Raw genomic sequence first — 56,948 nt, 5'->3', positions numbered from 1 at the left:
CGCAACATGGCATCCGCTAATTATTCAAGGAAATTTTACATTCAAAAAGTCAAATGGCGCTCCTTCCCTTCCGAACCCTGCCATGCACCCAAACAGTGGTTTTTCCCCACATATGGGTTATCTGCGTGCTCAGGGGAAATTGCAAAACAAATTTTGGGGTCCATTTTTTCCTGTTACCACTGTGAAAATAAAAAAAAAATGGGTCTAAAGTAACATTTTTGTGAAAAAAGTTAAATGTTAATTTTTTTCTTCCACATTCCAAAAATTCCTGTGAAGCACCTGAAGGGTTAATAAAGTTCTTGAATGTGGTTTTGAACACCTTGAGGGGTGCAGTTTTTAGAATGGTGTCAGTTTTGGGTATTTTCTGCCATAAAGACCCCTCAGAGTGACTTCAAATGTGTCCCTAAAATATGGTTTTGTAAATAATGTTGTAAAAATGAGAAATCGCTGGTCAACTCTTAACCCTTATAGCTCCCTAATAAAAAAAATTTGGTTCCAAAATTGTGCTGATGTAAATTAGACATGTGGGAAATGTTATTTATTAACTATTTTGTGTGACATATCTCTCTGATTTAAGGGCATAAAAATTAAAATTTTGAAAATTGCAAAATTTTCAAAATTGTCACCGTTTTTTTCACAAATAAACGCAAGTGATATTGAAGAAATTTTACCACAATCTTGAAGTACCATATGTCACAAAAAAAACAATCTCAGAATCAGGGGAATCCGTTGAAGCGTTCCAGAGTAATTACCTCATAAAATGACAGTGGTCAGAATTGTAAAAATTGGCCTGGTCATTAACGTTCAAACCACCTTGGGAGGTAAAGGGGTTAAATAATACCTGTCCACCGGCCATTGGCTGGGGACATCTTAGGACGGCGCGGCCCCTTTAAGAGACAGAGAGAACGCGTGCACCCTAAGCACAGTGCCTGGGGGTGTGCATGCAGTGCGTGCACCCCGGGCAGACCTAGCGTGAGAGGCAGCCGGCGGTACGGGAGACACCGTCCAGGGGCCGCGGTGGTAAGGGGATCCGCGTCTCTGCCGGACAGGAGGCAGAGACACCGACACTACAACCATTTTGTTTGTACTTGCATATTATTGTTTGTACAGATGAATGAATACCTTCAGGTATCTTGAAATTGTACCCAAGGATGAGCCAGACTTTTGTAAGTCCACAATTCTCTTCCTGATTTCTTGGATGATTTCTTTAGACTTTCCCATGATGCTACACAAAGAAGCAGTGTGTTTCAGGTGTGCATTAAAATACATACATAGGTGTGTCTCTCTTTAACTCAGATGTTGCCAAAACAGAAGCTTCCAAACACATGACATCATCATATGGGCAGTCCAAAACTGTTTAAAGGCATAGTAATCTTAGCGTATGTAAAGTTTTGACTTTGCAGTAAGTAATAAAAATGCCTATTTAAATCTTAATGACAACCAAAAACATCCAAATGACCCTGATCAAAAGTTCACATACCCCAGTTCTTAATACCGTGTATTGCACCCTCTAACATTGATGACAGCTTGAAGTCTTTTGTGATAGTTGTGGATGAGATTCTTTAATTTCTCAGATGGTAAAGCTGCCCGTTCTTCTTGGCAAAAAGCCTCCAGTTCCTGTATATTCCTGGGCTGTTTAGCATGAACTGCGCGCTTGAGATCTCCCCAGAGATGGCCACTCCAGAACCTTCACTTTGTTTTGCTGTAGCCAATGACAGACGACTTGGCCTTGTGTTTTGGATTGTTGTCATGTTGGAACGTCCAAGTACGTCTCATGTGCAGCTTCCGGGCTGATGAGTGCAAATTTGCCTCCAGTATTTGCTGATAAAGTGCTGCATTCATCTTTCCTTCAACTTTTACCAAGTTTCCTGTGCCTTTGTAGCTCACACATCCCCAAAACATCAGCGATCCACCGTCGTGCTCTACTGTAGGAATGATGTTCCTTTCATCATAGACCTTGTTGACCTCTCTCCAAATGTAATGCTTATGGTTGTGGCCAAAAAGTTCAATTTTGGTCTCATCACTCCAAATTACCTTGTTCCAGAAGTTTTGAGGCTTGTCTCTGTGCTGTTTGGCGTATTGTAGGAGAGATACTTTGTACTATTTGCGCAGTAATGGCTTTCTTCTGGTGACTCGATCATGCAGCCCATTTTTCTTCAAGGGCCTCCTTATTGTGCATCTTGAAACAGCCACACCACTAGTTTTCAGAGAGTCCTGAATTTCAGCTGATGTTATTTGTGGTTTTTCTTTGCATCCCGAACAATTTTCCTGGCAGTTGTGGCCGAAATTTTTGTTGGTCTAACTGACCGTGGTTTGGCTTTTACAGAGCACCTGATTTTCCATTTTGTTAATCATAGTTTGAACGCTGCTCACTGACATTATCAATTTCTTGGATATTTTTTGATATCCCTTTCCTGTGTTATACAGTTCAATTACCTTTTCCCGTAGTTCTGTTGACAATTCTTTTGCTTTCCCCATGACTCATAATCCAGAAACGTCAGTGGCTGGATGAAAGGTGCAAGAGTCTGTCTGGATCCCAGAAACTCACTCAGCTTTTATGCACACACACTGATTACAAGCAAACAGGTCACAGGTGAGGATGTTACCTTTAGTAGCCATTCAAACCCATTTGTGTCAAATTTTGTGCATGTTATCAGGCCAAAATCACCAGGGTATGTGAACTTTTGATCAGGGTCAATTGGATATTTTTGGTTGTCATTAAGATTTAAAAAGAGAAAACACAGTAGTTTGACAATAAATGGCTTCACCCAACCAATAACCATGAGCGGAGAAAAAGTTTTTTTGTTATCATTCATATTGTCTGAAACAAGGCTAAGAAAGGAAAAATTCTGCCTGGGTATGTAAACTTTTGAGCACAACTGTATGTGTCTTTTTATATAGTGTATATAAACTTCTGGTTTCAACTGTACATGTGTGTGTATGTGTGTATACATGTATACACTGTGTGCAGAATTATTAGGCAAGTTGTATTTTAGAGGATTATTTTTATTATTGATCAACAACTATGTTCTCAATCAACCCAAAAGACTCATAAATATCCATGCTTAATATTTTTGGAAGTTGGAGTGGGCTTTTTTTCGATTTGGCTATCTTAGGAGGATATCTGTTTGTGCAGGTAACTATTACTGTGCAGAATTATTAGGCAACTTAATAAAAACCAAATCTAATCCCTTCTCACTTGTTTATTTTCACCAGGCAAACCAATATCAGTGCACAAAATTCAGAAATAAACATTTCTGACATGCAAAAACAAAAACAAAAAAAAATAGTGATCAGTATAACCACCTTTCTTTATGATGACACTCAACAGCCTTCCATCCATAGATTCTGTCAGTTGCTTGATCTATTTTCGATTAACATTGCGTGCAGCAGCCACCACAGCCTCCCAGACACTGTTCCGAGAGGTGTACTATTTTCCCTCCCTGTAGATCTCACATTTTATGATGGACCACAGGTTCTCTATGGGGTTCAGATCAGGTGAACAAGGGGGCCATGTCATTATTTTTTCTTTTAGACCTTTACTGGCCAGCCACACTGTGGAGTAGTTGGATGCATGTGATGGAGCATTGTCCTGCATGAAAATCATGTTTTTCTTGAACGATACGGACTTCTTCCTGTACCACTGCTTGAAGAAGTTGTCTTCCAGAAACTGGCATTAGGTCTGGGGGTTTAGCTTCACTCCATCCTCAACCTGAAAAGGTCCCACAAGTTCATCTTTGATGATACCAGCCCATACCAGTACCCCACCTCCACCTTGCGGGCGTCTGAGTCGGAGTGGAGCTCTCTGCTCTTTACTGATCCAGCCTCTGGCCCATCCATCTGGCCCATCAAGAGTCACTCTCATTTCATCAGTCCATAAAACCTTTGAAAAATCAGTCTTAAGATATTTCTTGGCCCATTCTTGGTCGTTTTTCAGCCTTCCTTACCTTGGCCATGTCCCTGAGTATCGCACACCTTGTGCTTTTTGATACTCCAGTAACGTTGCAGCTGACTAGCCCAGGGGGAGATGGGGATGACTCGGTAACTGGGCCTTTAGCCTGGCCTTTAGGGATGTTTGTATGAATGAAAGCATGGTAAACACCCACCGCTCCGACGATCGTTTCGACACCTTTTTCAAGGAGCGCTGCCAAAGGTGAAAAAGGTGTTGAAACGATCGTCGGAGCCGTGGGTGTTTACCATGCTTTCATTCATACAAACATTGGCTTAAGGTAATGTTGGCTCTTATTTATTATGCATGTGTATATCTTTTGATGTGGATTGATCTGTTCACCTGTTAAATAGGATATTTCTCTATGCATATTAGGGCCCAATTCAGTATCATTTACCTCCCAAATATATTGCCAAGTAGTAGCATGTATATACACCTCTTGTAATGATTCATGGTTTAACACCCTACATCTGTGGTATGGGTTATCCACTGTTTTCATATCTTTCATTTTAAAGAATATCAATAAATATAATATATTTTAAACCTTAGTTACTCTTTGTGGTGGTTTGGATTTATATATCCCACACTAGTTGTTACTATATTGATTGAGTTTGGTGGTGGAGGTTAATTTCCTCCGTTCAGATACTATCCGGAACCTGTTTAGATTGTTAATATGTACCATCCTCCAAAACTTTGAGGACTCCACCAAGATGGTGAGCGGCGATGACGCCATAATTAGCGTCACCATCCCGCTTCTCTGTCTTCTGAAACGCTCTCTGCTCACAATCAAAGAGGATGCATTGCAGGCTGAGCACGATGAGATGGAGCAAGGAACCATACAGGGTGATTACACACAGCCAAGCCTCATCTCATCCCAGTGTGGATTGGGTGACAATGAGGAAGAGGAGGAGGAGGAGGAAAGGCAGGACCTAGTTTCATGCACTATAGATGGTACCGTACCTGGCCACATTCACCTGTCCACGTGTTTGTGGTTAGGCGGTCCTTCCCAGTAAGTGCACTGGGGAGGGCACGGGTAATGTTGTGGGACCCATGCTTGTGGAAGGCGGAGGCGATACCGGGAAATATAGTGGCGGCTGGGGATCGAGTATGGATACCCGGCCGCCGCCGGCATGAGGTTGTGAAAAGCTTCCGCCACCACGAGCTTAAAAGGCCATATTTCAAGTGCAAAGAGCTGCCCAGAAATCTGGCAGTTTAGTGTTGCGGCCTGTGGGTGGGTGGCTGGCTGCATACTTGCACTTGCATTCCAAGTAACCGAAAACTAAGCAGATGGTGGCCTCTATCATCATCATGGCCTCACCTCGGCACTATGAACTCTCCTGAAGAAGCCAGGGCCTGTCGGAGGAGTCTCCGGTTCTCTGGTGGGCCCGTCCAACCCTGCCGAAAAGCAGCCCTGGCTAAGAAAAGTGTGGGGGAAGGTTCCCGGACACTCTATGACTGCTTTTTTAATATGGATCGGCCATGCTTATGCATGTTATTTCTCAAAACGCATTACAGATCAGGCCATTGTCCAACTCTGTATTCAACAAATTAAATGCGCAAAGAAAGATATGTGTGTGTCAAAGCACCACCGACAAGTGCGAGTTGATGTTGGACGGGCTGCCATTGCTTCTGCAACAAGCTCAATTACAGGACTTCCTGGGAGAAATGACACGCAGGGTAGATACGGTTTCTCTCTATGCCAGTCCTTTTACCGAGCTAAATACAACTCTTAGCAAAAAAAGCTGTGGACTGGCTCCGTACCGTCCCTGGCCACATTCACATGTCCACGTGTTTGTGGTTAGGCGGTCCTTCCTAGTAAGTGCACTGGGGTGGGCACGGGTAATGTTGTGGGACCCGTGCATGTGGAAGGCGGAGACGATACTGTGAAATATAGTGGCGGCTGGGGACCGAGTATGGACACCCGGCCGCCGCCGGCATGAGGTTGTGAAAAGCGTCTGCCTCCACGAGCCTAAAAGGCCACATTTCTAGTGCAAGCAGCTGTCAAAAATTTGGCAGTATAGTATTGCAGCCTGTGGGTGCGTGGGTGGCTGCCTGCATACTTGCGCTTGCATTCCAAGGAATGGGGTAGGGACAACTGAACGCTGCAGTGGGAGAAGGACGTGGACGGTGATTGTTGCAAGTCTGCAACGACAGGTGCATGGCGAGAGGCATCTTCGCATACGCCAAGGATCACTTATGGTGGGCACACTTTTAGGCAGTGACCTGGGAGTCAGAGATGCTTCCAGAGGTCTTCCACATGCTGTTCCCATGTCTTTTCAGCACTGTATGCATGTGTCTGATAATGTGTCACACACCACATGGCCTTGTGGGGGAGCTCCAATGTTTGGGCACACAGGGACTCTCCAAATGCAACATGATATCCGCTAACAAATTGTCGGCTCAAATTGTTAGCGGATATCATGTTGCATTTGGAGAGTCCCTGTGTGCCCAAACATTGGAGCTCCCCCACAAGTGACCCCATTTTGGAAACTAGACCCCCCAAGGCACCTATCTAGATGCATAGTGAGCACTTGGAACCCCAGGTGCTTCACAAATTGATTCATAAAAATGAAAAAGTGTTTTTTTTTTCACTTTTTCATTATTACGAATCAATTTGTGAAGCACCTGGGGGTTCCAAGTGCTCACTATGCATCTAGAAAGGTGCCTTGGGGGGTCTAGTTTCCAAAATGGGGTCACTTGTGGGGGAGCTCCAAAGTTTGGGCACACAGGGGCTCTCCAAACAGAACATGGTGTCCGCTAATTATTCAAGCAAATTTTACAATGAAAAAGTCAAATGGCGCTCCTTCCCTTCCGAGCCCTGCCGTGCGCCCAAACAGTGTTTCTTCCCCAAATATTGGGTATCTGCGTGCCCAGGGGAAATTGCACAACAAATTTTGGGGTCCATTTTTTCTTGTTACCCCTGTGAAAATAAAAAAAATTGGGTCTAAAGTAACATTTTTGTGAAAAAAGTTAAATGTTCATTTTTTTCTTCCACATTCAAAAAATTCCTGTGAAGCACCTGAAGGGTTAATAAAGTTCTTGAATGTGGTTTTGAGCACCTTGAGGGGTGCAGTTTTTAGAATGGTGTCACTTTTGGGTATTTTCTGTCATAAAGACCTCTCAAAGTGACTTCAAATGTGATGTGGTCCCTAAAAAAATGGTTTTATAAATTTTGTTGGAAAAATGAGAAATCGCTGGCCAACTTTTAACCCTTATAGCTCCCTAACAAAAAAAAATTTTGGTTCCAAAATTGTGCTGATGTAAAGTAGACATGTGGGAAATGTTATTTATTAACTCTTTTGTGTGACATATCGCTCTGATTTCAGGGCTTAAAAATTCAAATTGTGAAAATCGCAAAATTTTCAAAATTTTTGCCAAATTTCCGTTTTTTTCACAAATAAACGCAAGTGATATCGAAGAAATTTTTCCACAATCATGAAGTACAATATGTCACGAAAAAACAATCTCAGAATCAGGGGGATCCGTTGAAGCGTTCCAGAGTAATTACCTCATAAAGTGACAGTGGTCAGAATTGTAAAAATTGGCCCGGTCATTAACGTGCAAACCACCCGCGGGGCTTAAGGGGTTAACATGTTAAAAGCCACGGGTGGATCATGATTGCTGTGAGAGGCACATGACAACTGATCAAATCAGCTGTCATGTGCAGAGAAAGATGGGGGCTCAGTGCCGGAGTCCACATCAAAGGCGGAGACATGACAGATGACTTATCTATATGTCATCTGGCGCGAAGGGGTTAATATAGTCGATTGCAAATGTTTAATGGTCTGAAATCAGCTCTTGTAATTGCACCCAAAATTTTTCTGTGATGGTGTAATATGTTAGCATTTCAGGCCCCACTTTTAACTTTTGCAAGGGTCCCACGGTGGTAGGACAGGTGGGTATAATGTTTTATTTTTTAACCCAGGGACATATAGAAATCATGGGGCCCCATAGCAAAAGTCCTAATTGCATTGCTGAACTGAAGCCCATTCGTGTTCTCGCCCACTATGATACCCCGTTTATGGCCACAAAGGGTATGAAGCCTTCAAAATGCCCTCACACACACTATGATGCCTTGATGAATTCCGTCATACAATTCCCCCTCCCCCCAGTACACCCCACATAACTGTATGATGTCACACAGCACCCTCACACAGTATGATGGCACCTCAGCCCGCTGCACAGTATAATGTCCCCACAGACTACCCACCACAGAATGATGGTCAACACAGTCCTTCACATTATGATGGTCACCACAGCCTCCCACAGGAAGATGGGTGCTACATCTCAACATACACAGTAAGATGGCCGGTACAGCCCCACACACATAGTAAGATGGCCCCTCAGCCTCCCACCACCCACACAGTATGATGGCCCTGACAACATGCCCAAACAGTATGATGACTTTCAGTCCCCCACACAGTATGATGTCCCCTACAGATCTCCCCCCACAGTAATATGATCATTACAGCCCATATCAAAGTAAGATGGCCACCACAGCGCCACCTCACACACATTATGATAGCACCAGCAGACTACTCACAAACTATTATGACCAACACAGCACCCACCTACAGTGTGCTGTCCCCCACAGCAGCACCATTTTTGCAAAGCTTGTTTCGCATCCCCGAAGAAGCAAGAGATGTTAAATGTGCCTTGGGGAGGTGGTACGGTGTGCTTCTGTAACTTATGGGTAATAGCCCCTTTCTTACTTGTTTATTTCCAGTTCTTATATAATGTAGTATATGTAACTGATGTGTATTGTGTCGCCATACTGATTGTGCCCATATTCATTGGGCAATTGTACACGGTAGGAATCTAGATAATGAAACCCTGCACTTTATGTGGTTATTCTGATTGGAATTTTATTGCATACTACAGGGTTCCCCAACTCCAGTCCTCAAGGCCCACCAACAGGTCATGTTTTCAGGATTTCCTTAGTATTACACAGGTGATAATTCCATCACCTGCACAGGCAATAGTTACATCACCTGTGCAATACTAAGGAAATCCTGAAAACATGACCTGTTGGTGGGCCTTGAGGACTGGAGTTGGGGAACCCTGGCATACTACATGTGTATTTATAAGTTACAATAGCCTCTTTTGACTATTGCATATACAGTGGGTACGAAAAGTATTCGGACCCCTTTCAATTTTTCACTCTTTATTTTATTGCAGTCATTTGGTAAATTCTAAAAAGTACATTTTTTTCTCATTAAAGTACACTCTGCACCCCACCCCATCTTGACTGAAAAAAACAGAAATGTAGAAATTTTTGCAAATTTATTAAAAAAGAAAAACTGAAATATCATATGGTCATAAGTATTCAGACCCTTTGCTCAGACACTCATATTTAAGTCACATGCTGTCCATTTCCTTGTAATCCTCGAGATGGTTCTACTCCTTCATTGGAGTCCAGCTGTGTTTAATTAAACTGATAGGACTTGATTTGAAAAGGCACACACCTGTCTATATAAGACCACACAGCTCACAGTGCATGTCAGACCAAATGAGAATCATGAGCTCAAAGGAACTACCCAAGGAGCTCAGAGACAGAATTGTGGCAAGGTACAGATCTGGCCAAGGTTATAAAAGAATTTCTGCATTACTCATGGATCCTAAGAGCACAGTGGCCTCCATAATCCTTAAATGGAAGACGTTTGGGACCACGAAAAGTCTTCCTAGATCTGGCCGTCCAGCCAAACTGAGCAATCGTGGGAGAAGAGACTTGGTGAGAGAGGTAAAGAAGAACAGCAAGATCACTGAGGCTGAGCTCCAGAGATGCAGTAGGGAGATGGGGGAAAGTTATCACTGCAGCCCTCCACCAGTCGGGCGTTTATGGCAGAGTGGCCCAATGGAAGCCTCTCCTCAGTGCAAGACATATGAAAGCCCGCATACAGTTTGCTCAAAAACACATGAAGGACTCCCAGACTATGAGAAATAAGATTCTCTGGTCTGATGAGACGCAGATAGAACTTTTTGGTGATAATTCTAAGCGGTATGTGTGGCGAAAACTAGGCACTGCTCATCACCTGCCTAATACAATCCCAACAGTGAAACATGGTGGTGGCAGCATCATGCTATGGGGGTGTTTTTCAGCTGCAGGGACAGGATGACTGGTTACAATTGAAGGAAACATGAATGCGGCCAAGTACAGAGATATCCTGGATGAAAACCACTTCCAGAGTGCTCTAGACCTCAGAGCCCTGAACTAAACCCAATTGAGCATCTCTGGAGAGACCTGAAAATGGCTGTCCACCAAAGCTCACCATCCAACCTGATGGAACTGGAGAGGATCTGCAAGGAAGAATAGCAGAGGATCCCCAAATTCAGGTGTGAAAAACGTGTTGCATCATTCCCAAGAAGACTCATGGCTGTACTAGCTCAAAAGAGTGCTTCTACTCAATACTGACCAAAGGGTCTGAATACGTATGACCATGTGGTATTTCAGTTTTTCTTTTTTAATAAATTTGCAAAAATTTCTACATTTCTGCTTTGTTTTTCAGTCAAGATGGGGTGCAGAGTGTACTTTAGTGAGAAAAAAAATGAACTTTTTAGAATTTACCAAATGGCTGCAATGAAACAAAGAGTGAAAAATTTAAAGGGGTCTGAATACTTTCCATACCCACTGTATGCCCTAGAACACTTAGTATTGAATATATTGGCATTGTCTTACTTTAGGACCCAGCGGCTACCTCCCTCCTGGTCTGATTGACACCCTGGCCTGGGTGTTTAAATACTTTCAGTTTGCTGCAGGGAGGTGCATTGATATTCACATGTTCCCTTGTGAAGGCTTGGAGCTATTGCAGTCTGCTTACTTCCTCTCTGGTGCTTGGAGGACGTTTGGTGTAATCTCTCTGAAGTCGGCTCAAGCTAATTCTTCCCCCTGTTTGTTTCCCTTGTTGTTTTTATAGTGGGGACTGACCAGTGCTCACCTCCACCCCTTCCCTATCCATGGCCTAGCTCCAGGGATTTACAGGGCTTAGGTTTCCTGTTCGGCGATTGGTGAGGAACCAATATAGGGACGGTAGGGGAGACGGTGATATTAGATCAGCCTAGAAGGTCTCCACTCCCCCTTTCCCTAGTGTCTGGGCTCCCTTCCCCTCATCCCTTCGTGTTGTACTTTGTCTTTCCTACACTGTGCGTGACCAATACCACAAATTTTCACCAGTGATCAAATCTTGAACCGTATACAATTTTTGAATATTGTTTTTAATCATTTGAAATAAAAAGTTGTAATTTTATAAATCTCTTTTGGACTACTATTTAGAACATTTCAAGTGGAGTTATCATGCCGATACATGCTCTTTTTAAATATGACGATCTGGTACTATTTAGGAATTATAGCTACTATCATTGTTGTTCATAATTGCAGGATGTTTTTTTTCGTTAATTACATTTTTTGTGATATCCTGCGCGTAATAACGTCCTAAACTAACTGGATGGCATCCTAATCTTCTCCAAAGACCTAGGCTCACCGCCTTCATGTCTGCTTCATTCTGAATAGACTGTGACAAAACCATACTTATGTCAAGCTGAAATAATGTCTCTGACCGTCGTGAACTGCCTTTTCTTGGCTATATCATCTCGTCTGAAGCTTCTGGAGTTTCTGCTATTTTGGATTGGCAACAACCCGTTGGTTTCAAAGGCCTCCAAAAATTTCTAGACTTTGCAAATTAGGACCACCAGTTCATTAAAAATTACTCTAAAGTGGTTGCTTCTCTTAAGGCTCCAACTGACTGAGGATCCACCCTCCTGCACTACCTCAGCTTCTAACTATCTTAGGGCATTCCTCACACTTTGTGCAGCATTGCTGTTGGAAGTCCTCTATCAGTTTAGGGGTGCTCAGTGATGCAACTAGTGCCATCTGTTTCCCTTAGTTCCTCAAATACAACTCACAGAGTGGACCAATCACTGTACAGCTATTAAATGAGCCATGTTGTGGAGTCAGGCGGTGCGGAGAATAAATAAACTTAGTATTGATTTACAGCCAATGCTAAGCCTAATGAAAGCAAGACTGTCCTCTCTGGGAAGAGCGGTGCATTCAACGGTTAGTTGACCAAAGCAGTATCCTGGTCAGCACAATGGGCTGCAGCTATTATAAAGGTACTGTGAATCACAGGCTGTGGCAGTGGGCATAGCCAGTAACCTTTTCCTTTAATGCTTTCCTTTTGGTGGATTTTTTTTTCTAAATACATGGTGCCTACAGAGAAATATAGTGGTGGTAGTGTCCTTATATGGGGCTGCATGAGTGCTGCTGGTGTCGGGGAGCTTAATTTCATTGATGGTATCATGAATTCACAGATGTACTGCTCTATATTGAAAGAGAAGATGCTACCATCACTCAGTGCCCTTGGTAGATGTGCACTTTTCCAACATGAATGAGCCAAAACACAAATGCTGCGCATTTCTAAATAACAGGGTGAAAGTGATTCAGTGGCCAAGTATGTCTCCTGATCTGAAGGCAACCAAAACACATATGGGGAATTCTGAAGAGACAAGTTGAGAATCACTCTCATGCAGCATCCAGACTCTAAAAGCCGGAATTAGACTTACCGGTAATTAGGTTTCCAGGAGTCCATCCTGACGGCACGATGGAGGACGTTCTTCCTATTCTTACAGGGACAGGAAATATGAGAGGTTAAAAAGCCCCTCCCCTCCACATCCCTCAGTGATTTTCCAAGTACCACACCAGGATGGATGGCAATTATTTTTTATTGAACCTTTATACACTTGTTAACCTCACAAGCATAAGAAATCAACACGGGAGGGAACTACCTGTGCCCTCAGGATGGACTCCTGTAAACATAATTACCAGTAAGTCTAATTCCGGCTTTCCAGGAGGTCCCCCTGACAGCACGATGGAGAGTACCAAAGCATGGCCTATCCTAGGGCGGGACCACAGCCTGCAGAACCTTTCTACCAAAGGCTAGCTGATGCCCTGACAGTACGTCCTGCTTATAATGTCTGCAGAAGGTGCTAATCCCAGACCAAGTGGCTGCCCCACAGATCTGTTCAACTGACGCTCCTGCTCTTTCTGCCCAGGAAGTGGAGACTGCCCTAGTAGAATGAGCTTTCAATCCCCTAGGGGGAGACCGATTTTCTGAGGTATAGGCTATCCTTATAGCTATAGTCTGCATGGATGCCTTTTCCCCCCTATTCCTGCCTCCATACTGGACAAATAGGTTTGAATCCTGTCTCCAATCATTAGTGGCCTGGAGATAGACAGACTATTATAAACTAATAGCCAGCGAATGAAAGTCCTGCTCCCTCTGCTTTTTTGGGTCCTGACAGAAAGAAGGTAAAATTATTTCCTGATTCAGAGTCTGGGTGGAGACTACTTTTGGCAAAAAAAACTGGGGCAAGTTTCAGGCTCAAATGATAATCCAGGATTCATAAATAAAGGTCCCGAATGGAAAGGACCTGTATTTCTCCCACTCTTTTAGCCAAATTATGTCCACCAGAAATGCTGTCTTACGGGACAGATCTGCAATATTGATGTTATCTATAGAATCATAAGGGTGTCTGCACAGGGCATTAAGAACTAGGTTTAAATCCCAGGGAGCAAGATATCTCTTAATTGTGGGTCTCAATCTCTGAATGGCCTTTACGAATCTAATTACCCATGGGTGGGAAGCTGAGGGAAAGTCAAAAAAGATGCTCAGAGCCGAGACCTGGACCTTCAGGGTATTGGGCCTCAAACCCTTCCTGGAAGAAAGTCCAAAATTCTAGGAATATTAGGGTGAGTTATATCTACCCCCACAATGCCACTCTCAGAAGAGAACCTCCTCCAGATCTTATTATAAATGGCAGAGGTGACAGGTTTCCTACTTGCCTGCATTGTAGAGATCACCTGATCAGAGAGACCCTGAGCTCTCAGGATCACCCTCTCAGGATGCAGGCAGACAACCGAAGCCTCTCCAGGTCCTGATGAAACACTGGGCCCTGGTACAGAAGGTCTTTCCTCAAAGGCAGAAGAACGGGTTCCTCCAGCGCTATCTTCCTTAGCAAGGGAAACCAACTTATTTTTGGCCAATATAATACTATCAATAGGACTTCAGCTTGGTCCTCCTGGATCTTCTTGAGGGTTCGTGAAATTAAGGCTATTGGAGGAAAAGCGTAGGATAGATTTGCCCCCCAGTTCTGATTCAAGGTCAGCGATTCCTGCTGGTCTGTCTGCCGGATCCAGGGAGAAGAACCTTCTGACCTTTGCGTTCTTTTTCACTGCAAAGAGGTCCACTTGAGGAGTCCCCCAGCGGGAACACAGTTGTTGGAACACTTCTTTGTTCAGTTCCCATTCTGTGGGCGAGACCTTGTGCCTGCTCAGGTAATCTGCGACTTTGTTCGGAGTTCCTTTTAGATGGACCACTGATAAAGACAGAATTGACTTTTCTGCCCAAGCGAATATTTTGGAGGCCAGGTCTTGGGAGTGCCAGGTGCCTTGATGGCATACGAAGGAGACTGTTGTCACGTTGTCTGACAATATTTTCACGTGATTTTTCGCACGTGAAGGGGCGCTTTTCAGTGCTTCCCATACTGCGCACAACTCCCTGAAGCTGGAGGACTGTGCCTAGATCTCTGGTGACCAAACCTGCTTCAGAAGAACTCTGTCTAAATGAGCTCCCCATCCTGACCTGCTTGCATCGGTGGTGATCGTAATGTTATGATCTGCTACAAGAACTAAGGAAAGATAGGAAAACTGTCCCTACAATAGGACTAAGCTGATTCCCTACGATGCAGCGGGCAACCTGTTCCTTGTGAACAGACCCGCCTTCGTCCTCAGCTAGTCTGAACGCAGACCTATAGATATAAGGGAGGGGTCCCTAAAAGTACTAAGGACTGGGACAAAATTGGACACCTCCTAGCAGAAGTTGTAGCGGAGCAAAAAGACAAACAGACAAAAATACTTAGAGGTCCAAGGACCAAGCAAACTATAGAGATAGGTACAAAGCACCTGGCTAGATTAAGAGTCAAAGTAACACTGAAGTGAAGCAAAGCCAGAAGGGCGGAGCTGGAATAAATAGGCAGCAGGTCACGTGACCACAAAATAGAAAAAAAAAACTAACAGGAGGGTTCTAACATGTAAACATGGAGATGTTATCCATGGGACTCTGAGCTGTAAATTTTTTGGATTCAAGCACCTCAGCAAAGATTTTCTTACTCTTGGGGATAAGCAAATCTCCCTGTCCAATGTCGTCTGTCTTCTGTCCCAAACAGCCAGAACTGCTCTCTGCAGATCCCTTGAGTGGAACAGACTCCACTGTACGCAGGGGATACAGGATGTTAATGTACCCTATATCTTCATGGCCATTCTGATGGAGCTCCGCTTCCTTAGAATTTCCAGGACTCTGTCTCTCACAACTTTTTGTTTCCCTTTCGGCAGGGTGGACACCCCTGATACCGAATCCAGAAGTACTCCGAGAAACACCTTTCGGGTCCCAGGTCTGATTTCTCTAGGTTGATAAGCCTCCCCAATTTTTCCAGCATTTCTCATGTCTTCAGGTGGCTCAGTAATTCTTCCTGCGAGTTGACTATTAGTAAAAAATTGTCCAGGTAAGGAACTATGATGATATCTTTTTCCCTTAAGTAGGCACCACCTCTGAGATAATTTTGGTGAAAACTCTTGGCGCCGAGGCCAGACCGAAGGGAAGGCACTGATACTAAAAGTGGCAGATCTCCTCCCCAAACTTTATTGCAAACCGGAGATATTTCTGATAGAGGGGGTGAATAGTGACATGGTAATATGCGCTTTTTAGATCTAACGTGCACATGACTGCACCCTTGTCTATTAGTGGAATCGTAGTCTTTATAGATTCCATCCTGAATCATCTGTATGTTATCCAGTAATTTAGGGGTCTTAAATTTATAAGTGTGCGTGATTTGCCTGAGGGTTTCCTTATTGAGAACAATGTGGAATAGTGACCCTTGCCTTTCTCCTGCCGAGGAACCTGCACTATCATTCCCAGTCTTAGAAGGTCCTGTATCTCCTTCTGCATGGGACAATCTACCCTTCGGAAGTGAGAATCTGTCACCCTGTACCTTTCTGGTAGAGGATGAAGAAATTCCAGAGTGTAACCATGGGATATAATGTTTAATACCCTCGGGTCTCGAGTTACAGACTTCCCACTTCTGACGAAATGTCTGAGCCGACCCCCCCAAACCTCCGACGTCATTGCCTTCTTGACTCTGAACCTGCACCAAAAAGGGGGGCTCTACCCCTACCTCCTTTGGGGTAACTCCATCACCCCGACTTTCCCTGCCCTCGGTACTCCTGTCCATGCGAAGGACGGGGCCTCTGGAAGGGCTGAAATCGTCTAGGTTTCTCCTCCGGAAACCCTTTTTTCTTATTCGAGGCCTTCTCCAGGATATCATCCAGGATTGGCCCGAATACCCGTAATCCTGAAAAGGGAATGGCACAAAGGTTATTTTTAGATTGGACATCCCCGACTATGTTTTCAACCATATGGCTCGTCGGGTTGCATTGGACAGAAAACTGTTACGGGCAGCAAACCTAACGGTTTCAGCGGAGGCATCAGCCATGAAGCCCGTAGCCATCTTTAATAGAGGGAGAGATTCAATGATAACATCTTTAGGGATTTTACTCTTAATATGCTCCTTTAATTGGTCAATCCATAAGTGCATGCTACAGACGTGGAAGCTATGTTTGTTTTCATTATCGCTGCTGAAGCTTCCCAGGCTCTTTTTAAGAGAATGTCTGCTTTCCTGTCCATGGGATCTTTTAGACTAGAGGAGTCCTCGAAAGGGATAGATGTTTTCTTGGCTACTTTAGCCACGGGAACATCAATCTTGGGAACTTCTTCCCAAACGTTTATGTCCTCAGGTTCGAAGGGGAGCCGGAGCCTGGTTTCCCGAGGTACCACCAGCCTCTTCTCATTCCTCTAGGATCATAGCACGGATATGTTGGTTTACCGGGACGACTCTCTGTCTCTGGGTTCGCAGGTCTCAAAACATTTCATCTTGGAAAGTTTGGCATTTTTAAGTTTCCTTTACCTGCATGGTGCTCCTTACTGCCCGGTGGAGGCTATCCATGTCTTCGGATGAAAAGAGTTATCTCCTGCCCACCTCTGGAGTATAGGACATCACTTCTCCCTCTTCCTCTGGATCCGGAAAAAGGGACTATAAATCCTCCTCGGAGCTTGCTTCCATCTCCCATCTGGGCCTTTTGGCCCGGGGACCAGGCTGGGGACGACACTTTACACAGATGTCTGCACCTCTTCTCTTATCATGGATCTCATCTCAGATAGAAGAGTAGACCTCTCCTCTTTAACAATTTGTGCGGTGCAGTCTACACAGAGATGCTTGCTGCTGGAGTCACTCAAGTTTCCTGCTGCAGATGGCACACCTCTTGGTCTTCCCAGATATCTTTCCTTTATTGCCAGAGGTAGGTGCTGCTAATTCTCCTAATACAAAGACAGTATAATCTGTTAGGGCAGGGGGGGGGGGGGGTGTCAGCCGCGGGGCCTCTTGACAAGAGGAAGGAGAGGCCGGAACCCCCCGATCCCTCTGAGCCCGCACTTTACAGGTATGTTTTCTTTCCTTCTCTCTCATCCCTGTCCTTACAGGGACAGAAAAAACACTGAGGGATGGGGAGGGGCTTTTTAACCTCTCTCGTATTTCCTGTCCCCGTAATAATAGGAAGGACGTCCTCCATCATGCCATCAGGGTTACATCCCGGAAAGGGGTCATTCTTGAATATAAATATATATATATATATATATATATAAAATAAAAGTTTCTCAATTTTTTTTTTACTGTGTTCCCTATGTGGTGTCAATGATATGATAACTTTATTTTACAGCACAGTATGAGTATGGGGATACTGTATTTTTATAGGCGTTTATAAACTTCTGCACAAAAAAACAGTAAGTAACAGGAGTAACATTTCTCCTTGTGGAGAGTTCTGCAAATTGAGATTCTGATTTGGCTTTTACCCCAAGTCATATTACAAGGCTCGTTAAAGGGTTTATAGTGACTTGTAGGATTGCTGCTTGCAACAGGTGGCGCTATAGAGTTCAAGCCCTCGTCCTCTCTGAAGAGGCAATTTGCATATTAAATTTCCCAGAGGAGCACTGCACGGCGAATAAGCCTCCTTACCTTGACATGCCAGAGCCGGTATGTCACTCTCCACAAGGAGAAACGTTACACCTTAGACCAATGTTAAAGTTAATATTTTAACTTTTAGACTATGTGCCCACGATGCAGAAATGAAGCAGAAAATTTCTGCAGCATTTCTGCATCTCCCTGGCAGAAAAAACGCATGCAGATTGTGCATGCGTTTTTCCTGCAGAATACATGCGGATCCACATGCGTTTCCGCATGCAGATTGACAAGCGCTTTCCATGCGATAGCATCACTTGGAAAGTGCTTGACAACTAGGTCACACTGTATAAATCCATGCAAACAGCATGGATTTATGCAGTGTGAACCATAAAAATTAAAACAAATAAAGCTATACTCACCCCCGAGGCCCCGGCGTGGCTGCAGCGCTGCTTCCTGGCTGGTTCCCGGCTGCCGGCATATCGCGAGACAGAGCGGTGAAGGGCCTGCGGTCACATGACTGTGACGTCACCGCACGTCCTCAAGCGATGCCGGCATTCAGAGAGAAGCTGCCGGACAGGTGAATATAAACTTTATTTGTTATTTTATTCTTTTTTTTACAGGTACAATGGTACCCAGGTCTGGATGAGAGTCTCCTCTCCTCCAGAACTGGGTACCATCCACACATAGAAGCCGCTTGTAAAAATGTACAGTCGCGGTTTCTATGCGTCTCAATGCAAGTCAATGGCGGGAGTTCTGCTGCGCTTCCGCAAAATTAAATGACATGCTGCGGATTTTTGTACGCAGCATAAACGCTGCGGAAAAATCCGCAGCATGTGCATAGAACATGCGGAATCCCCTTGGGGACCATGGGGTGCGGATTACCTAGCGTTTCACAAGCGTTTATGCTGCGGAAATTCCGCAGCATAAATGCTTGAAAAACGCTACGTGGGCACTCAGCCTTATGGCATTCATGTGATATGCATAATTTGATGACGTTTTAGTTCAAGTCGTTATAGAAGTTAACAATTTTTTTTTTGTTAACATTTTATTACTTTTTTTTATTGTGCCTTTTTTATTTAAGAACTTTAACATGTTAACATTTGTAAAAGACATGGCAATATGTCTGTATCACAGTGTATTACTGCCTGTCCTCCTTGCACCTCTGGTTGGGCAAAATAGGTGTATGAAGATGGCTGACTGAGGAGCCATTGTTAGGATTAGGCTGTGTGCCCACGATGCGCATTTGGTGCGTATTTGCAGCGCGTAAACGCTCTAGAAACGCATTCCATACCTTATCCCATGACTTCCTATGACATTCTGCAAGTTCTGTGCACATGGTCCGTATTTTTTCTGCGCAGATTTTACTCGCAGAAAAAATACAGACATGACCAATTCTTGTGCGTTTCTGCATGCGTATTTGCCTATACAATGCATTGGAAAAACGCATCGCAAATACGCATGCAAATACACGTCAAAAACGCATGTAAAAACCGCATGCGTTTTTCTGCCAAGGAGATGCAGAAATGCTCAGGAAAATTTCTGCTTCATTTCTGCATCGTGGGCACTAAGCCTTACAGCTGGCACAGCACCTTATCACACCCTGCAATCGTTTTGGGGGAGGGTGTGAGGATGAAAAACAAAGTTTCCTTTGTCTAACCACTTAGATGCTGCAGTCTCACTACTTACTGTAGTATCAAAGGCGTTAAATAGCTGGGATCAAATGTATCTCTGATCCATTTGTTGCAGCATAGTATCAGCTGTAATGTACATCTTACACACTGCTACTAATGGCGAAGATGAAACTCTTGTGCCATCACTACACTGTAAATTAATGGCGGATGGATATAACTACCTAGTAAATGCAGAATAGTTAGAGCCAAGGGGTTTATGATATGGGCCCTTGCAACCAGGGGCTGTGGAGTCGGTAAGCAAAACTTCCGACTCAGACTCCTCAATTTCCATGACACCGACTCCCTCATACATGGCTCATGTTTAAGTGATAAATTTACTGTAGCACAGATTCATCTCATCTAAAAGTCTAGACCCTTAGATCAGGAATAGGACATTTCATAACTTTCCCAAATTCTTATGAAAAAATATTCCCAGCAAACTGCATTGAACTACTGTACCCAATTTATTATATATTTTAGGAGTCGGAGTTGGTCCATTTTACACCAAGTCCAACTCCACCAAAATGGACTCTGACTCCACGATCCTGCTTGCAACTATGCTTATTACTGCTAATACACAATACAATTGGTTATTTACACTTTTTAGATAATCATTTAAGAACATTTAATGACACTTGAGACAAGCTGAAATATAATTAAACGTTTTCTAATTTGATCATTGCACATTCCCAAAATCACAAGCTGCCAGAAGAAGTGCATAGGAAAAAAAAACAAACATAAATCAACTTCTATCATCTTGCACTTTCTGTATTGCTTCTTTTAATATGTCCATTATTGCAATTGGGCCGGAATAGTTATTGGTTTGTAGTTCACCCAACATTTTCTGATATTCTGGTGGTAAATCGTTCTGCTTGGCTCCCATACACATCACCTGTATGTGAATAGATGAAACACATGATTAAACTCCATAACCTATAGTTATTCATTTCTAGGTCTATTAACAAACAGAAAGTGATATTTTCACACACTGGAACTTAACAGAAAGTCAAAAAGTAATCTAGTAGTTGACCACTGAAAGGTAAACAGATGCTCTTGGTACCATTCATGTGTTCATCTATTCCATCAAATGTCCCAATGAAATATACAGTTCTGATTCTCATTGCCATGGGGAATTGTATTAAAGGGGTTTTCCTATGAACAAAGTATATTTTAATCAATAGATCTTGGAATAATAATTTCCACAATTGAATGTGTTAAAAAAAATAATGTTCCTGTGCCGAGAGAATCTTTTAAACATACTGCCAGAGGTACAATGGAATGGGTTACATCAAAGCATAATCATGTATGTGGCCCAGTCAAAGTCCAGACCAAAATCCCATTGAGAATCTGTGACAAGACTTGAAAACTGCTGTTCACAGATGCTCTCCATCCAACCTCACTGAACTAGTTTTCAAGGAAGAATGGGCAAAAATGTCACCTCTAAAATGTGCAAAACTGGTAGGGACAAACCCCAAAAGACTTTCAGCAGTAATTGCAGTGAAAGGTGGTCCTACAAATTATTGGCTCAGGGGGGCTGAGTACAAATGCACATCATAATTTTCAGATTTATATTTTTAAAATAATTAGAACAACATGTATCATTTCCTTTACACTTCAAAAATACTTGCTACTTTGTGTTGTTGTATCACATGTAATCCAAATAAATATTTAAATTTGAGGGTTTAACATAAAAAAATGTGGAAAGTTCATGGGGTATGAATACTTTTTCAATGCACCATATGTCTGACCATTACAACCTGTGTCTCTGCTGAGCGGTACTTTTGGATAAGGGTACTTAGTCGGTGGATAAGAGATAATAGTTAGAATGGCCATGAATCTGTGCTGTGTAAAAGGGGTTATATTATTTTGGAAGAGGAAAAAAAACACAGTAATTTCACTGTATATTGTAATATACAGCTAACACCTGCTGCTGATGCTATATGTACAGCAGTTTGGAGAAAGACCTTGCTAACAGGGTCGCAAATAATAGGCGGGTGTCAGGAAGGGGTTAAGCAAAGACTATCCCTTTCCTAAATCCAGAGATGTTGGCAATCAACATATTGCCTAATTCTACACCATGTTCATGCTGCAAGGGAAGGCATTTCCAGTACATACAATACCACAATGTAACATAGCTATTACCTGCTTGTATTGAGGAGACGTCAGTCCATAAATACATTTATTCATTTTATAGCACCGGCACACAAGCTCACCATCTGCTGTCTGTACATTGATTTCTATCGGTTGATAAATGCCAACAGCTACACCTTCCTGGCTGGAAAATATGGAATGAAAAGCTGTTATACAGTCCTAAATGAAGGCATGATGAAATGAGGTTTAATTCCATCTTGCACATTTATGGTATATGCCATGAAAATATGATGTATGTGAGTCTCACCATACTCAATGGCCAAATGCCACTGTGAGCGGAGGCGGCCGCACATGCAGAGCCACCTCAACTGTCGGTGGCGTGCAACACTGCCCCAGCGATGACCTGCATCTATCATACACTCCTCAACATTGCAACTGCAACACCACGAAGGACAAGTCATGGAATTATGAAAATCAGATTTAATAGATATGATAATGGTATTACATGAATAAAAAGAATGGAGCAAAATGTTCAAAACATTTAGATTTATTCAGTATCAAGTATGAGCACCAAGTGTAGAGATACACACACTTACACACCTTGGCAGCCATCATTGAGCTTACTAACGGTTGTCTGAGGAATGTTATGCCGTGTTGAAAGCACTTGGGCAGCTCCCTTTGCAAGTACCGTCCAATGACATTGCAGATGTGCTTGATGGGAGACAAATCCAGAGACGCAGCAGGTCACAGTAGCATGTTTAGGCCACTCAGGCTGCTCACAGTAGCACAAGCAACATGACGATGTTGTGTTGAAAAACGGCTCTTGGGATACTTTGTAGAAGGTGGATGGCAGTGCCACTGATTCCACAACCAAATCAATGTAACACCAAACTGTTAAAGTACCTGGAATGAAGACTAGTGAAATCCGGCCACCATACAACATAATAATGAGAGTAGGACCAGCGTGACAGTCCCTTGCCTCTTTACGGTGTTGTCTACATGGTCTGCCGACCAATCTCTGGCTATCATTGTGTCCAATACAAAAACAGGACTCATGGCTGAAGAGGATAGACCTACAGGCCAGCCTTCATTAGTGTCTTGCTAGCCTTTGAGAGCTGTGGCGTGAAGTTAATGAAACACTTGTAGCCGAACTTCTGGCTCACAGCCCAGTGTCGTGCAAATTACTTGATGGCATGTGTAGACAGAGTTTGGTATCTTAGGCTCAGTATCTGATGTCCAATTTTACTTGCAGTACAGAATGGATCACTACGTGCCATTCTTCTAATCTGACGATCCGTCGTTGCAGAGGTTCATCTCTATACACCTTTTGGTCCGATTTCAGTTTGTCATTGTTCTCCCAACCATGTAGAATAAAAGCACCTGATACCTCCAGTGCCAATGCTGTGCCACCGCTGTTACAGTGACAAAGGCACTGGGTCTCCTGTGATTTTGTTATGTCACATGAGCCCTGCAGCCAATCAGCACACATCCTTCAGATGAAACTGAGATCCAGAAGAAGTGAAAAAGTCAGAGCTGCTGTCATATTAAAGAGGTGATCCACTACAATATATATTCTTTCCATCAATTTAAACCTAAGTATTTTTGTAAATACCTCATGTTGCCATATTTGCCTGTGAGAGGCGCTATTGCTGCTCGCTCAGTTCCGATCACATGACCTACTGATGTTACGTCAACTTCCGGACCCCCTTGCATTACTGAGGCGTGACCCTGTGGCACGCATCCCCCCGATTGGCTGGGCTGTGGGCGGCGTTTCACCGCACGTCACAGCCCAGGATCCAGTGTGCGCTTTCCCTCTCGCCTCTCCATTCATTGGCGGCAAGCACGCAGGACACTGGGCTGTGACGTGCGGTGAAACGCTGCCCACAGCCCAGCCAATAAGGGGGGTGCGTGTGACTGGGTCAAGCCTGGGTGATGCAAGGGAATCCGGAAGTTGATGTGACATCAGCGGCGGCTGCAGCCGGGTTCACGTGATCGAGACTGAGCAGGCAGCGATCGCGCCGTTCAGAGGTACATATGGCAGCAGAAGATATTTACAAAAATACATATTTAAAAAGTTTAACCCCTTAAGGACGGAGCCAATTATGTCCTTAATGACCAGGCCAATTTTTACAATTCTGACCACTGTCACTTTATGAGTTAATTACTCTGAAACGCTTCAACGGATCCCACTGATTCAGAGACTGTTTGTTCGTGTCATATTCTACTTCATGATAGTGGTAAAAATTTCTTCGATATCACTTGCGTTTATTTGTTAAAAAAAATACGGAAATTTGGCAAAAATTTTGAAACTTTTGCAATTTTCAAACTTTGAATTATGCCCTTAAATCAGAATAGGTCACACAAAATAGTTAATAAATAACAAGTCCCACATTTCTACTTTACATCAGCACAATTTTTGAAACAACATTTTTTTGTGTTAGGAAGTTTTAAGCATTAAAAGTTGACCAGTGATTTTGAAATTTTTTTTTCTTCTTTTTTTAGGGACCACATCACATTTGAAGTGACTTTGAGGGGTCTACATGACATAAAATACTCAAAAGTGACACCATTCTAACAACTGCACCCCTCAAGGTGCTCAAAACCACATTCAAGAAGTTTACTAACCCTTCACGTGCTTCACAGGAACTGAAGCAACGTGGAAGGAAAAAATTAACATTTAACTTTTTTCACACAAATTTTACTTCAGGCCCCAAATTTTTTATTTTCACAAGGATAACAAGAGAAAATGGGCCACAAAATTTGTTGTACAATTTCTCCTGAGTATGCCGAAACCCCATATGTGGGGGAAAACCACTGTTTGGGCGCACGGCAGGGCTCGGAAGGGAAGAATCGCCATTTGACTTTTTGAATGTAAAATTTGATTGAATAATTAGTGGACGCCATGTGCGCTTGGGGAGGCACTGATGTGTCTAAACAGTGGAAACTCCCCACAAGTGATCCCATTTTGGAAACTAGACCCCTCAGGGAACTTATCTAGATGTGTGGTGAGCACCTTGAAGCCCCCAGGTGCTTCACAGAAGTTTATACCATTCAGCCATAAAAATAAAATGTTCACATTTTTCCCACAAAAATGTTTTTCAGCCCCCAATTTTGCATTTTCATAAGAGTAACAGGGGAAATTGCACCATACCATTTGTTGTGCAATTTCTCCTGAGTAAGCCAATACCCCATATGTGAGGAAAAACCACTGTTTGGGCACACGGCAGGGTTCAGAAGGGAAGGAGCACTGTGTGACCTTTTGAACGCAAAATTGGCAGATGCCATTTAACATTTGGAGAGCCCCTGATGTGCCTAAACAGTGGAAACCTCCCCTCAAGTGACCCCATTTTGGAAACTACACCCCTCAAGGATTTTATCAAGGGGGATTGTGAACATTTTGAACCCAGAGGCACGACACAGAATTTGATAACATTAGATCATCATATTGATTATGTTGTCATTAGTAGTGCTCGCTACTTGAGTTTGCATCAGGTGCTCGGGTATGCAACAAGAATCACGGGTGCTCGAGTGACATGTTCGAGTCTCTGTCCAGCATGTTTCACGGTTGTTAGACACCCAAACAAACATACGGGGATCGCTCGTGTATGGCAAGCAATCGCAACGTGATTTATTTGCCTGTATAAACAGCCACAAAACACGTGGGGTGAGGACTCGAGCATGTCACTCGAGAACCCGCGATACTTGGTGCATACCCAAGTACCTGATGCAAACTCAAGTAGCGAGCACATGTACTCAACACTAGTCGCCATATCGTCATCATTTTTTTCTTTACTTTTGAAAAAATCCCAACCACAACCGTAATACAACCCTAACCCAACCCTAACTGCAAAGAATGGAAAAAAAATATTTTATAGTTTTTATCTAACTAAGGAGGAGACAGAGGGCTTTGATTTAGGGTCTATCACAGTGATCAAAAGGAACAAATAGGGAAAATTCTCTATTTTTGCCGGGCACCGGCCAGCAGATCTTGGCGGGCGCACTTGCGCATGCACTTTTTTTTTTTTTTTTACAGAAAGAGGATTGAGGGCCGGGGGATGGATCAGGAGATCCATGGGGACGGTGGAGGTACCGGGTGGGCTCGGGGGGCTTAATTTCTCTCTCCTCTGACATGTATATCACGTCAGAGGAGAGAGAAATCATTGTAACCGCGGTCACACTTTTTTTTCCCGTGATCGCCGTTATTCACTGAATAACGGCGATCACGTGATCGGGGACCGGAAAAAACGGCCATGATCATATTCTCCGGGGTCTCAGGGTAGCTGAGACCCCGGAGAATTTCCAACTCTAGGGGGCGCGACAGCCTTATTCCTCAGCGACGCATTTTCCCGCCGCTGAGGAATACGTACCCTTAACTGCCGCCGTGAAAATGCGTTACGCCGGTCGTTAAATCTATGTGCGCATTATACATTGTAGTGGACCACCTCTTTAAACATACAGCCTCATCTGCGAGCAGAATGATAAGGAGCAGGAGCAGCTGAACAGAGATAAATATATACAGTACAGACCAAAAGTTTGGACACACCTCATTTAAAGATTTTTCTGTATTTTCATGACTATGAAAATTGTACATTCACACTGAAGGCATCAAAACTATGAATTAACACATGTGGAATTATATACTTAACAAAAAAGTGTGAAACAACTGAAAATATGTCTTATATTCTAGGTTCTTCAAAGTAGCCCCCTTTTGCTTTGATGACTGCTTTGCACACTCTTGGCATTCTCTTGATGAGCTTCAAGAGGTAGTCACCGGAAATGGTTTTCACTTCACAGGTGTGCCCTGTCAGGTTTAATAAGTGTGATTTCTTGCCTTATAAATGGGGTTGGGACCATCAGTTGTGTTGTGCAGAAGTCAGGTGGATACACAGCTGATAGTCCTAGTGAATAGACTGTTAGAATTTGTATTATGGCAAGAAAAAAGCAGCTAAGTAAAGAAAAACGAGTGTCCATCATTACTTTAAGAAATGAAGGTCAGTCAGTCCGAAAAATTGGGCAAACTTTGAAAGTGTCCCAGAGTGCAGTTGCAAAAACCATCAAGCGCTACAAAGAAACTGGCTCACATGAGGACCGCCCCAGGAAAGGAAGACCAAGAGTCACCTCTGCTTCTGAGGATAAGTTTATCCAAGTCACCAGCCTCAGAAATCGCAGGTTAATAGCAGCTCAGATTAGAGACCAGGTCAATGCCACACACAGTTCTAGGAGCAGACACATCTCTTCAACAACTGTTAAGAGGAGACTTTGTGCAGCAGGCCTATATGGTAAAATAGCTGCTAGGAAACCACTGCTAAGGACAGGCAACAAGCAGAAGAGACTTGTTTGGGCTAAAGAACACAAGGAATGGACATTAGACCAGTGGAAATCTGTGCTTTGGTCTGATGAGCCCAAATTTGAGATCTTTGGTTCCAACCACCGTGTCTTTGTGCGGCGCAGAAAAGGTGAACGGATGGACTCTACATGCCTGGTTCCCACCATGAAGCATGGAGGAGGAGGTGTGATGGTGTGTGGGTGCTTTGCTGGTGACACTGTTGGGGATTTATTCAAAATTGAAGGCATACTGAACCAGCATGGCTACCACAGCATCTTGCAGCAGCATGCTATTCCATCCGGTTTGCGTTTAGTTGGACCATCATTTATTTTTCAACAGGACAATGATCCCAAACACATCTCCAAGCTGTGTAAGGGCTATTTGACCAAGAAGGAGAGTGATGGGTGCTACACCAGATGACCTGGCCTCCAGAGTCACCAGACCTGAACCCAATCGAGATGGTTTGGGGTGAGCTGGACCGCAGAGTGAAGGCAAAAGGGCCAACAAGTGCTAAGCATCTCTGGGAACTCCTTCAAGATTGTTGGAAGACCATTTCCAGTTACTACCTCTTGAAGCTCATCAAGAGAATGCCAAGAGTGTGCAAAGCAGTCATCAAAGCAAAAGGTGGCTACTTTGAAGAACCTAGAATTTAAGACATATTTTCAGTTGTTTCACATTTTTTTGTTAAGTATATAATTCCACATGTGTTAATTCATAGTTTTGATGCCTTCAGTGTGAATGTACAATTTTCAAAGTAATGAAAATACAGAATAATCTTTAAATGAGAAGGTGTGTCCAAACTTTTGGTCTGTACTGTATATATTTATTTGTTTTTGTGAGAAAAGATATAGGTGGTTCTAATCAGTGCCTGACAGCGACTCTGTATGTCACATAAACAATCAAGTTTGTCAATCACGATTAGGACGGCCCCCTTGACTGCTAAACCTAGATGACGCAGAAATGACAAAGAATAAAACAGCTTGAAGAGAGCATATCCCTTAGAGTTTTCTGACAGCAGCCTACAGATTGCACAGCATTTCCATGCTGACAGGTTTCCTTTAAATTTTAAGTAAAGTTTCCTATGATCCCTAAGCCACCTTATTTAGCAGGATTCTTGTTTTTGATAAGGGAGTATTGGAATTCAGGGAGAAATATTCCATAACATTTCTTTATGGCATGTGATGTGCAGAGGTCTTAAAAGTCATAATGTATTAGATGTGCATAGATCCTTACATGTCCAAGGAATCCAGACAGGAAGTGTCCATTTTCCATATAACTCCCCAAACTTTATCACCTTCACTTTCAACTACTGTGGCCACTCCTCCATGCCATCGTTTGTTCTGGTTGCCTTTGTGGTTGCCAAATGCAAGCTTGAAGTCCTGAATTAATAAAACAAACTTTTAGTGCGGTCGGCAAATCCAGACAAGATAATAAATCAGTGCTGCGACACGTTCTGTTGTTGGGTAACTGTTATATTAACAAGGCTTCCTATTCTAAAGGCCCCGTCACACTAAGCGACGCTACAGCGATCCCGTCAACGATACGACCGGTCAGGGATCGTTGCTGCGTCGCTATGTGGTCGCTGTTGAGATGTCAAACAGTCAGATCTTCCCAACGACGCAGAAACGATGAGGCGACCCGTAACTAGCTGTATAACGATGCACGCATGTGTTTCTGTGTCTGAGTCGTCAACAAGGTCGTTGGTAAGGTGTCAAACACAGCGATGCATGCTACCCAGCGGGGCCTCAACGATCAAAGAAATGTCCAGACCATTCTGACACGACCAGCGATCTCACAGCAGGGGCCTGGTCGCTGCTAAGTGTCAAACGTAGCGAGATCGCTACTGAGGTCGCTGTTGCGTCACAAAACTTGTGACTCAGCAGCGATCTCGCTAGCGATCTCGCTTAGTGTGACGGGGGCTTAAGGCTTTACTCTTGCCAGCAGTCCATGATAAAATACTTACAAATTGCCTCAATCTATTTTACATGTATTATACGTGGCACCTTAAGTTTCCCAATATCCCAATTTTATTGTAAGATTGGCAATGACTGATATTATTTTAATGGCTGCTAGAGACTTGGTTTTCCAATACATCAGACCTGTTAAATTGTGCTGAAAACCTATCTCCCTCTTTGGTTCCATGATTTCTACGGAGTCACAAGCATGTAATGCCATTATCAGGGTTCAGAAAGATTCCTACAACCCGACACGAATAATTGATGAGGAAAGTTTTGTGAGTCATGAGATTTTGGACAAATTTAAAGAAACTTTTGAGCATCCAGTTTGGTTTGAAACTGATGCGAAAACGTAGGTAGATAACGCGGGTACAGGACACATGTTAGTAAATTTAAGGTCAAGGTAATCTGTCAGCACCAAAAGCACATTAAATAGATACAGCCAAGTTATAGCTCTCTGGCACCAATTATAGTAATGTATTTTGTTTTTCTCTGCCCACTGTCCCCCACAATTGGCCTGCAAAAGAACTGTACATCCGCTGTCACTCAAGCTTCAGTAACACCCATTCCTCAGCTGAGCTCTGCTCCACCTAATAGATACTCACTGTTAGGCCACGTTCACACGTTCAGAATATGGTCAGTATTTTACATCAGTATTTGTTAGCCAAAATCTAGAGTGGAAAAGTCTAAAAGAAACACATGCACCACCAATTCTGACTCTGGACTGTGACCTGACTACGCCTTTGTCTCCTCCCTCTGTGTAGGACGTACCCTCCTGGCTCTTTACCTCGGACTCCTTGACTTACCCGATTCACAGCGGTCAGATTTTCCACTGACTCATTAACTTACACTGCGGACTTTGATCCGACACTTGAATCAATATCAGACATGTCTCCATGACTTTGCATGAACCACTCGGTCCGCAAAAAGTCATGGACATGTGAACATCCCTATAGACTAGCATAGGTAGGAGTGTTATCCTTGAAAAACTGGGATAGAACTGGTATGTGAAAAAACTGATGTCTGAATGAGCCTTAATGCTCTTTCTACTGTACTGATAAGCAAAAGTCAGAGCGATATTTTTGGCTGGCTGATGAACTGCATGGCGGAACGTCTTGGAGAGATGGAGATTGGGCAGGATCGGAGAGCCGTATCAGCATATCAAGGACTAGATGGCACAAGCTGAACAACGAGAGGACTACTTATTTCATAGGACTGCAGTGGGGGGGGGGGGGGGCAAGATGACAGATTTTTTTGTTTTTTTAAGTAAAACGCTAAGTGCGGGCATTGAAGCTGGCTTCGCTATGGAAACACTGTGGCTGTCACTATGAAGTCCCATCCGAAAAGAAAATTCCAAAGTAAAGTTTCACTGTAGTGAGTTATGGTGGGAGGGCATCGTGCACAGTGGGTACAGCACAGGAGCTTGCATCTGCTAACCTATCTATAAGTCCTGAATCTGGGAGCAGAAAAAGTTAGAAGTTGTCAGGTCTCAGCCCTTCTACTTTCTCCATCCTTCTGTGACCTCAGAACAGTAAAGTGACGATACATATGATTAGAACGGGGTATGGTGGGCCTACTGCATGCTCTGTTCTACTAAGAACTGGTTGTATAGCTCAAATACTGGCAGCTGTCTGGAAAGTCTTACATAAGTTCAGTATAGAGGGGAAAGATGTTCCAGGAACCACCTACATGTACAGACAGAGCCCACACCTGCGTTAGAAGCCCCCATATTGTAGCAGGTTGAATCCTACAAACTTTAACAAATCAGGAACCATAGGAGGAAATTTAGTCGTCCGTGCTCAGTAATTGTCTATGAGCTTATTCAGGACAATATATACAGACCTGCATAAGGGAATGTTTGTGCCACGTAATTACAGAATTGCTGCCAACTCCCAATGATTACCAAGCCTACATGCAAAGGACGTTAGCACAGAGATTATACATGCGCGTTTTACTGTAGTAGTAGGCGGACCTCCTCTAGATACTATCATAGACCACCCATGTACTGGGTTGCCATTATGGCACATCTCTTGTAGTGTATGTTCCTATGGGGTTTATATGCAGGAAAATTTTTCACTGCAGATTAGCATATAGAAAATCCAATGTTTAGTATATGGCAGCAGCATAGTGACTGAGACTTCCAGAAATCTCCTGTACAATCCACCCTGTAAATTGTTCAGCACTGCAGATTTAAAGTTCACAGGATATTGAATTATACTGTGGATGTTGCCACGGATGTTGCCACTGATTTTGCCCTCAGAATAGCAACAGTATAACGAGTTGTGAATCCACAACATTTCTACATCAAAATCCACAGCGGCTTTTGCGAATTTCGCAGTATATTTTCCATTGAAAGGGAGTTCCATGGGAACATTCTAAAGGAGGCCACTTATAAAGCACTACTACAGTTTGTGCATATGTTGAGCAGTGGATTTTTCTGCAACAAAAACCAGAGTATTGGCAGGAAATATACTGCGAACAATACATACATTTTTTTTATGCGTTTTTACTTGCATTTGTTTTGCAAATTTATTTGAATTCATGAAAAAGGCTGCAAAAGCTGTTAAAAAACAACAACACACTGATGGTTAAAAGAAAAAATAAGCAGCGACGTGCATGAGATTTCAGAAATCTCATTCCTTTTCCTGCTACTGTAAACTGCAGCGTTTTTTTACCTTTGAAGAACGTGCAAATAATATCATGGCAAAAACGCAAAAAGTAAACAATCCTTCAGAGCTCTTTCATGCTTTTTCTTTTTCAGCGTTCTGAAACACATCATGGTGCCCCTTCCTGAAACCGTCTAAAGCCACGTACACACGTTGAGTATTTAGTCAGTATTTTACATCAGTATTTGTAACCCAAGACCAGGAGTGGAACAATCAGAGGAAAAGTATAATAGAAATACGTCACCACTTCTGTATTCATCACCCACTCCTGGTTTTGGCTTACAAATACTGATGTAAAAAACTCACCAAATACTGAACGTGTGAACGTGGCCTTAGCAGTCCACTGCAGCAGCGTTTAGTTTTAAAAAGCACCATATAAAACTAAGTCTGCTCTCTGATTGGTTTCTATGGGAAACAGTCAAATTTTGTGTTAGATACTTTCATATACCTCCCCTTATCTATTTTTCAGTGAGTTTTTTTCAAACATTTTTTTTTCTACTTTGTTTTAAAGTTTGTGCATGTTTTTTCAACATTATTGAGGTTAAGGCATCCATATGAAGTCTGTATGAAACATCTTTTCATTAGAATCGGCTAGTTTGGTCAGCAAATCAAACCAAACTCGGGCATGCATCTTTTTTTCTCAGAGGGGTGTGATTAACATCCTCTTCAGGCCACACTGTGGTAGGAAAGCATAAGATCTTGTGGATGATTATGGTTGGGGGGGGGGGGGTGTCTTCACTGATGGAGGTCCTACCACAACATTGATTACATGGAGGATAGCAATAACCCCCTCCACAATGTGCGTGACAAGCAGATCTGAGACAGGACTAGTCTAGGAGAAGCCGCACCCCGCATTAAAAGATCATTTTTAGAAGTTAGAAACCTGTGTGTGACACATGAAGGACTTTACTGTACTACAGCAATAGGTATACTCTTAGGCGGATTATAATGAGGGCAATCTGACCTGCCGCCTGGGGCCCGAGGCTCCGGGGGGGGGGGGGGGGTTCATGGCCAGATTGACCCATTATATTTTGTGTACCACAATCAGCGTCGCACATCTTCGGGTCACCTTGTCATTGGCTGCTGGGCACACATACATGAGTTGGCCAATTTATGCACGAACTATGTTCATTTTAATCTATTTTCTGGAGCAGTAATGCAATTCCAATTTCATATATTTCATGTTTACAAAGTGCAGCTTTGTTAGTTATAGAGGGATGTCAACATACTTAATTCTGCTCAATATTAAGTGATTGAATTAATCTAAAATAATAATTATAATATTAACATTGAGCAGCATTAATTTCAGCTTATTGCTTTGGCTCTCCACAACAGTTACGGTCTCTCATGTGGTCCCCAGGAAAATTAATTAACCTCCCACCCCTGCTCTATTATATATAGCGCTATACATAATGTAAAAAAATAAAATAAAAAAATTGCACGCCGCTGTTTTGCATCTACTGATGTGCCCCAGAGCACATGTGTGTTAATCATGGGATTTATCACATAATCTATCAAAGGGGGACATGTGACAGTTCACGCGATACACTGGGGGTTTGGGCGGCCCCATGCCTTCTAAACTGCCTGGGGCCCTAGCTACTCTTTATCCGCCCCTGGGTATACTTGGTTTGGGATGGCTAGGGGACCTGATTGGTTCAAGAATGGGCTAAAACAAATTCTACTATATGAATTCCCTGTACAGCGATAATGAAATAAAGAGAAGTTGTGAATGTTGGGAGATTTTCTTGCTCATCACTAAAGGTATAATGTAGGGCGGTAAATTTGTGATCACAAAATTAAGATTCTGTAATTAAATAGTATTAAACGCCTCCCCTCAATGGAATTAGGTCACAGAGTTGTAGCCAAGAACAACTTTGCTGCAATTATATCATATAATGTCATACAAATTGTGCAAGTCAGTGCATCTCTAGGGATATTTCTCCAGTCTAACAATTAGTCCCAGGTTACATGCCTACTTATATTTTCTGGCCCTTCTGATCGTGTTTTATATCACAATTGCATTGTTCCAATAAGTTATTAATAAAGACTGTGTACCAAGCTTCTTGGTTATCCACTACCCATAGAAGGGGTTATATCCTACAGATTGCTGTGATCGGACTGCTTGGACCCCACCAGTCCCAAGAATGGGCTCTGCAGACCCTAAGGCTATGTGCCCACGTAGCAGATTTGATGCAGAGCTTTTTTGCCTCTCTCTGGCAGAAAAAACGCATGCCAGATTTACATGCATTTTTTCTGCCAGAGAGAAGCATTTTTTCAGCGTTTTTACATGCGTTTTTTCAACCAGTTTTCCAAGTGATTTTGAGCATCACTTGGAAAAGTGCTTGACAAGTTGGTCACACAATATAAATCCATGCAACCGGCATGGATTTATAATGTGTAAACAACTGATTAAATGCAGCATCTATAGTAAAAAAAAAAAAGAGAAAAAACGTTAAAAAAAAAACAAAAAAACTAAACCTGTATACTCACCTCTCCGGTCTCCTCCCGGCGGCGTCCTCTCTCCACAGCGTCCCGCAGTGTGCAGTCAGGACCTGCGGTGACGTCATTTAGTCAGCTGATGGTCACGCGACCATCACCTGACAGCCGACGTCAGCGGTCGCGTGACCATCAGGTGACTAAATTACGTCACCGCAGGTCCTGACAGAACACCGCGGGACGCTGAAGTGAGAGGACGCTGCCGGGAGCAGACCGTGGGCCGCCGGAGAGGTGAATATACAGTTTTTTTTTTATTTTTAACTTTTTTCTTTTTTTCACCGCGTGGTAGCCGGGATGAAGAGGAGTTGTAGTCTCCTCTTCATCCTGGGTACCACACGCACCGCGATTACGCTGCAAATTCGCGGCCATTGAATTTAATTGAAACGCAGCAAATCCACATATACCTGCGGGTTTGCTGCGTTTCAACGTTCCTCAATGGCCGCGAATTTGCAGCGTAATCGCGGTAGAAATGGTCATGCTGCGTTTTGCAACGCAATGTGAATTCGGCGCGCAAATTAGCGCATCATGTGCACAGCGCATCCGAATTCACATGGTCACGTGACCGCTGACGTTGGTGGTCAGGTGGTGGTCGCGTGACCATCAGCTGACTAAATGACGTCACCGCAGGTCCTGAAAGTACACTGCGGGACGGCAAGGAGAGAGAACGTGGCCGGGAGCAGACTGGAGGAGACCGGAGAGGTGAGTATACAGGTTTTTTTTTATTTTTAACGTTTTAATTCTCTTTTTTTTTTTTTAGATGCTGCATTTAAAGCATCTAAGTTGTTCACACATTATAAATCCATGCCAGTTGCATGGATTTATATTGTGTGACCAACTTGTCAAGCACTTTCCAAGTGATGCTCAAAGTCGCTTGGAAAACTGCTTGAAAAAACGCATGCGAAAACGCATGTAAAAACGCTGAAAAAACGCTTCTCTCTGGCAGAAAAAACGCATGTAAATCGGCATGCGTTTTTTTCTGCCAGAGAGAGGCAAAAAAGCTCTGCATCAAATCTGCTACGTGGGCACATAGCCTTACAGTTACTGATCCTAACTGTTGTTTTCATCTACTGCAATTCAGAGGGCAAAATAATCTGCATCAAATCAATAATCTTCTGTAGAAAAAAAATATCTCCCACTAAGCCACTAAAAAAAACATGCATCGGCTGTGGGGATTTTATACAGAGCTCCCTCCTATAGTGTCACAAAGGGTGAAGCCCACAGTATAAATCTGCAGCATGTGTCGTACTCCTCAGTATACAGAGCTGTACACAGCTCCCCGTACCCCTCACGCACAGTTCCCCGTACCCCTCACACACAGCTCCCCCCCGTACCCCTCAGTATACAGGCTGTGCCCCTCACGCATGGTTCCCCTTTACCCATCACGAACAGCTTCCCCCCCCCGGTACCCCTCACGCACAGCCCCCCCGTACGCCTCAGTAAACAGCCCGTACCCCTCACGCACAGCTCCCGCACTCCTCAGTATACAACCTGTACCCCTCATGCACAGCCCCACCTCGTACCCCTCACGCACAGCTCCCAATACCCCAAACGCACAGCCCGTACCCCTCACGCACAGCTCCCACCGTACCCCTCACGCACAGCCCCCCTGTATCCCTCAGTAAACAGCCTGTACCCCTCACGCACAGCTCCCACCGTACCCCTCAGTAAACAGCCTGTACCCCTCACGCACAGCTCCCACCGTACCCCTCACGCAGAGCTCCCACCGTACCCCTCAGTAAACAGCCTGTACCCCTCACGCACAGCACACCTGTATCCCTCAGTAAACAGCCCGTACCCCCCACGCACAGCTCCCACCGTACCCCTCAGTAAACAGCCCGTACCCCTCACGCACAGCTCCCCCCTGTACCCCTCACGCACAGCTCTGCCCTGTACCCCTCACGCACAGCTCCCCCCTGTTCCCCCTCACGCACAGCTCCCCGTACCCCTCACACACAGCTCCCCGTACCCCTCACACACAGCTCCCCCCCATACCCCTCACACACAGCTCCCCCCTGTACCCCTCACGCACAGCTCTGCCCTGTACCCCTCACGCACAGCTCCCCCCTGTTCCCCCTCACGCACAGCTCCCCGTACCCCTCACACACAGCTCCCCCCCATACCCCTCACACACAGCTCCCCCCCGTACCCCTCAGTATACAGGCTGTACCCCTCACGCATGGTTCCCCTGTACCCATCACGAACAGCTTCCCCTGCCCCGGTACCCCTCACGCACAGCCCCCTCCGTACGCCTCAGTAAACAGCCCGTACCCCTCACGCACAGCCCCCCCTGTACCCCTCAGTAAACAGCCCGTACCCCTCAAGCACAGCTCCCACACTCCTCAGCATACGGCCCGTACCCCTCATGCACAGCTCCCCTCGTACCCCTCAGTAAACAGCCCGTACCCCTCACGCACAGCTCCCGCACTCCTCAGTATACAACCTGTACCCCTCATGCACAGCCCCCCCTCGTACCCCTCACGCACAGCCCCCCCTCGTACCCTTCACGCACAGCTCCCCATACCCCAAACGCACAGCCCGTACCCCTCACGCACAGCTCCCCCCGTACCCCTGAGTAAACAGCCTGTACCCCTCACGCACAGTCCCCCTGTATCCCTCAGTAAACAGCTTGTACCCCTCACGCACAGCTCCCACCGTACCCCTCAGTAAACAGCCTGTACCCCTCACGCACAGCCCCCCTGTATCCCTCAGTAAACAGCAAGTACCCCCCACGCACAGCTCCCACCGTACCCCTCACACACAGCTCCCCCCGTACCTCTCAGTAAACAGCCCGTACCCCCTACGCACAGCTCCCCCTGTACCCCTTGCACACAGCTCCCCCCTGTACCCCTCACGCACAGCTCCCCCTGTACCCCTCACGCACAGCTCCCCCCTGTTCCCCCTCACGCACAGCTCCCCCCCTGTACCCTTCACGCACAGCCCCCCTGTATCCCTCAGTAAACAGCCTGTACCCCTCACGCACAGCTCCCCCCCTGTACCCCTCACGCTCAGCTTCCCCCTGTACCCCTCACGCACAGCTCCCCCCTGTACCCCCTCACGCACAGCTCCCCCCTGTACCCCCTCACGCACAGCTCCCCCCTGTTCCCCCTCAGGCACAGCCCCCCCCCTGTTCCCCCTCAGGCACAGCCCCCCCCCCTGTTCCCCCTCACGCACAGCTCCCCCCTGTACCCCCTCACGCACAGCTCCCCCCTGTTCCCCCTCACGCACAGCTCCCCCTGTTCCCCCTCACGCACAGCCCCCCTGTATCACTCAGTAAACAGCCTGTACCCCTCACGCACAGCTCCCCCCTGTACCCCCTCACGCACAGCCCCCCTGTACCCCCTCACGCACAGCCCCCCTGTACCCCTCACGCACAGCTCCCCCTGTTCCCCCTCACGCACAGCCCCCCTGTACCCCTCACGCACAGCTCCCCCTGTTCCCCCTCACGCACAGCCCCCCTGTACCCCTCACGCACAGCTCCCCCTGTTCCCCCTCACGCACAGCTCCCCCCTGTACCCCTCACGCACAGCTCCCCCTGTTCCCCCTCACGCACAGCTCCCCCCTGTACCCCTCACGCACAGCTCCCCCTGTTCCCCCTCACGCACAGCTCCCCCCTGTACCCCTCACGCACAGCTCCCCCCTGTACCCCCTCACGCACAGCTCCCCCCTGTTCCCCCTCACGCACAGCTCCCCCCTGTTCCCCCTCACGCACAGCTCCCCCCTGTTCCCCCTCACGCACAGCTCCCCCCTGTACCCCTCACGCACAGCTCCCCCCTGTACCCCTCACGCACAGCTCCCCCCTGTTCCCCCTCACGCACAGCTCCCCCCTGTACCCCTCACGCACAGCTCCCCCCTGTTCCCCCTCACGCACAGCTCCCCTGTACCCCTCACGCACAGCTCCCCCCTCACGCACAGCTCCCCCCTGTTCCCCCTCACGCACAGCTCCCCCCTGTTCCCCCTCACGCACAGCCCCCCTGTACCCCTCACGCACAGCTCCCCCCTGTACCCCTCACGTACAGCCCCCCTGTACCCCTCACGCACAGCTCCCCCTGTTCCCCCTCAGGCACAGCCCCCCTGTACCCCTCACGCACAGCCCCCCTGTTCCCCCTCACGCACAGCCCCCCTGTACCCCTCACGCACAGCTCCCCCCTGTACTCCTCACGCACAGCTCCCCCCTGTACCCCTCACGCACAGCTCCCGCACTCCTCAGTATACAGCACCTGCAGCACGGCTGTGGCGTGGAATGAGGCGGACGGGTTGTCCAGCAGAATCCGCTCTTTCAGTAGATTGCTCCCGTAAGCGAAGTAGAAGAAGAAGCCGAGTCCCGGCTGCAGTCCGGCCGTGTCCGTCGCCTCCATGTCGCCTGTATGTGTGGCGGATGTGCCCGTTGTCAGCACTGTATAACCGGCTGTCACTTCTGCATCACGCGCTGCTCCCGCCCCCCGGCGCGCGCGTGAGGAGTCACCGGAGCCGCGTCCTGTCCGGCTGAGCAGATGTGGGAAAACACCAGATGCCGGTAACAATAGAAGTGCCTGATGTACGGCGGGGACAATGCGCGGCTGCACATGGTGAGCGGCGGTCACACGATGGGAGCTGAGCAGACGAAGCTCCACACTGCTGATACACCGGGTGACAGCCCGGCCAGGTGATGCGGGTGCACAGCACTGTGCGATACCTGCACACACACTCCTCAGGATGGACATGTTAATAATAGCAAAGGATGGAAAAATAAAAAAACGTTAACATCTCACTTAGGCTGTGTGCCCACGTAGCATTTTTCAAGCGTATATGCTGTGGAATTTCCGCAGCGTAAACGCTTGAAAAACGCATGTATATCCGCACCCCATGGTCCCCAATGGGATTCCGCAAGTTCTATGCACATGCTGCGGATTTTTCCGCAGTGTTTATGCCGCGTTCAAAAATCCGCAGCATGTCATTTAATTTTGCGTTTCCGCAAGCGGAATTGCCTTTGTCCAATGCATAAAAAACGCAAGGCAATTCCGCATGTGGAAAACGCGTGATAAACGTGTGCGGAATTCCGCATGCGTTTTTCCGGGAGAGGACTTGCATTTATGCAGCAGAAATTTTCTGCTTCATAAATGCAACGTGGGCACATAGCCTTAGGAAAAATCCGGAGCATTTCTGCATTGTGGGCACATAGCCTCAGGCTATGTGCCCACGTTGCATTTATGAAGCAGAAAATTTCTGCTGCATAAATGCAAGTCCTCTCCCGGAAAAACGCATGCGGAATTCCGCACACGTTTATCACGCGTTTTCCACATGCGGAATTGCCTTGCGTTTTTTATGCATTGGACATGCGGAATCCCATTGGGGACCATGGGGTGCGGATATACATGCGTTTTTCAAGCGTTTACGCTGCGGAAATTCCGCAGCATATACGCTTGAAAAATGCTACGTGGGCACACAGCCTAAGCGTTTCTGCATCTCCCTGGCAGAAAAAACGCATGCGGATTGTACATGCGTTTTCCTGCCAGGGACAAGCGGATGTGAAGCGTTCTTCAGGCTATGTGACCACGTTGTGGACCTGAAGCATATTTTTTACGCTTCTCCCTGGCGGGAAAATCGCATGCGGATATTACATGCGGTTTTCCCGCCAGGTAGAAGCATTTGTGAGGCGTCTTTGCATGCATTTCCGCATGCGGGTTATCAAGCACTTCTCCAAGCATCACTTGGAAAAGTGCTTGACAACTTGTTCAGAATGGTAAAAAATAAAAAAATAAACTTTATACTCACCTTCTGATGCATTCTCTGCCCCGTCCGGAGGCGTGAGCGGCTCACGCTGTTGTGTGTAGGCCCTCCGGTGACGTCATTGAGTCATGTGGTGGGTCACATGACTCAATGACGTGGCAGGTCCTTCAGACAACAGCGCGACGGAGGGAAAACATCAGAAGATAAGTATAAACTTTATTTTATTCTTTTTTTTACAGGTTCTTTGGTACCCAGGTCTGGATGAGAGTCTCCTCTCCTCCAGACTTGGGTACCATCCGCACATTGATTCCGCTGCGCTTCCGCAAAATTAATGAACATGCTGCGGATTTTTGACCGCAGCATATACGCTGCGGAAAAATCCGCAGCATGGGCATTGACATTGCGGAATGCCATTGGGGACCATGGGGTGCGGATATACATGCGTTTTTCAAGCAATTCCGCAGCATATACGCTTGAAAAACGCTACGTGGGCACACAGCCTCACATGCATTTCCGCATGCGGGTTGTCAAGCGCTTTCCAATCGATTTTAGCATCACTTGGAAAGTGCTTGTCAACTTGGTCACACTATATAAATCCATGCAAACATCATATATACTGTGACCTTAAAGAATGGTAAAACATAAAAAAATGAATCTATACTTACCTTCCGATGGCCCCCGGAGTCTTGCTTCGCTCCGTCCTCCCTTGCCGACAGCTCGCGGTACACTACACTGAAGGACCTGCCGACACATGACTATGACGTCAGCGCAGGTCCTTCAGTCCATCGCGAGCTGCCGGCATGGGAGGACGAGCGCAGCGGGAGCCATCAAAAGGTAAGTATAACATTTATTTTTTATTTTATTCTTTTTGTCACAGGTTCTATGGTACCCGGGTCCGGAGGAGAGTCTCCTCTCTTCCACACCCGGGTACCATCCGCACATTGGAACGCATGGATTCCGCGTGTACAGATGCAGTGATGCGGAATCCATGCGATTCAATGCAAGTGAATGGCGGCGAAAACGCAGCACTTCCGCAAAATAATTGGTAGTGCTGCATTTTTTTCCGCAATGATAATCCGCAGCGGAAATCTCCGCAGCATGTGCACAGCACATATGGATTATCATTGGGGAACATGGCAGGCCTTCTACCATGCGTTTTTTAAGCGTTTCTGCAGCGTTTTTGCCACTGTGGAAGCGCTTAAAAAACGCATCGTGGGCACACAGCCTTATTCCTATGGAGTGAGCGCCTCCTGCTGGAATCCCGCACTTACAGCCTGGGCTGCTGTAAGGCTATGTGCACACGTTCAGGATTTGAAGCAGAAATTTCCTGAGTGTTTCTGCATCTCCTTGGCAGGACAAACGCTGCGGAAAAAACGTGCAGTTTTGCCGTGATTTTGATGCGTTTTTGCCCCGTTTTGGATGCACATCAATGAATGCTTTTTGGAGCTAAATAAAATTATTTGGTGGGACATTGTTTAAACCCTTGGATTACTGTCAGAACTAGGGTGAGTATATTGGTTAATTTAAATGATTAAAGAATGTGTCTGTTGTATTTCAAATAGTGTTTACCCTGTGTCTGTGTGTTTATTCAACAGGGTCTGATTCATCACCAAACAAAAGAGATAGGTGTCGGCTAATCCCATTCACCCAACCTCATTAGCATTTTCATTCATGTAATTTCTGGGGCAGCTGGGAGCTGCAATTTTTAGCCTAGGAAGGTGCCATTAGGCAAAGATGGTCCCTGGCTATTATTAACAGCTCACAGCTGTTTGGTTGGCTACTGCGTCCCACTTAGCAGCACTTTGGACCTTTCAATAGGTCAAAATCTGCAGCAGAGACTAGCGTGTCCACTACAGAAATTGACATGCTGCGGGTGAGTTTGGGTACGTGGTCACGGTCAGGAGTCGCTGCAGGTTTGAAGCTGCGTGTTTATACAGCATCCAGATGTTACAGCATAGTGGATGGGATCTCTAGAAATCCCATGTCCACTATGCGTGCATCAGAGGCTGCGAATCACCCGTGGACACTGACATGCGGCACGTCTTTCAGGACCGCAGCATGTCAAATTCTCTTGCGGAGTCGCTAGTCTGCGCAACAGAAGTTTGACCACTAGAATGTATTGAATGCATTAAATACGCATGATTCAGTGAACACATGCGGATTTACCTGCGTTCAATAGAATGCATCATTTTGGACGCAGCAAAAAATATGCGTCCAAAGCGGTGCTATGTCCGGATCGTGGGCACAAAGCCTAAATTTTTTAAAAAAATGGCGTGGCCTCCCACGTCATTTTTATAACCAGCAGAGGGAAAGCCGACTGCTGGGGGCTGATATTAGTAGCCGCGGAAGGGGCCATTAGCCAACAATGTTCTGTGGCTATTAATATCAGCCCACAGCTGTTTGTTTAGCCTTTACTGGCTAGATTACAGGGGGACCCCAGAAAAAATTGACGTGGGTCCCCCCTGTAAAATCTAACCAGAAAAGGCTAAACCGACAGCTGCGGGCTGATATTAATAGCCAGGGAAGGGGCCACGAATACTTGCCCCCTCTACGGCTATTAATATCACCTCTCATTAGTCCCAGAAATGGCGCATCCATAAGATGCGCCAAATCTGGTGCTTAGCCTTCTCTCTTCCCACTGCCCTGTAGCGGTGGCGAGTGGGGTAATGGGGTTGGGGTTCACGTCAGCCTTGTATTGGCGGCTGAGGTGAAGCCCAGGTTAGTAATGGAGGGCGTCTATAAGACGCCCCCATTACTAACTGCGTAGTAAAGTTATCACCGCCCTTTCAATAAATACACGGCCAGTATAAAGTATTTTAATGAAATAAAAAAAACACACGGTTTTAAAATATTTTTTTATTGCGCTGTCAGTCCCGAAGCCTTTGATCTTCTGGAAAAAAAACTAAAAAAAAAAAAACAACCATATCCGTCACCTGTCCGCCGTCAACGAAGCAGTCCAAAATTCCATCACAATTGTCCCTCGGCGATCCAGGTCACTTCTACAGCAGTGACATCAGCAGTCACTGGTGTCACTGCTGTAGAAGACAGCAATGTATACTGACACTGAAATCACTCCTGTCAGTATACATTGCTGATGGAGTGAGGTCACTGGGGTTCATCAGCTGATCAGCCCTGGTGAGCTCACCACCAGTACTGGTGGGAACATTCTTCAGAATGTTCCCACGGTGAGGTCACGTGCGCAATCAGTCCGCTCCCAGCAGTGTACCGCCGGACTGAAGATATCGCCAAGGACCAGGAGGGCGCCGGACAGGTAAGTATAGTGTTTTGTTTGTTTACTCTTTTTTAACCACAGGCACGTCGGCTCGGCTGAGGAGACTACTGCCCCTCCCCTCAGCCCAGCTGCGCCGCTCTTGCTGTTATGAGTGGGAGCGGCGGTCGGATGAGAGAAGTAGTAGTCCTCCTCTGCCGACCTGAGTACCACCTTCAGCGTGCTCCCTGGTGCCCAATCAGCGCTGGTGTCACTGTCTCCGCCTTCGTACAAACTGAACATGAAATGGAAGTCCGGGATCAGCTGCAGCCCTGGCTTCCATTTCATGTTCAGTTTGTACGAAGGCGGAGACAGTGACACCAGCGCTGATTGGGCGCCAGGGTCACGTGTCATTCCATCGCACCACAGCCCCGGGACCGTGAGTGCTGACACCGCCGGAACGGAGCCGGCACGGGAGGTGAGTATAGGTTTTTTATTTTATCGGAGCCAAACATTTAGCTTAAGAAGGGACTGTCTGAGTAGTGGACAGCCCCTTTAAAAGTGCCAGCGGGTAGCACGTTACAAATTCCGACCATAGGCGCCCCTGTCATGTGATCGGGTAGCACCAATAGTTTGTCATGACAACTGGGAGTCTGCTGAAGACTAGGTAAAAAAGGTAATATTGCCAGCTCACCTGCAGCAGTAGATAGCTTGATGATGTAGGCGCACGGATAAGCGTCCTGACCAGACATAGATGCAACAAATAGAAGAGAAAAAAATCCAGCTCTCATAAAAACATTACCAAACGTATATAGTGATGTGACGTCACAACTAAGTCATTTTTCCAGGTTTTATTGGAGAAGTGTCTTAAAATATCTAGAATAAAACCTGGCAAAATGACTTCTCTTGGCTTAGTTGTGATGTCACATCACTATATACGTCAATTCCTCATGATATTGCAATTATGGTTTTAAAATTCCACCTTTCTAGATTTAGTGATTTTACCATGGATTTACAAAATTATATTATCCATGTGACATATTTCCTCATGACACACAACTTTTTTGTTTTCGATGGATCTTATTATCTACAGAATAGAGGGGTGTCCATGGGAGCCAAATACTCCCCATCTCTGGCAAATTTAGTGATGTCATTCTGGGAGTCACAATGCTTGTATACGGATTCCAATCCTTTTTCCTCCAGCTTAGGGTGGTAAGGCAGATACATTGACGATCTACTCTCCATTTGGGGGGGTCCTGTATCTGCCATACCACACTTCATGGAGTACATTAATAACAATGAATTCAGTCTTAAGTTTACCCATACCATGCATTCCACTCAGATATCATTCCTTGATCTCCAACTTGTGGGTAATCCTGGTGGTAAATCTATTGTGTCATCCACCCATGTTAAGCCTATAACGGGTAATACCATTCTACATTCCCAAAGCAGTCATCCTTCCCATACAATCAATGCTATTCCAGTAGGACAGTTCAACAGAATCAAACGTAATTGCAGTAATCGGGAGATTTTACACAATGAAATATCGGAGTCCAGAAATAGACTGTCCAAAAGAGAGGGTATTCTCCCTGGCTCCTCAATAGAGCGTACAAAATTGTCAGCGCAAAAAACAGATCTGATTTACTAATACAAAAGAGTAAAAGGGATACAGGTAATACAAAACCAGTTCTGTCCATTCGATACAGCTCACAATTTCATATGATTAAAAATATTATTTATAAATTCATCCCTATTTTGTATCAGGACCCGATCCTGGCATCCATTCTAGAACCGGGATGTTCTATAGTTGCCAGAAAATCTACAACTATAGGTAACATAATCTCACCTAGTTTTTTTTCTACAAAAAAACCTTCTAATACATGGTTGATATGCAAAGGATTTTTTAGGTGCAGCGGTAAACATTGCTGCACCTGCACTCACGCCCTGGTTACTAAAGTTTTTTTATAACCAGGATAGATCATGTACTTATAATATAAAAAAAATTATCAACTGCAATACACAGGATGTAGTGTATGCTATTAATTGTTCACATTGCAATAAGATGTATTTTTGGTGTACCACACTTAAATTAAAAATACGCATCTCAGAACACATTACTGACATTGTCAGCCCTAATACATCTTATCGCAACATTTCACAAGCATCACACCATTTCATCACCATCCATCAAACAAATTACATCTTTGCAGGTATTTGCATTGGAGAAGGTTGTACGTACAGTCAGAAGAGGAGATCATAGGAGACGTTTGCGCACAAGGGAACCCCCTATTGGATTTACAGCCTGGCACCTGTGTTCCTGACGATCTCAATAGGCGGAAAGAAATTATCTACCACTACTAATACAAGTTAGGACATTCTGCTGCTTTTAATCTTGTTTGTTTTTATTTATTGTTCAGCATATGTTTAACCCCATTACTTTCAATGACAGGGATAACTTGTCATGGCCAGATGCTAGTTCGCGCACCAGGACGGGTTATCCCCGTTATGACTTTGAACTGTCACTTTGATGGGAGTGCTTCTTTAACCCCTTCACGACCTTGATAGGTACGTCCCAACTTTGGCCAGTGGTATCAAATTTGAGATCACCGGCTTCACAGAAATAGACTTTTTCAAAGTCTTTTTCATTGAGGATTTTGTATACCTCATGATGGCCGAAACTAAATTGCACGCCCATCAATTTTTGTCACAAAACCGCCCTTCATCATTTTCTAACTGGACACATAGTAGACATAGTAGCAATGATAACTTTGTCCTTCACATGAGGTTAGTGAAGAAGCCAGAACTTCGGCAATATTGGGGTATTGATGTTTTATACAACTCTCCACTGTTCTGCATGGCTATGACCCCGTAAACGATTTGAGGTAATCCACAAATTTTTCCATTGCAGTGATAATACACAAGATGACCCCAACTTTGCCGACTTTTCAAAGTTCGGCCGCTCATTGATCTCTTCAGCAACAATTTTGCTAAGGTGTACATTCCCCAAAGGGACATCTGCGTGGATGAGACCCTAATACATTTCAAGGGGAGGCTCAAATTCAAGCAATACCTGCCCAGTAAGGCTATGTGTTAGCACTCTCCTGTTTGTTTTTTTCCATCTTGTGTTTTGCGGTCACGTGACCACCTGCCTTTATATTCCAGCTCCGCCCTTCTGGCTGTGCTGGACTTCAGTGTTGTTTGACTGTCTTTCTAGCCAGGTGCTTCGGTGCCTATCTCTGTCAGTTCGCTTGGTCCTTCTGGGACCTCTACTACCTTTTTCTTTGTTTGTCTTTTTGTGTTCTACAACAGCTTCTCTGTTTAGGAGGTGTCCCATTTTTGTTCCAGTCCTTAGTTCTTTTAGGGACCCCTCTCCTTATGCTATAGGTCTTCGTTCAGACTAGCCGAGGACTAAGGCGGGTCTGTTCGCTAGGAACAGGCAGCCCTCTACATCGTAGGGATTTAGCTTAGTCTTACTGTAGGGACAGCTTTCCCCCATCTTTCCTTAGTACATGTTGCAGATCATAACACTATGCTCCCACACGTTTTGTTTTGCAGCGTATTGTGCTGCAGATTTTTATGCATTTCAGTAGGCCAACATTTTGGATTTGAAAATAATTTTTCAAGCTGTTATTATAAAGTATTCTAATTTACTGAGATAATGACTTTTGTGTTTTCATTGGCTGTAAGCCATAATCATCAACATTAACTGATATAAACACTTGAAATAGATCAATCTGTTTATAACAACTCTATATAATATGAGTTTCACTTTTTGTATTGAAGAACGGAAATAAATAAAATTTTTGATGATATTCTAATTTTGTGAGAAGCACCTGTATTAGTTGAACCCCTTCACGACATCTGTCGTACATGTACAACGCTGCGGGTGGTGCATTCCCGCAAACCGCTGTACATGTACAGAGTGATGATCGTGTGGGTTCACTACAGGCGCTGGCAGAATCAAAAGTGGGTGTCAGCGCTATATGAGAGCTGACTCCTTGCAGAAACACCCATGATCGGTGCCAGCACAGATCGTGGGTGTTTAACCCCTCTGATGCCGCTGTCAATAGTGTCAGCGACATCGATCGTCATAGCAGAGGGGGGGGAGCTCCCTCTCTGCTCCAATCGGCAGAATACGATTGCGATCGCGCTGTGCCAATGGTCTCCATGGTGACCCCAGGCTGAAAGAGGATTGCGAGGTCACCCAGGTATGGTGGCCTGTAAGCTCCTGCTCAGAGCAGGTGAGACATGCAGAAGTAGTGCTGTTGCTTTAAAAGCAATCAGCAACTAGAGGGGTTAACACAGTCACAGGAGAAGGGGAGTGTTTTAGCAGAGCCCCAGGGGGATTGTGGGGAAGTGGTTTACTGTCTGGCTGGAGCCAAAGAGAAAGGTGGTGTGTGTATGATCTGTATATCACAGAAGCGCCCCTGCAAGTGAAAAAGATTAAAGTCAGGAGTGAAGCTAAGCACAGGTCAGGTAGAGTTCCTGAACTAGCAGTGCAGAGTATTGCCAGGCAGAAAGATAAGGACTGGAAGAAATGGTGTCACAGGGATCATCTCCCTCAGAAACCTTCCCTCCCTCCTCCATCTCACTGTGCTGCAAAGAATGCTGTGTTCATTAATGTGCCTTTGCATTAGAACTGTGTTGTCCTGTACTACTGGGAAGACTGAACTGCTGTACTGCTAAGGAAACTGTACTGTTTGTCACTGGAGCCTGTTTCTCATAAGACTTAACTTTCACTGACTGTGCGGCTTCTTATTAAATGCTCCTGTTCTACTGTTTATGAGAACTCTTGTCAAGTGTGTCTGGTCAGCAAGTGAAACAACTTGCGTGTCTGTGCCTGAGGGTCAATACCCCTGTGTGGCTGAGAGAAGCTGCAGCACATGGTCTATAGTCACCCTGAGTAACGGTTACCCCAAGATTCCAAAGAATTCATGTAACCTGTCTCGCCCCTATCTGAACTTAGGCGGCGTGCGTGTAACAAAGGTGCTGACACACCTCCTCCCTGTGTGCGATTGCCTGATCTAATGTCCTGCAATGCAAAAGTATTGCAGAGTATTAGATCAGCAATGAAGGCAGGGAAAGTTGATGTCCCACTCTGGAACGAAGTAAAAAAAAAAGTATTTAAAAATTGCAAAAATATTTAAAAAAAAAAAAAAAAAAAAAAAAAAAAATCACAAAAAAAAGAAAAAATATGAATCCAATAAATATGTTTATGTAAAAATAAACAAATAAAGTACACATACTTGGTATTGTCACATCTGGAACAACCTGACCTATAAATGTTAAACTAGTTAACCCCTTCAGTGAATACCGTAAAAAAAGTGGTAAAAATGATGCTTTTTCATCATATTGCAGAACAAAAAGTGGAATATAGCGTGATCAAAAAGTTGAATATAAAAAAAATGGTATTGCTGAAAATGTCATCTTTCCCGCAAAAAAACAAGCCGCCATACAACTCCATCAATGCAAAAATAAAAAAAAGTTATACCTCTCACAATAAAGCGATACAATAGCAATTATTTTTTCTACATAATAGTTTTTATTATGTATAAGCGCCAAAACATAAAAAATTATATAAATGTGTTTTCGTTATAATCTTACTGACCCGAAGAACAAAGCTATTGTATCACTATTATCACATTGTGTACGGCATAAAAAAAAAAAAAAAAAAAAAAAAAAAAAAAAAGACTATTCCTGAATTGCTGGTCTTTGTTCCTTCTGCCTCCCAAAAATTGGAATAGAAAGTGATCAAAAAATGTTATGTGCCCGAAATAGTGCCAATAAAAACGTCAACTTGTCTCCCTCACATGACTCTGTCGGCAGAAATGTGGAAAAATTATAGCTCTCAAAATATGGCGATGCAAAAACTTTGTTTTGCAAAAAAAAAAAAAAGCGTCCTTTAGTGTGTGAAAGCTACCAAACATAAAAAAATATATAATTCTGGTAGCGCTGTAATCTCACCGACCTGAAGAATAAAGTAGTCTAATCACTTATACCGCACGAGGAACGGCATAATATATAAATAAAAACCAGTTCTTCACCTGTTGTTGATTTGTTCATTCTGTCTCCCAAAGATCGCAATAAGGCTCGGCTCACATTTATTCTGTGCTGAGCGCTTACACTGGGTTTTCCGTGTAAATCTCTGAAATACGTGATTCAGACAGAACCCCCGGCGGAAGATTCCCTATAATGAGGCAGGTGAAGGCACCGTGGATGCCGTCTGGCCTATGATCCAGCAGTGTCTTTTTTTTTTAGGTGTGCATAAAAGCGTGGTCCACCACAGTTTTGCGCACTTCTGAAAGGAATCACACTGCTGAACAGAAGCCAGACGGAATCCAGAGTAACTCTGCTGCTTATTATAGTGAGTGGATCTCTCAGGGGTTTCCGAATCACGTCATTCCGAGATTTAAATGGAAACCCTGATGTAAGTGCTCAGCATGGAGCGCTAGAAAAATGTGATCCCAAATGTTATGTAAAATGTTCCCAATAAAAAGCTTCAACTCAATCCACAAAAGAAGCAAGTCCGACTCAGGTCCATCATCTGTCAACAGAAATATAGGGGGCTCCCACGCTACTGGTAGCACAAAGGCTCTTGAAAAGCGTCATGGCTCCCCCCCCCCCCCTTTACAAAAGAAATCCAGCAAATTCTACACTCCCAAATTCTACCTTCTGAGCCCCACAGTGCGCATAAACCGCAGTTAGCATCCACATTTGACATTTCTGTTGCAATGAGAGCCCACTTAATTTACTGGGTCCATGTCTCCAGAAGCACGATCTGGGCACAATGTATGGGCACTACAATGGCAGATTTTCACTCAGCAACATTCACTGCTGCTTGTTTCTGGCAAACACCCATGAAGTCAAAATAGTCACTGCACCTGTAGATAAATTCCCAGAGGGGTGTAAGTTCCAAAATGGGGTCACTTGAGAGGCGATTCTGCTCTTCTGACACTTAGGAGTTCAGTATATGGAGTCCGCAACTAGTCTACGATAATTTGTTCTCCCAAGAGTCAAATAGCGTTCCTTCCGTTCCAAGTCATGCCGTGTGGATAAGCAGTATTGTACAGACATATATGGGGTATTGCCACATTCATCAGAAATTGTGAGAAATTTTGGTGCCATTTTTGCCCATTTCCCCGTGTAAAAATGTAAAATATGGGGCTAAAACAGATTTTTTTGTGGTAAAAAATGTAATGTTTTTTTTTTTTCACCGCCCAATGGTATAAATTTCTGTGACACACCGTGGTGTCAATATGAGCACTGCAGCCCTAGATGAATTCATTGGGGGTGTAGTTTGTAAAATTGGGTCACTTATAGAGGGGTTTTGCTGTTGTGGCACCTCAGGGGCTCTGACAATGTGACATGGCACCCTCAAACCGTTTTAGCAACATATGCATAACAATACAGCTTTCCTTCCCTTCTGAGCTTTGCACTGTGCCTCAAAAGTAGTTTTCGACCACTTTTGGCATTCTCAGGAAACTCAGGATTTCTGCTGTTTTGGCATGTCAGGAGCTCTTCAAATATTACATGACATCGGCAATCTGTTCCACCAAAATTTTGTTCTAGAATTTAATTGGCGCTCCTTCCTGTCTGAACCCTGCCATGTGCTCAAACTGTAGTTTAACACCACATACGGGGTATCGGTGTACTCAGAACAATTTACGCAACAAATTGTGTGGTCCATTTTTTTGTATTACTCTTGTGAAAATGGAAAATTTGGGTCTGAAGCAAAATTTTTGCGGGAAAAGTTATTTTTTTCATTTTCATGGCTCAGCGTTATAAAATTCTGTGAAGCACCTCGGAGTTCATGGTGCTCACCACTACTCTAAATAAATTCCTTTTGAGGGGTGTAATTTCAAAAGTGGGTCACTTTTGGAGGGTTTCCACTGTTTAGCCACATCAGGGGCTATCCAAACGCAACATGGCGTCCGCTATCTATTCCAGCCAATTTTGCACTCCAAAAGTCAAATGGAGTTTTTCTCCACATATGGGGTATCTGCTTAGTTAGGAGACATTGCACAACAAATTGTACTGTTCATTCCCTCCTGTTACCCTTGTAAAAATGCTAAATCTGGGGCTAAATGAACATTTTTGTGGGAAAAATTAAAATATAATAATTATAATTAGTTTGGAAGGGTGATGAAATCCTAACGATAGATTCCCTTCAAACTAATATGTCCTATACCAGCTAAAATGAGTGTAGTCTTCAAGAACCAAAATATACCTCATTTGAAAGGGTTCAGTTCTCTACTGCAGTTTAGACAAGAAAAGCTGTAAATTTTTACCCAGATAAATTTCAACCTTGAACCTTATGTAACAAGGTTCTGCAATAGCTGTCACTGAGGTTTATCATTTCCCTGTTTTAAAGGGTTCCTGAATAACAGACTAAGGCCTCTTATACAGGTCAGTGTCTCCACTATGTGTGGTGACAGTTTTCACACGTACTGGAGACACTGACACAGGTCAGTGTGTTTCCACCTACCTTGTGTCCATGGGCAAAACATGCTGACATCTCCGTTTTTTTTCACACTGCACGGACTGCAAAATGTCCCACACGGATGACATCCGTGTGTTATCCGTGTGACACATACCGGCACCTGGGAATCAGCGGTGCAGTTAGCACTGTTCCCAAGCGACGGGTGCTGAATGCATCTGTCATCATTGTCCCCTGCTTGGACTGCGATCAGCAGCATCAGGGGACAATGTTGAGAGTTGTATTCCGCCCCCGCTGTGTCCAGCAAGTGTAAAAATAAGAATATAATAAAAAACACATTATGCTCACCTTTACACCTAATTCCCTGAAGCCATTGTCCCCTATAAAAAACAACCATAATACTCACCTATCCAACATACTGTCCCACACTGTAATCCATATGACCGACAATTCTACATCAGCGCCTGCGGTGGCTTAAAGCAACAGCAAACGCTGAGGAGCGGGGGAGAATGACTCGCTCCAGCGAGAGGGCCCTTACCTGCGCTGGGCTCATGAGTGACAGGACACTGCTCACTGACCTCAGCGCAGGTCAGGAGCCCGCTCGCTAGAGAGAGTCATTCTCCCCTGCTCCTCAGCATATGCGGTCGCTTCAAGCCAATGCAAAAGCTGATGGAGAATTGTCGGTCAGATGGATTACAGCGTGGGACAGTATGTCGGACAGGTGAGTATAATGTGTTTTTTAATTTATTCTTATTTTAACACTTGCCGGACACCGCGGGGGCACAATACAACTGTCAACATTGTCCCCTGCTGGTGACCACAGCGCAAGCAAGGGACAAAGATGACAGATGCCTTCAGCACCCGTCACTTGGGAACAGCACTAACTGTACCTCTGATTCCCAGGCGCCGGTACGTGTGATCCTGATGCGGAACATGGTTGCCACACAGGTAGACACAGACACGGATATCTCCGGTACTGGTTCTTCTAGTACCGGAAATATCTGGATGTGTGAAACAGGCCTAAAACAGTAAATCATGAATCTAATTTTAGTAGATATGTAAGGGAGAAATTCAGCCGACATGTAATTCCGCGCCCCTAAACACCTTACATATTGGTCCCTGGGTGTGTGCTTGTGGTTGTAGTTCTGAGGTGGACACTTTCAGGATTATTTCTGGCATCAATTGTGCAGCACCGAACCCCTTTAAACTCACGGTGAAGAAACCAGATGAGGTTGCAAAAATAAAGTCCTTTTTACTGACAATAAAACTTATGTACTAAGGGTAGCAGGAATAAAGCTTGCCGTTCTCTTCTGCTCAATGCAGAGGCACATTTTTAGTGGTTATGGACGGCGGCACCAGGGGCTGCCTGGCAAATTTTGACCTAGGGGCACGCACACAGCAGCGGCCAATCTTTTTTTGTGTTTACCTATGGCTGCTTCATAAAGGGAGCAGAAGTTACAAGACCTCAAAAAGATAAAGCCGGAGTAATGATGGGATAGTTGTGGTTGAATGCTGACTAGATTCTCATTCACTTTTATCGGTGTGTCACTGCGAGAGGTGTCTGACACTCTAGTCGGCATTTGACCATAACTATGCAAATTCATACTTGCGATCACTACGCTGGCAATACAGAGGAATCATGACAGTATGTGCACAACGCTCTATCACTATTTAGCAATCTGCAGTGGCAGAGGGACTACAGAAATTTGAGCTATTGAAAGCATACAAAAAGTATGCAGCTGGTAAATTGCATGATGTCTTCAGAACTGATTAATATATTGTCTCTATTGTAAAATAGACAAAACAGTCCACCTAAAGAAACCTCACATTTCCTTTTTTCTCTCTAAACCTGAGTAAATGTTAGTATAGTGTATGTCATTTTATTAATATACTAAACTACTGCCGCCTTCTCCAGGACCAGCGCCGTTCTGCTCCTTTTCTCAGTGACGTCACCGCTTTGCAGACTCTCCAGGTCTCTCTGCGCTCTGCGTGCCCTGGAAGTGACTTTTACAATATAAATGAGGCTCATAACAAGGGTCCATAGACGTACATTATAAAACAGACTTCCACGTTACATTAAGCATAAAGTGAGCTGAAGAGTGATGGAGTCACTCAGAAGAGGAGCAGAACAGCGTTGCATACTGGAGAAGGCGCTAGGTGAATATATTATCACGGTCACACTACAGTACACTAACATTTACACAGAATCAGAAGGGGGGGGGGGGGAGTTAGTTAGAGACTTCTTTAAAGCTGAATATAAGTGACTACAGTCATATGCTTTCCTTGTTGTAGACCTGGTTACATTTAGAAATAAGGAGACAGGAGAATATGTGACTGGTGAATGATATATCGGTGACATATGCTGTATAACATCTGATGTCTGTGCACATAGTATATTACATCCAGTATACAGGAGAATACATGACTGTTATATGATACACTATGACTGCAGACATCAGATGGTATATACAGGATAATATGTGACTGTTGTATACTATACTGTGAGTACAAACATCAGATGTTGTACCGTTCACAAATTATCCTGTATATAACATGAGATGTCTTTTTACATATTATAGTACTGTAAGGCAGCGCTACTTATTATCCTGGGGGATACTCGCTTTGCTGCGTCAATCACTGCACACCAGCAACTACTTTGCCGTTTTTCACAATCCACAGTTTATTACACGTCATAAACCGTATTTCCCATACAACATGTCCACGAGCCCAAGTGGCAGACCGGCCCACTTGGCTCTAATTACAGCCTCCCGCAAGGTAATAAAACAATGTCCATGAAAATGTCCATAACATAAAGAGTATTACCTTTATCGGCTTTCAGTCCGCCACCACTGTGACTCTAAGGCTTGACCACACGTGGTCTCCAGCCCTCCACCCCCTAAGGCTTACTGGCATATTTCACATACCCAGGCTTCACCCTCCAGGACGCTTGTGTGGCACTCCGAGGCTTACTGGCATCCCACACACACAGGGATCCAGGCTTCACCTCCACCGGAGTCCACCAGGCCTCACCAAGCCTCCCACGAGCGGTGTTCCCCCCATACACACAGGGAACAGCCTCGTGTCTCTCACACGGTGCCCACACAGGAGCTCCCAACACATAGGAACTCCTACACACCGGAACACCCTCACACAGGAACACACAGGGTTTTTATATCTTGCAGCACTCATGCACACATCCATTGATAGGACCTTAACTGATGTCAGAGTCATGTGTCCACACCCTCTGTGTGCATAAGGACCTGTGTGATGTCACAGTCATGTGACCAGTCAATTAAAGGGGAAGGTACATGGTCATTCAAACACACTGAACCATTAAAGGGATGTCTGCTACATCACAGTACATACAAAATACTGGAGAATATGTGATAGAATATACACTGTGATACAGACATTAGATATTATGCAAGTCATATATTATCTATATGTAACATCAGATGCCTGTGCACATACAATATACAGGATAGTATGTGAATGATATAAGACATACTGTTATACAGACATCAAATATTACGGTATACTATTTGCATTTTATCTTGTATATAACATCAGATGTCTGTGCACATACTGTAGTATAGCACATACAATATACAGAATAATAGATGACTGATATATATTATACTATGAGTACAAATATCAAATGTCTTATACTGATAATATGTGATGGTATATCTATATATATAATCGTCTTATCCCGTCTGTCTGTCTGTCCTGGAAATCCCGCGTCGCTCATTCGTCCGGCAGCAGCCAATCAGCGCCGCGGGATTTCTGAAAAAAGATGGTGGCCGTTAGCGGCTCATCTGCGGGACGGAGCTCAGCGGCGATGCAGCCGGGAGATGACCGGCCCGTGGCGCTCATCTCCCAGCCGGTACCAGCAGAAGGACCTCGACCGCCGGACCCATCTGCGGGACGGAGATGCAGCCGGGAGATGAGCGATGCGAGGCGCTCATCTCCTGGCCGGTAGCAGCGGTAGGACCCCGACCGCCGGCGCCGCTGACCTCCATGCGGAAAGGAGGACCGTGGAGCGGCGCTGCGGGTCGGGATACTTTTGCTGCGAGCGCCCGCTCATGTCCCGGGTTCTCGCTGCGGAAGTAGCCGCACAGGCAGCGCCGCTCCCCGGTCCTCACCAAGACGATTCGATGATTGGTCGCAGTCTTCGGACCCGACCAATCACTGATCTTACCGCAAAAGTTAAACACCGCTGTGCTGATTGGTCGCGGACGCTGCCCGCGACCAATCACCGATCTTGGCTCCACATTTAAACACCGCTGTGCTGATTGGTCGCCGACGCTGGCCGCGACCAATCACCGATTTTGGCGCCACATTTAAATAGCGTCCGCGACCAATCAGCACAGCGGTGTTTAAATGTGGAGCCAAGATCGTGATTGGTCGCGGCCGATATTTAAATTTGGCGCCCAAATCGGTGATTGGTCGCAGGCAGCCACATTTAAATAGCGGCCGCGACCAATCACCGATTTGTGCGCCACATTTAAACACTGCTGTGCTGATTGGTTGCGGACGCCAGCCGCGACCAATCAGCGAGATTGGCGCCAAATTTAAACAGCGCTCTGCTGATTGGTCGCCGTTGCCAGCCGCGACCAATCAGCGAGATTGGCGCCAAATTTAAACAACGCTGTGCTGATTGGTCGCGGACGCCAGACGCGACCAATCAGCGAGATTGGCGCCAAATTTAAACAACGCTATGCTGATTGGTCGCGGACGCTGCCCGCGACCAATCAGCGATTTTGGCGCCACATTTAAACACTGCTGTGCTGATTGGTCGCGGACGCCAGACGCGACCAATCAGCGAGATTGGCGCCAAATTTAAACAACGCTATGCTGATTGGTTGCGGACGCCAGCCGCAACCAAGCAGCGACATTGGCGCCAAATTTAAACAACGCTCTGCTGATTGGTCGCGTACGGCAGCCGCGACCAATCAGCCAGATTGGCGCCAAATGTAAACAACGCTCTGCTGATTGGTCGCGTCTGGCGTCCGCGACCAATCAGCCACATTGGCGGCAAATTTAACCAACGCTCTGCTGATTGGTCGCGGCTGCCAGCCCCGACCAATCAGCAATTTTGGTGCCAAATTTAAACAACGCTCTGCTGATTGGTCGCGTTCGCTGGCCGCAACCAATCAGCATTATTGGTGCCAATTTTAAACCATGCTCTGCTGATTAGTTGCGACCGCTGGCCGAGACCAATCTGCGATATAGGCGCCAAATTTTAACACCGCTTTGCTGATTGCGCCCGGTCGGCCGCATACATATTCTAGAATACCCGATGCATTAGAATCGGGCCACCATCTAGTATACCATCAAATGCTATCCTGTATATAACATCTGGTATCTGTAGTCACATTGT

General features: G+C 45.1%; 1 protein-coding gene across 1 annotated transcript; it reads right to left on the bottom strand.

The window, feature by feature from the left end:
• Positions 1-20,125: 20,125 nt before the first annotated feature.
• On the bottom strand, positions 20,126-38,724 carry GGCT (gamma-glutamylcyclotransferase). The gene is made up of 4 exons (XM_073678056.1): positions 38,432-38,724; positions 28,331-28,476; positions 21,823-21,955; positions 20,126-20,572 (listed from the first exon to the last, which is right to left on the bottom strand). The coding sequence occupies exons 1-4, from the start codon at positions 38,567-38,569 to the stop codon at positions 20,423-20,425; spliced, it is 567 nt and encodes a 188-aa protein (XP_073534157.1). The 5' UTR covers positions 38,570-38,724; the 3' UTR covers positions 20,126-20,422.
• Positions 38,725-56,948: the final 18,224 nt, after the last annotated feature.

This window comes from Phyllobates terribilis, unplaced genomic scaffold, assembly GCF_046119375.1.
Source record: "Phyllobates terribilis strain yellow unplaced genomic scaffold, ASM4611937v1 Scaffold_4__5_contigs__length_816908805, whole genome shotgun sequence".
Classification (NCBI taxonomy): domain Eukaryota; kingdom Metazoa; phylum Chordata; class Amphibia; order Anura; family Dendrobatidae; genus Phyllobates; species Phyllobates terribilis.
This window is presented reverse-complemented; position numbering and strand designations above follow the sequence as displayed.

Coding starts and splice junctions, on each gene's coding strand:
- GGCT (XM_073678056.1), bottom strand. CDS start 38,569: ATGGAGGCGACGGACACGGCCGGACTGCAGCCGGGACTCGGCTTCTTC. Junction 21,956..28,330: donor TGTCTGGATTCCTTGGACAT/GTAAGGATCTAT, acceptor CATATTTTCCAG/CCAGGAAGGTGTAGCTGTTG. Junction 20,573..21,822: donor CGTCTCCTCAATACAAGCAG/GTAATAGCTATG, acceptor ATTCACATACAG/GTGATGTGTATGGGAGCCAA.